General features: G+C 48.1%; 1 long non-coding RNA gene across 1 annotated transcript; it reads left to right on the forward strand.

Annotated features, from left to right (window-relative positions):
- On the forward strand, positions 13932–42325 carry LOC110261160. The gene is made up of 3 exons (XR_002344992.1): positions 13932–16134; positions 28026–28228; positions 38971–42325. It is a non-coding gene; the product is annotated as an uncharacterized LOC110261160 (long non-coding RNA).

Below are 52212 nucleotides of genomic sequence, written 5' to 3' on the forward strand. Positions count from 1 at the left end.
TATGTTGATAACCCCGATTTCTACCCATGACCCAGATCCCTGTCTTAATCAAGGACAGGGCATCTCCTTCCTCAGAAAACTAAACGTAGAACTACCATTTGATCCAGCAACCCCACTGCTGGGCATCTATCCAGAGAAAACCATGACTCGAAAAGACACATGTACTCCGATGTTCATTGCAGCACTATTTTCAATAGCCAAGACATGGAAACAACCTAAATGTCCATTGACAGAGGAGTGGATCAAGAAGATGTGGTACATATACACAATGGAATATTACTCAGCCATTAAAATGAACAAAATACTGGCATTTTTAGCAACACGATAGACCTAGAAACTATCATGCTAAGTGAAGTCAGCCATACAATGAGACACAAACATCCAATGCTTTCACTGACATGTGGAATCTGAAAAAAGGACAGACTGAACTTCTTTGCAGAACAGATACTGACTCACAGACATTGAAAAACTTTTGGTCTCTGGAGGAGACAGTTTGGGGGGTGGGGGGATGTGCTTGGGTTGGGGGATGGAAATCCTGTGAATTTGGATTGTGATGATCATTATACAACTACAGATGTGATAAATTCATTGAATTAAAAAAAAAAAAAAGGATGGGCCATCTCCGTTTGGAGATCTGACAGTCATCAAGCTTTAGCATGTGCACGTGGAGTTTGTACCCCTCCCAGCAAATGGACCCTTTTCTCTCTTCCCCAACTCGGGCACAGAGACCAGCTTCATCCAGTGCTCATAGACAAAGTCTAGAGCCTCCTGTGCTCCGACCACCAATGACCAGTCCTGTTGCTTCTGTCCCCCTCTGTCCATCTGTCTGTCCTCACTGCCTCCACCCTGGTCCAAATCTTTACTTTCTATCCGCCCCCCCCGCCCCTGTTGAGCCTAATCTAAATGTCTGCTTCTTCTTCAGAGTGGCTGCAGAAATTTTGATGACATAAAGCCACCAATGTCACTCTGTTCCTCATGAACCTTCTGTGGCATCCCTTTGCATTTGGAATAGAATGCCCACCCCCACCCTGGCTTGTGGGGCAGCCTGAGCAGGTTCTGCTTCCCTCTTTCTCATCCTGGTCCACCCTCATCGGCTGCCTTTCTGTGCCTTAAACACCAAGGGCAAATCAAAGTCGTTCCTGCCTCAGGGCCTTTGAACTGCCCTTTCCTCTGCCTAGAGAGCTTCCCCAGGCTGCTAGCAGCTCTGTGGCTGAATGACTGGGAGGGCAGAACAGGAACAGAATGTGGGCGCTGCGGGACTGGGAGGCATATTTCTGGCTCAGTGAATGAATGAGCTGCAGTTATTTTGATCATGGTGTCCCCAAGGAAGAGTGTGGAGAGGCTTTCAGAGGGGGTGCCCCATCTGTCCCCCATCCCTGGAGTGAGAGACAGAGAAAGGCAGTGTGTCCTGCCTCCTGGGTGGGATGCTGGGGCTTCAGCAAGAACAGGGGGTGGGGGGAAGGACACAAGGTCGGGCTGCCATTTGAAGATGGGACCACAGAAGACAGGACTTGTGTGCCAAGAAGTAGCAGGCGGGTCAGGCTGAGGGATGGCATGGCCATGTGTGTGGGGACTCGGGACTCGGTGTCACACATGTGCACCTGCAAGTTGGCAGGGGCAGGTGGCTGGAACTGGCTCTCTTGGACCCTCTTTTCAGCCCCTGGTCAGGGACATCATGTCTGGGTTTTGAGCTTGGCCATGGGGGGAGTACTTGTATTGCGGAAATTAGCAACTACTAGAAATCAGGACTTTTTTGCTCCTGGAGATCCTGGTTTGTCAGTACAGCCCTGGGAACAAACCAATAATTGACTGAGGAATTCAATCTGGGGAAACAGGTCTCTGAACAGAGATTTGATTGGGTTACAGGAAAATACATGTTTTTCTTTGCTGCACAAGTTTGGATTAGCAATTTGGGTGTTTTCGTGCTGGGACCTGTCTTGGGTAGGTTTCCTAGAAGCTAACTCAGAGGCAGATTTGGATGCAAGTGATGTGAGGAAGTTCTGCCGGGAGAGAATTTTAGAGTGGGGGGCAGGTTGGGAGGAACCAGGCCCGATGGGCTTTCAGGGGACATCTCTGCTTCCTCTGACCCAGGGGAGTCACAGTGCAGCCTTAGTCCTGCCTGATGCTGAGGTCTGAATCTCTCAGCCACTTACTGCCCTCAGCGGGTCTGGGCTCAGTGCCGCTCCTGTGGTCCAAAGATTGCCTTCTGAAGATAGTTGCAGAAGAGGAAGCTGGAGACAGACTCACTTCCAGGCCTCTGATCAGGGTGGTGCCTAGTGGCCCCGGGCTGGAGCTGGCTTATTCTTATTTGTTCTTGGTGAATTACCATCACTGGTCTATGCAAGGCCCTCTGATGTTCCTGCCTTATCCTGGACCCTACTTCCTTGTACCCACAGGCTCCCATGCCCACTGCCGGCTTGAGGTCCATACCTGTTAGGACCTGTGGGCAAGTGGGCACATTGGAAAATTACCTGTTTATCTGAAGCACCTGTGTGAGTGTTGGTGGGGGGCAATAATCAGGCAGGCTGATTTTTCGGGGTTGTCCACATTGGCTGGGAGGGGAGGAGCAAGGCCAGCCCCCTCCCTAGGGCTGGGGATATGCATCTTAGTCTAGGGCAGAGGCTGGCGTGTGAGTCTGGTGGGGCTACAGGGCCAGCAGGTGTGGGAAACCTTCTGGCAGCTCCCTGGAGCAGCCACCTACCCAAGACGGGAAGGCCGAGGGGGTCCGGGGCACCCTTTGCTGTGGGAAAGCAGGGTGGGAAGGGACCTGGGGGCCCTACCAGTCTGGGGCACCCTAGTGCCTGTACCCAGGAATCTCAGTGGACCCCCGAGGAGGCCAGGGAGGCTGAGGCCCTCGAATTGCAGACACCGAGCTCAGTCCTAGTGTGTGGTTCCCACGAGTGCCTGGTGGCAAAGAAGACTCAGGAGCGAGAGGGGCACGTGTGGGCAGGAGGTGGGTTTGTTATGTGACCAGTGCTCGCTTCAAACACTGCTCCAGGGAAGCCTGGCCCCCCAAACTCTGATGGGTGAGCTCCCTGCCTCCGGCCCTGGTGCCCCTACTCAGGGAGGCCTGGACTCCCTGCGCTGTGGTGGAGCCTTGATGTCAGGGTCAAGTCTTGGCACCAGGAAAGTCGGCTGGTCCTTTTTGACGTGTACATGCAGACTCAGGGGCTGCAGGAAGAACAGAACAAGATAGTGGCTTGGAGAGGGCACAGGTCCGGCTTGGGTGCTGAGTGCCTCTCAGGGCTGGTTCCAGGCCCTTCCCGGGGCCCAGCAATGGCCTTAGCTTTGGGGTCTCTGAGGCAGCCCTCGGTTCTGCTCTCCCATTTTCTTTATTTCCGACTTTCGAAGGCCTCCTGGACTTTTCTAGGTTGGGCTGGGTGCTCCCCTCCTGTTCCCAGAAAACAGCCTGCATCCCCCTCCCCAGCGTGGGAGCTTCCTGAAGGGGCTGTGTCTCAGTTCATCCTGGCAACCCTGTTGTGTGTTGTCGAGCTTGGCTGCACAGCGAGCTCAGAGTTTTAAAACAGTGTGCTCGACAGAACAAGCGGCCCCAGCGATGCACAAGTCACAAGACGAGGACAGAGCAGCTTCTTAGCTTTTGACAGTGAGACGTTCACTGGTGTCTTTCACCAAAGACAAAGCTGGCCACGTTGGGGGTGGGAGCCCTGATGCTGTGGATTGAAGAGTGCGTGGAGGGATGCAAGGAAACGAGGACAAACGGAGCATCATTTTCAAGGAATTTGCTTGTGGGGGGAAGAGGGCAGAGTCTGGGTGGGGTGGAAGGTGAGTGACGTTCAGGTGGGCAGAGGCCCTGGCCGGCAGGGGTCCCATGACCCTGCTCTTGGGACGTGTGTGTGTGGGGGGGGGTGGCGTCTGGGGCAGGGCTTGGCTGAATAGCAGCGCCCAGTTCTGACGGCTCAAATTGAAATGATGGATTTCTGGACATTGGGTCCAGAGGTCACAGCTGGTGGTGTTGGAGCAGGGGGGCATGGCAGACCCTGGACTAGACCCCAGACCAATCTTACGGGGGTCCCCCAGCTGGAGCAGTGTTCCAAAGCATTGTGGTTTTTTTTTAGCCAGTAGTTTTGGTGTGTGGTCCTGAGCTGTTGACAGAGTATTTAAGTGTGTCCTCAAAACGCGTGAGCCTGTCTGACGGAGACAGCACCTGGCACCCCTGAGAAGCTCCAGGATGGCTGGGCCAGGGTGGAGCACAGAGGAGCCCGGGAGGCAAAGCAAAGCTGCCAGGGGCGTGGGGGTGGGGCCAGGTGGGAGGTGGGGGGAGTTCTGAGTCACTGGCAGTTGCTCAGAAGCCGTTGGGGGCTGGGGGGCAGCCGTTGGAACCGAGGCGGGGGAGGAGCTGATTCCACAGTAGCCCAAGGGCGAAGGTGCTGCCACCACGCGGGGGCCTTGGGCAGAGGGACCCTCAGGCCTAGGCCCACCTATGCCTCTCCTGGGAAGTGGAGGGCTTGGGGGTGCAGAGCGTTCCCTCTGAGGGGACAGGCTTGGAGGTCTGTCCTAGTGGTGGATGGGGACACTAGAGGCCTGGGAGGGCAGGGGCCCTCTGCTCCCAGCTCTCCAGGTCAGGCCGGCTGCCGGCCGTGAGGGTGCCTCCGACCCTTTTCCATTTCCTGGAGAGATTCTGGGCCTGGACACAGCATCTGTCCAGTGTGCTGAACCTGACTCTGATGTTGGCTTCTGTTCCCCATGGGCCCGCCTGATGCTGAGAAGAGCGCAGAGGGGGCATCCGAAGGCCCAGATTCCCTTGGGCTCCCGGCGCTCTCTGCCGGGGCGCAGCTCCTGCCTCCTCCCTGACTGCAGTCTCCTCTCCACAGAGCAGCTAAAGTGAAATGAAGGACAGGAAGCTGTCTAAGCTCCATCGCATCTCCTGGACCAGTTCTGACCTGGCCCTGCCTCTCTGCAGCCCTGTCCCTGGTCCCAGCCTCAGGCCTCACACATCTCTCCACCTGCCCTCCTCAACCTTCATCTTGAAGGTTTTGGGAGGTTTTCCTGCCTGTTGGCAGCGGCTCCCACAGAGCTCTGTCTGCGGCAATTCACACACAGTTCTTGTCCCCGAGGGCTTTTTGCCCAGGGCTTGCTGGGGACCATGTGTGACCAGCACTGACCTCTGATGCTTTTTTCTCATGAGTCCTGTGCTGGCCCAGGGGGAAGACTTCAGTCTCTGCTTAGGGGCTTGCGAATGGGTAGTTTCTCCATTAGTTCTTCAGGGTGCCACTTTGGCCCGAGGGGCACCTGCGTGGACCCCCCCAAAACGCCAGCTGTTTTAGGGTTGTGTTCTTTGCTAGGCCTTTCCCATGCCAACTCACCTCTCGCCCAAGTGTGCCCTGATTTCTCTTTCTCTGAATTATTTTCAGAGGAAAATAATTATAGTTACCTTTTGTCCCTTGATTGCAAATCTTTTATGGATCCTTGTTGATGAGAATTTTTGTGGATCCATTTCCCTCAACTATTTTCAGTGCTAAAAGGATAAAGACTACAGATTTTGTGGTTTTTCAGAGCCTTGCAAGCACATGAATAAAACTTCAATAAAATCTTAACTTGGTTGATGAACACCAACAACCAAGGAAAACATATGATTCTTACTAGAATGTAAGAACATGCGATGTTGCTTGAGGGCAGAGATTTTTTTAAACTTTTGATCATTCTTGTATTTTTGGAGCCTGGTACATTAATAACTATTAGTTGAATGAATCAATCTTTTAAAATGTGGAAGGGAAAATATCCCTTTTCCATGAAACTTTCGTATGTTCTAAGAACGAGACAACCAACATGGAAGTAATGTTCCTGCCTTACCCCATCAGTTGTTTTGCATTATTTTGAAAGTTACTATAACTTATCAGCTGATTTCTACCCTAATTAAATTCAACCAGATACTCTGCTGGCATGGTTGACTTGCCACTTCATCGAAGAGGTCAAGGAAAAAGGAGTGTTTAAATTGTTGGAATGTGCTTTACAGTCAGACATTTGGGGCTGTGATCCTTGGGCAGAGTAGCTAGTTAGTAGTCTGGGGGGTGGGAGATAGGGGTAGGTATGAGGAGGGGCCAGGCTGTGAGTCAGGACAGGTGTCCTGGATTCTCATGATGTGTGACTTTGGATCAGAACTTGTCTGGCCCTTGCTTGTCTCATAATCAGGGGGTTACACAAGGCTCCCCGGTTTATTGGGGGGTTATTCCTTTTCATCTGTCTCTGAAGGTCACCCGCTATATCGGGAAAAGATCTGGACGAGGGCCCAGGAGCCGGAGGCCCTTAGGTGACCTCAGCATATACCAGGACCTGAAGAATGTCAGGGACTTGGAGGTGCTTAATGCACAGATGAGAGATGACCCCAAAATTGAGTTTCTGAGCCTTTCGAGCTGAGGACCCAACCTGGGGTCCAACCCAAGTAAAGATCTGGCCCCTAAAGAGTTTGGGGAGATTGGAGCCACAAACAGAGTGGTATACACGGAATACCATCTACAAAAGAGGGGCCACAAGAAGTATGGGGAAGATGGATTTTAGATTTAATTCTTGACCCTGTGACAGGTTCCAAGCCGTTTTCATCATTAATTGTAGATGTTGCAGTAATCACTTGCCCAGGACACTTGGACACAGTACTCCTGGGCTTCATTTTCTCTAGAGTAAGGGAGTTGGAATAGATAATCCTTGGGGTGCCTTTTGGTATCTCAATCTGTGACTCAGCATTGCACTCCTGAAATAACAGGTAGCACATCCATTTTGACCTGAGCCTACCTACCCTCTTTGGTGCAGTGACTTGAAAACTCTGTGGGGGAGAGGCCACGATTGTTACAATCCCAATGGAGGCTGGGACCCCGCTGGCCGAGGGGTCTTAGCCCAGGGCTTCCTTCGTCAACACCGATGGGTTCAAGGAGAAACCCGGTGCATGCAGAGAACTTGCTAGATGGTTCCCAATGGAACAGACTGACAGGTGTGATGCCAAGAAGTCCCCAAGCTTGCTTCGCCCCCCAAGTCCCCCCTTCATCCACGACCGGGACTTCCCCTTGTGCGACACCTGCCCTTCCCGCTGAAGGAGAGATTCATCCAAGCTCTGCCTCCTTCCTGTGCTGACATGAAGCTCTTTCCCTGGTGTCCCCCTCCTCCTTGTTGGCCCAACTTGGGCATGATTGGGTCAAGCTTGCCCACCTAGTGCCCAATACAGTGGATCTAGTACTAATTCTGTTAATGCTGATGCCACAACAAAGTACATGCAGACATGCTGTGATCGCATACTTTCTCCCTTTCCCTCTGCAGCATTTCTAACAATCAATTGGAAACACTAGGTCATAATTTAACTGAACCTTTTCACACACATTTACTTGTGATTAATACTAGCTTTAGTAAAATCTGTTGGATGCAAATGATAGAAACCCAACTCAAACTTAAGCAAAAAAAGGAAAAAAAGAATAAAAAAGGGAATTCTTTGGATTGGATAATTCAGAAGCATTGGGGTGTAATGGTTTCAAGCTGGACTTTCCCCAGCGTCTCAGACGCCACCAGGGCACTCCCTGCATCTCTGTGTTGGCCTCATTTTCCAGTAGGTTCTTCCTACCTGGGGGCAAATATGGCTCCCCTCATCCTTACAGCCAGTTGTCTGTGCTCAGAAGAAGGGTGTCTTTTCTGTGATTGCAGCGAACGTCCTGGGAGGAGGTCACATGCTCACTCCTGAATTAGGCACTGTGATCTCGTCCAGAAGGCTAGGTGGGTCTGTGTCTCCTCCAGAGTTGGGGGCAGGGGTCAGCCTCTCAGAAACACAAGGGCCATGAATGGGAAAGGGTGGGCTCCCAAGTGGGTGTTGGGAAGAGTGGGGACGTGTGTGGTTTTGGGATGAGCCAGGCTGATGGTGTCTTCCCAGGAGTGCCTGCTGCTTTTGGTGTTTGCTGAGGGAGGCAGAGGGCCTCAAGGCTCCAGGCACACCCTGGGGCCCCTCCCATAGTTTCTAAGCTGTTCCCTCCAGGCCTGGTTTTGTCCTCTTGGCTCCCAAAGTGTTTGCTGACCCCTAAGCTGATGCATTTCCTTGGGAGTGTTTAAGAAGAGGTTTAGGGTGAGGTGGGAAAAGCCCTGCTTCTTGGGTTGGTCCCTGGGTTCATCTTTAGGTCTCTGAGTGGGGTTTAGCCATTTCGCTTCATTTTCCCAGCTGGTAAAATGGGGTGATCCTGTCCGTTTCTTCTACCTTAGAGGATTTTATGGGGATTAGATGAGATTGGGGGTGTGCTTTTGTGAGGTGCAAGTAGCGGCATGGATAAAGGCCATGTGGGTAATTAACTAGTGCATAAAAGATACAGCTGCAAATATTTGAGTGAATGGATTGTATTTTAAATACTTTGTCCACTTTATGAAGCTCCTGTGTATGCTCAATTGGAAATCACCACCTATTTTTGCTGCCAGAATAAGTTGTCAAATCATGATTCTGCTCAAGGCCCAGGGTGGCCCACATGGGAAAGGCAGTGGCGGTGGGGATGGGGCTTGAGGGTTTCCTGGGGGTGGGGCGTGAGTGGGCAGCGTGTAAAGCCAGGTGTGGCTGTGCGCACTGTCAAATCGAGACCTTTTGCCCACCCTGTCTGAAAAACAAAGGGGAGTGTTCCTACCTTTCTAATGAAAATATTAATTAAAATCTGAGCCAGCGGGATGATCAGTCAGCCCAATAGCCAGTTTCAGAAAAACTCTTCAACATTCCTGACAGGAGAGGCCGAGAGAAAGTGCTGCTGTGTTTGGTCCCTGTGTAAAGGGACCCCGGGCAGCTTCTGGAAAGCCATCACCCGGGGGGCCAGAGGTGTGTGTCTGAACGTCCAGGTGCCTCCGCATCCAATCCAACCAGCCAGGACGGGTATTGGTTCAAGCAGGAGTTCTAAGGACCTGTGAATTGGTTGCATACATATAAAAACTGTGGCATTCCATACAAAAACCTGTTCTTCTGGCTTTTCTGGAAAAACTCAGCAGTCTGGGTGGCCTTGGGCATGGGCGTCCACCTGGTGAGAACTGGCCTGGGCTAGGCGAGAGCTGACAGTCTCGTGTCCCCTGCTGGCCCTGCAGGTCCTGGACCTTGCGGCCTGAGCCCCTGAGAGCTGCAGGGGGAGAGCATGGGAGGGGCTGGCGGGGAGGAGGGATAAGCGGACCTTTATGGTGGAGAATCCAGACGTGGTCTTTGGCTGGATGTTAGAGACCCAGCACCTAAACTCTGTGAGCTAGGCTCTTCCTGGTAGATCTTCCCCATTTCTCATACTATTAAAGGCCCTTCAAAAATACCAGCCTTGGCAGACAGGCTGAGGTTAAACATCAAAAGCACGGATGGGGCTGATGGCGGGGTGTCCTCTGCCGTGGACCTCTGGGCTCAGATAAGACCTGGGGCAGTCAGGCGGCCCCGCCTGGAGTCTTGAGGAGAGGCTGGGGCTGGGCCAGGGGGCTCACTTCTTAGCTTTGCAGGGCTGGCGGTTTAGTGTGGAAATAGTCTGACCGGCGGCCTCATGGGCTCCACTGGGTGGGCACTTGGGGGGCCCTTCCCACCTGTGCCAGGCCTTGGCACCTGCCCCTTGCCGCCCTGTCCCCTCACTCCGGGTGATCACAGTACCTCTCCGCCAGACTCAGCATGTCCTTGGTTCTGAGAGACAAACACTAGCCTGCGTTGATGATCATGCAGCTCTCACCAAGGTTTTGGGGCGAAAGGAAGGGATTCCATCACTTTCAATCCCTCCCCAGCCCTTAAACCCCTGTCTCATCCTTTGCTCTAGGGCTCTTCCTCCATGCATATTGCTCCAAAGTGCCTTCAAACACACCCTCTTTCCTTTCCAGCCTTACTTCTCAGCACGTCCTCAGCCTGCTTGTCAGTAGAAGCCTTGCTGCGCCGTGACTGCCTGTCCTGTTCAGCAGACTCCTCAGACCCCAGGGCTGGAGGAGAGGAGAGGCTGGGGCTGGGCCAGGGGGCTCACTTCTTAGCTTAGCTGGAGCTGGAAGGACGAATGCTGCTCAGGAGCCTCAGGTCATGAGAACTTGCAAAGCAATGATTTGACCACCGTCTCTCAGGGGCCTCCCTGAGACATGTGGAGATAAGTGGTGTGTGAGCAGAACCAAACCCTGTATTTCTGAGTATAACCAGGAGTAGAAATGCAATACTGAAACATAAAGTTAAAAAGGCTTATTCGTAATGTCTGACCACTGGTGCCGCCCGTGGATGGAGGACTCATGGTTTGCAGGTAGTGGTGGGGCCACAGGGCTGGATGCTGCTCCTTCTCCCTGGAGCGTGGCCCCACCCAGGCCCCCTCCTCCTCTTCCTAAATCAGCAGCCTCTTCTGGGAAGGTAGACAGTTATTCTGCCTGTGGTCCTGGGGCAGGACAGTTGAGGTGGGAGCACAGAGGCTTCCCCCTCCATCCAGACCTGTCATAAGCTGAGTGCAGGACATTTCAGGTGAATATGGCCCTGCAGCAGCCAGTCTTTCCTCCCCCAACCCCCAGATGCTGCATACAAACCCGCCACACACACACACACACACACACACACACACACGCACACGCACACGCATTTCTGGTGGCCAGCTCAGTGACTGTGCTCAGAGACACCCTTCCCCTGCTTGAAAGGCCCGTTCAGAGCCCAACCTGCTCCAGGTGGTCCTGGCTCTGAGCTCAATGCAGATTCTGCTTCTTCTGGGTCACCTGCTCCTTTGGCCTTTGTCCTGTACAAGGAACACACAAGCCTGCACCCCCTTGCCCCTCTGTCCAGGAAGCCCTTCCTTCAGGAGGCCACAGGCCATTAACCCCCGCATCACATCCCAGAGGAGATGCTGCATCCATGGCTCCACCTTGGAGGGTGGTTCTGACATGCACCATCACGTCACCCTCGAGCCCTCTGCCCAAACCCATCATCAGGTGCTTGTCTCCTGCTGTGTTTGTGTGGTGCCTCCTGCCGCCTCCCCACCCCCCCCCGCCACCATGGGGGACACTGGGCAAGATTAGCCTGGTCCACTGCCCCTTCCCTGGCCACGGTCACGCTGGGCACACAGCTGCTCAGCAGCCCTACCGGCCAGACAGACGTCTTGTTTCTCCGACTAGATTGTAAGCTCTTGAGCCCTTATTTTGACTCCTTCTCTGAAGCACCTGGCACCCATTTGGTGCTGGGGGAATGTTTGTTCATCGGTGAGCATGCAGTCAGCTGTCGTTCAGCAGATGCTGGTTGGAGGGGAAGGATCAACCAGCTTCCACCTGCTGCTAGAACGTCAGCTTTCACGAATCTGGGAGCATGTGAGGTGGGGAAGCTTGATTTGGATTCTAGTTCTGCTGCTGCCTCAGACTAGCTGTGTGCCCTTAGGCAAGTATTTTCTTTCTTCCTCCAAAGGAGCAAGTCCCTTAGCCCCTGTGAACCTCGGTGTTCCCTGTTGGCACGAGGATTAGATGGGGGATGAGGGGCTCTGTAAGGCTCTGGTTGTGGCTGGGTCCACTGGGCCTCCTGAGTGGCTGTAGAGGGAGGAGCAGCATTCTCCCCATGAGGGAGAGGAGGCCCAGAGGTGAGGTTCCAGAAACACCCCCAGCACTGAGTTGGGGGGAGGCAGTGGCTGGGCCCCACCCATGGTTCACCACTTGCAATCACACTAAGGCCCCGGATGTGGCACGTTGTCTATCGTGAGATCTGGCCTCAGAAAGGCATGGGGTGTTGTTGGGAGTGAGGAGGGCCTGTGGGTGGGGAGGATTCAGTTCCGCAGCGGCTCCCATCCATGTGCCGCATCTGGTGCAAGCTCCATAGAGAAAGAAAAAGCCACTTCTCAACTGTGCTTCAGCAAGGGCTTCTGGGTGCCCCCCAGAGGGCCAGTTCTCTGCCTCAGAGGGCTGGGGCAGGGCTCCTGGTGGATCTAGGACACGTGGGTGGGCAGCCTGTGCATAGATAACGTAAGATTCGGGCACCTGCCAATGACACCTGGTGGAAAAGTGCACGCATCTCTCAACAGCTTCCTCAGCGCCTGTGCTGGTCCCCCTGCCTCGGGTCTCTTCCCTGTGTTGCTGGGCTGATCCTGACCACAGCCTAGGGTCCAGGGGAGCAGCTGCTTCATCCACAGCAGTTCCTGGGTTCCTGGGGTCCTTCTATCTGGTGCGATGGGTACCCTGTGCCCATTTCCTTTTTTCCTACCTACTAGTCCTTGCAGTTTGTTGGAGTGGGGTCTGCAGTCCCACTGGGCTTGCTGGCCCCAAGCCTCCAGTTTGTACGCCAAGGACACCGGTCCCAGGCCTGACCTTTTGGTCCTCCTGGCAGGAAGGATGGTTTCTGTAAATAGCATGCCACCCCCACCCGGCCTCGAAGCCGCTCTTAAGTGGACCATGGCACGGCCAGCTCTCTGAGGACCTGTGCCCCGGGCAGCGGATCAGCTTCTGCAACTGTCAGGATGCACCTCAGAACTGCTTTCCTTTCCTTCCCTGGAGGCTCGAATTGCCAGAAGGAGGTGAGGTTTTGGGTCTACACTGTGCTGAGCAGTGAGACTTCCCTGAGAAAGGAGACATGCAGGACAGCGTTTCCAAATGCTGCCTTGCTCGTAACAGAGGCTGGGGTGGACTTAATCTTGGAAAGCTCAGTCAGAGCTTTAAAAAGAATTAAGTTAAAAATCAAACGAACTGATGACTTAAACAATGCATTGCAAAAGAAATGAAAAGCCATCACCTGATTTCAGAAAAACTGTTACTACCCACCAGCCAGTGGGTCAACAATAAAACTGCTTTAGACAGAGGGGGCGGATTTATGTTGTCAGGAATGCTTGTGGGGTGGCAGGGGGGTCATCATTTTTAGGTCAGGATTCTTTGGCCTTTATGCCTTTAGGCACAGGTTGAGCCAGAATATTCCTGGAATATTTAGTCGTGGTTTTCTGGGAATCAAAGCCTGAGGCAGAAGTGGGGGGGGGATCTGGAAGTGCAGGGGGGGGGGTCCATGGCAGGGAGGATGCTGCTCAGAGCACTGACTTCCCAATCCTCAGGGCCTCACTGCCCAGGGCGGTGCCAGCCAGGCCCTGGGGTCCCCTGAGCAGGGAGGGGGGCAGCTCCCCTACCCTCCAGGCCTACCCCTCCCTGGCGTGTGGACACTGCTGGTGTCGGCCCATGACCTCTGCAGGGCTGGGAGCCACTGTCTGGCTGTGGCTGCAAGTTGGTTGGAACTTGGGGGACCATAGTTCTTGAAGTTCCAACCGGCATCCTTTGGGGAAGGATCATGGACCCAGTAATGATGCCAGAACAGCAGGGTCCCCCAGGACTGTCGTGGGCACTCTGGGGTGACACCCTACTCAGGGCTCAAGGAGAGCTGGGTCAAAGCTGCAGGCCTGGGGCTCTGCCAAGGCACAAGAAGAGTGTTATGGAACCCCGCCCACAAGCACCCTGAGCTGAGGGCTGGTTCCTCCTCCAGCTGGAAGGTCTCCAGGAACTGCGTGCCAGCCTCACCACGGGTCCCCGGCTGATGTTCTCCTATAGCTTGTACTCTAGGGCAGCAGATACCTCCTTAGCGATAACTGAAGACCAACCCAATTTCAGTCGCGGCGCCGTGGACACACATGGTCATGGTGAATACATGAAAGGGTGTGGTCTCTTCTGGGGATGGTGGCAATCAGGAGCATATCCCCACAGGGTTACGCTAAAGGGCTAAGGTATGGGCAGAATTGGTTAGGCCGGGCTGGAGGGGAATAAGGAGGAGGGGATCGGGCAGGGCAGGCCTCAGGGTGGAGGGCGCCCAAGGTAACATGAAATGTGGCCACGTGTCTAGGGTACAGGGTCCAAGGGGGACAGGATGGAGGTGAAAACCACAGGGAGGCTGGGGCCTGGTGCCGTGTCAGTGTCACACTGTGCAGTGATGTCCCCACATGTAGCTGCCTCTGTCTGGAACCTGGATGGGGCCCAGTGGGGGCGGGGAGGGGGGGCTTCGGGTGCTCTAGGGGGTGTCCTTCAGTGGGACTCACAGGTTCTTTGGTTTGGATGGAGGGAGTCGAGATGGAGAGGAGAGGGTGGATTGGGAAGAGATTTAGGAAGCAGGGTTGGAAGAGCTCAGGAAGCCGTCAGGCCCAATGGGGAGGGCTGGGGCAAGCTCCAGCCATCAGCACCAAGGGCTCCAGGTTGGAGCAGGAGCCTTCGGTGGGCTGGGAGCTGCAGAGTCCAAGGGGACAGGAAACCTGCCATGGCCGTGGGCAGTGGGTGGGTGGCCTGCAGCCTGGAACTTGGGGCAGAGATTGGCCCCTAGTTAAAAGCTACGTTAGGCAGTGAGGGTGGTGAGACTTTGTGGGGAGACTCATGGAGAAGAGGGGGTGCAGCAGGGCATCTTTGTGGGAGGTTTTCCCAAGAGGAGCTGTCAAAGGAGACTAGGGTAAGGAGGCTAGGGAGTCAGAAGGTGAACTGAGGGCAAGCTGAGGGAGGACTGAAAAGGGAGGAGGGTGGTTCCCAGTGCCCACGGCTTCTGCGAGGCCAGAGGGCAGGACAAAGCCATGAGTGAGTGCTGGCCAGAGGGAGTGCTGGGGAGAACAAGAAGCCGAGGAAGATAGAGGCCACCAGGAGGACAGGGCTCAGGACACTGGTGGGAAAGCTGAGTGTCCAGGGGGCGTCCACAGAGGCTCTGACCTTGGCTTGACAGTGGGGGGACGAAGAAGGGAGCAGAGTGGGTGGGCAAGCTGGTGTCAGGGACATATGGGCTTCCTGATATGGCTTCCTGTTTCCTCTGAAATGTTTGAGGTAGGTTCAGGCCATGGGTTTCCAGGCTGAGAATGGAGACTGGATGAGGTTGTCACTGTCGATGGGGTGGGAGTGTCTTTGGAGGCATTTTTTAGTAAGTTTCTGCACCTGGAGACACAGCAGGCGCCTAACCTGCTCCCAGTATCCACAGTGAGCCGCTAGGAAGTCCACTTGCTGATCTGGCCACTGGGCCTGGGAAGGATGCTCCTTTCTTGGATCCGTCTCTGGGACAAAAGAAATACAGGCAAAAATAAACCTCATTAAACTTACAAGCTTCTGCACAGCAAAGGAAACTATTAACAAAAATGACAAGACAGCCTACAAAATGGGAGGATATATGCCAATGACGTGATGATGGGTGAATTATTTGATGAAGGGCTTACATCATCCTCTGCCAGCCTAGTTCAGAATCCTGGCCACCCCCCTGCTATCTGCTGTTAGGGAGGAGATGCAGCTTTGACAAATGGAGATATTTAGCCTCATGGAAACATAGAGACCTAGTATGCTAAGGCTCTACGGTGGTAAATTCCTCGGTAATATCACTGTGTTTCTGCTCTAGGGTTTTACCATGTCTAGTCAAGGGGCTCAGTGAGGCCATCCTTGGGGAATTGGGGCTCCCTCTGGAAGGATGGGGAACCCTGGGTGGGGCTTCACTGTAGGCTGTCAGCTTGGCTCCTGTCTCCTCGTCCAAGCTGGGTTTTTCCTTGTGAAAAACAGGGCAGTTTGATTAGATGATTTCTAAGGACACTTCCAGCTACCTGTCTTTGTAGACTCAGCCCTTGCCCCCAGAAGCTTTAACACAGGGCCCACCTTTGGTGGGTGGCGTGAGCGGATGACCTGGCCCCGGCTGGTAGCTGGGCCTGGCTGGTGGCTGGGCTTGGACAGTGGGTTTGCTGGACAGACACTTCCTCCCAGGTCACGGCCCCCTGAGTTCCCACAGCTGAGTGTCCAGAGGTCAGGCCCTTGTGCCCATTCTCCAGCCCTTCCCCCCAAGGCAGGCTCTCGGAAGCTCTGACCATGCCCTTTGCCTCCCTCAGCTTTGCAGGGAGAGGCAGGGTTGGGGAGTGTTTCAGCACAGCACAAAGCTGGTTCCTGCTGGAAAAGCCTGACCCTGGTGCCTCCTCCCATCTGTGCCTGCTCTTTCACAGCCAGATTTCTTGAAAGCAGCATCTACATTTGCTGCGCCCCTACCCCCACCCTGAATGCCCCCACCTCTGGGAGCCACTGGCTGTCTGGTCCTTGCCTTCCTGGCTGGGCCTCATTTGCCCCCTCACTTTGGTGCCTCTCAGGCTCCTGGGTCTCACTCTGGCCCCTTATTCCCAGCCTTTACCTTGGGTTCTGCTGCCTCTTCTGTCCTTGGGCTCGTCCTACAAGCTTTTCTGTGTTGCTTCCACGAGGAGAGAGGCAGGAGACAAGAGCACTTCGGGGAGTTGTCATAAGCAGGTAGGCTGAAAAGCCCAAAGCGGGTGGGGAGGGGGTTTGGGAACTCTGGGAGGGGCAGGTGTGTGGGGGGCTTCCTGAGACCTCGGATGGGGATGCAGGGCTTGGGCTCAGGGCATCTGTCTGCTCCTGGGGGCAGGGGCTAGACCCAGACACACAAGGTGATATGGTGGGATCTCAGAGCCTTGCTTGGAGTCTGCTCTAGAGGCAAAAATTGGAGTGGGGTTGCAACTGTGACCAGAGGACCCTGAGAGGCCCCCGGCACCAGCAGGGATGGTGGTGTCAGGGGGTGCTGGGTCAGCCAGGGGAGGTGTGTCCACAAGCTTCTTCTGAAGGAAAAGTCTCATTTTCCAGCTGCATTCCAGGGGCAGGCCCAGTCCGCTCCCTAAGTGGAGTGGCTGGTATACCCAGAACCCTAACTCAACTGGAGACGAGGCCTCTGTACCCTGGGGCCCCAGTGACCCTTCAAGCCCAGATGCCACCCTGGAGGAGGGATGGGGAGAAAAATGGGAAACTTGATCCACCTCCAAAAGTCACCCAGGAGAGCGCGTTTAATTGGGCAAGGACATGGTTGCATGAGTCATCAAGTGAGAACATTCCAGTGGTTATCAGGGGGTTGAGAACCCACACTTTCTTTGCATGTTTGAAAATAAAGGGAGAAATTTAAAAATATTGCAAAAAAACTTGAAAGGACCTTTTAAAATGCTTTTAAAATATGCATTTGTAATGAAGATAAACGTAAAGTCTGCGGGTCAATGTGAAAAACCCCATGAGACGTAATGTTAGAGGCGAACAGAGTGCAGCTGTGTGTTTGATTTTGATGATGGAGAATGACAGGCATTTGAATGGAAATCTGGGGAAAAGCACCGGGAAAGGAAAGCCTCCTGGGGTAGGCATGCGCATGGATTGAAAAAGTTTTCCTTTTGTTTAGTATGAGTGAAACAGAATGACTAATACATTCATTTTATTATGATAGGATTTAAAACAAATGATTAATAAAAATTGCATTTTCATTTTTTTCTGCTGTGGGTTAAGACCCCACACTTTTTTTCCCCTCTCCCTGGAACTAGTGTTTCTGTCTGAAAACTGCCCAGAATATAATTTTCAATAATAGCCTTTGCTTTAAAAACGTCTTTCTTATAAAACTGAGGTGTCATTTCCTTTTGCTTTGAAAAGATATATGCATTTTGAGTGTACAGCAGGCAACAGGTTAGGAAGTGTATTGTGATGGCATTTATGTGGAACAAAGGGTCTTCTCACCCCACCGGCAGCGCCTCACTGCTATTATTCCTTTGTGCATTCTCCATCTCCCCGTGTTTCAGTAGACCTGTTCCTTTTTCTAAGATTCTATGATGAGGTCTAATGGTTATCTATTGCCGTGAAAAGCCACCCTGCCTTTGGTGGCTTTGATCAGCAATGAGCATGTTGCCTATGCTGAATCTGGCAGTGGCTTGGCTTAGAATTCTCTAGGTTGCTGTCAAGGCCTCGGCCAGCACTGCTGTTACCTGAAGTTTTGCCCTGGGGTGGTGGGTCCAGGTCTGACCACTGCCAAACCCACAGTCTGTAAAAGCAGTGCCCCAATTTCCCGTGGCAACATCTGTTAGTTATCCATTGCTGCCTAACAAATGACTTCCAACCTTAGATGCCTAAGGAGACAATTTCCCAAACTCTCATTCACGTGACTGGTGGGTTGGGGCTGCTGTGGGTCATATGTGGGCCTTTCACAGGGCTGCTTGGTGGCCCCCTGGCCTGGCCACTGGCTTCCCCAAGAAGAGTGGTCCAAGAGGACTCTGGGGATGGCCAGAAGTCTCCTGTGACCCAGGAGCTACTTGCTGTGATAACTGTGACATGGCTCTGTGGAGTGGGAGGGCACAGCCCTAGGAGGAAGGGAGGTGGGGGCCCCAATGGCCCTTCATACAGAATTCATGGCCCTCTTCTCAAGGCCCCTAAAGGCATCACCCCGTTTGAAGCTTCTCAGAAAATCCAGCTGTTAATCTGAATGTAGCCCAAGTGTAGCTGGGGCTACTCAGGTTGTCCCTCCCAGTTGGAGCTCTGTCTTTCACACACCCAGCATTCAATGGGCACTGGGTGGGTGAGCAGGTAGGAAAAGAGTGGGGAGGTGGGGCCTTTCCATCTCCATATTCTGGAGGGGGCGGAATATGGAGAATCCCTTCCAGGGAGGGAGCCGTGGTGTCTGCTAAGGCAGGCTTTCCTTCTCTGTGCCCCTCCCACCTCAGGTCCTCCTGGTGGACTGGTCACCTGGAGGGTGGTGCTGATGCTGAGGGTTGACAGCAGCGGGGTGGGGAGGGAGGGCAGGCACCCAGCGGGCTCTCCCCACTGATCAGGGTCTTCAGCAGAATGTTTTCCCGCTCTGTCGAGTCGTTTCCATTTTTCAGCTCTTTATCCTCTGCGAGGCTGCACTTCCTGTCCAGCTGTGGAAGTTGGAAGTCAAGCATCTTTTCACTAGATCCGTGGCTTGCTGCACCTGTTTGCATTTTCCCCTCATGCCAGCCAGGAGTTGCCCTTCTCTGTAGGCAAGTCCTCCCTAGGCACAGCAGGGGTCCTCCGAGACAGAGGAGGGTTCCCTCTTGCAGGGAGGAGACCCTCCAGTGGGCATGTCAGACTCTGTCTTTGGTTTTTGCCACCTCTAAAAACCGAGAGCAATTGTATTGAAAACCATGGAAGATGGATTGTAACAAAGAACAGTTTTCTGGAAGGAACACCCATGGCTTCAGAACACAATCTGATATGATGGAGGAAATAGTTTATAGTGACTGCATAGCTAGGTGACCTACGCAGTAGGGCAGGCCACATCTTCCTTGCTTGTTTCTCTCAGTTTTATTGAGGGGTAACTATGTAAAATAAATGGCACCCGCTTTAAGTGTATAGTTTGGTGAGTTTTAACCTGTGTATTTACCCATGATACTGTCACCATGACCAGAATAATGAGCACGTATATCACCACCCAGTGTTTCTTGACAGCTCTTTGTAATCCATCCTCAAACAGCCATTCATCTGTCTTCTGTCACTATAGTCAACTTTGCATTTTCCAGATTTGACATAAAAGAATGTCAATAGTTTGTCCCTTTTTCATTGCTGAGTAGTATTCCATCTTATGGGTGTACCATGATTCATTGATTGACCTGGTAATTGACATTTGGTTACTCTCCATATTTACTTCATTCTCTCCTTTACTTTTGGGACTTATATTACAAATATATTAATTTTCTTGATGCTGTTCCACAATTTACCTAGGTTTTCATTTTTTTCCTACATTTGTTCCATTTTTCTTTTTAGAGTGGGTATTTTCTGTTACTCTATCTTCAAGTTCAATGATTCTTTTTTTCTTCTTTCTATAGTTTGTTGATAAACTCACCTTGTTAATTTTTCATGTCAGATATTGTACTTTTCAGTTCTAGAATGACCACTAAAATATTTCCATTTCTTCATTTATATTTTCCATCTGTTTACCCACTATGGCCATCTTTTCTAGTTGTCCTTGAACAATTTTATTGTAGTACTTTAAAGTTTTTGTTTTTTGTTTTTTTTCTAATTCCAACATCTGTATCATCTCAGGATTTTGTTTACTTCTTTTTCGTTGATCTTGGATCACATTTTTCTCTGTCATTGAAAATTTAGTAATTTTTTATTGTATGCTAGACATTGTGAATTACATGCTAAAAATTCTGGATTTTATTACCCAGAGAATTTTTTTTTCTTTTTTCTATTGGGCATTTTGGTTATTGGCTGTTCCCCTTAAACTTGGAAATGTTTGATTGTACATTCCCTTAGAGTGGATTTGTTTCAGTTTTGCTCTTAATCTTAGGGCAAATCAGTCAGGGGACATAGTTTCTTCTCCTGAGGTGTGGCCCTTGTGGGGTTTCAGTTGGTAAAAATCAGTCTCCAATTATTGAGCCTTTGTAGTGACCACAAGCTGAAAGTTCTCAGCTTTTCCCAAGGCTCCAGTGTTCTCTCTGTACGTGCTCTGTTTATGTTTGCTCAGCAAGTATTTAGGTGCGTTTACACATACATTTGTAGCCTCTGCTGTTTCTGGCTCCCTTTTTCCCCTTGTATCCTTCCTTGATTTCCTACTAGGACAACATTAATAATCATCATCCACCCACTCGTCAAGCCTCAGCTTTCTGCTTCTTTGTGCTGTGGACATTGGAGGGTGTTCTCAGGTGATACACCATGTAATTATAGACTTGACATTGTGTGGTTCACTTACTTCAGGGACCAAATGGTGTCTTCTTTTTTTCTTTTTGCCTGCTTCTGCTCACTTTCTCCCCTCTTCAAGTTGTTATTTTTTTTTTTTTTAAATAATATGGCATCTGTCATCAGTGTTAGTTGGAAGGTTAGCTGGATGCATAGTGATACAGTTACTGCTCATGCAGTGTCATTTCATTTAATGATTTTATTTTTTTCTAGAGTTAATTGTCTGTTTCCCTTTGGTTTTTTTCCACTCACTCACCATGAACTCTTGTTCAAACCTTGATATAGAATTATAAAAGCCTTCTCAATAAGAACCAAACACATTTAGTAATCTCTCAGATGTGTTTTTTTTCTTCTTTTTATGTCATCTCTTCTGGAGCACTTCATCTTTCTATTAAAATATGAATCCATTCCTCATTAGGCTGACTAGACAGTTTTCACAATTCTCCTGAGAATTTTGATTACATTTCTCCAACATTGGATTCCTGGTTTATTCATTTCCATTTTTCACTCTAGGCTTCCTTCCTCAGTTTTGTGAGGCAAACCCTCTCCAGTAGTTTTATGAGGATGCATGCATGATAGGCAAAGTTTTTGAAAATTTACGTGTCTGAAAATGTATGTTTCCTTCATTGGGACTGATAGTTTGGAGAGAACTATAAAACTGTAATTTGGGAATACATTGTCCTCAGAATTTCGCATTGTTGCCCTGTCTTCTAGATTTTTGTTTGTCTAGAAGTTAGAAAGATTCTTATTCTTGGTCAGTTTTTCCCTTGAGAGTATTTTTAGGTTTTTCTTTTTGCGGCCAAGATTCTGGAAATTTTTGGTGATGTGCTTTGGCATGGATATTCATTCTACTGAGAATGGTGAATTCTTCAGTGGAATGAAGAAATATCGGTTGGTCATGGTATATAATTCTTTTTATGCATTGTTGGATTTGATAAGCTAATATATATTTTTTTCTCCTTTCACAACTTGTTGATTTTATCTTAGTTACCACTGTCGGTGTACTTCGCAGGTGAAAGAATTGGTGTCTATGAGGTTGACTTTTTTTTAGTCTCCTCTGGAGATGCAGGAGATGTTTCTAGGTTCCGGGACTCAATATACACGGGTGTTAGCTGTGCTGGTAGAATTCTCCATGGTCTCTTGTTTCTGATTGTTTCCCACTCAGCATGCGGAAACGCACACATTTCAGGTGCATCTCTCTCTCTCGTTTTCTGAAGTGAGAGGTAGATGTTTCAGGAGATTTCCCGTGCATGTGTTTAAACGGATTTTTTTTTTTGTGTGTGTGTGTGTGTGGCTTTCTAGGGCCACACCTGTGGCATATAAAAGTTCCCTGGCTAGGGGTGGAACTGGAGCTACACTGCTGACCTACACAACAGTCATAGCAAAGTGGGATCTGAGCCATGTCTGTGACCTACACAACAGTTCATGGCAGTGCCAGATCCTTAACCCAGTGAGTGAGGCCAGGGATTGAACCCATATCTTCATGGATTCTAGTCAGGCTTGTTATCACTGAGCCACACAGGAACTTCCTAAAGGGCTATTTTTACTCTCCTGATTATCTTTCACACCTTGTCATGGTCCCTGGCCTGGCACTGACAAGGGTCCTTTTCTCCTTTCTTTGCTGGGTGCTTGTAGTTGGTTGTTTCACACTTGTGATTAGTTATTCCATGCTTGTGGTTGGCTGTTCTACTGCAAACATTTTTTTGAGGATTTTTGCATCTATGTTCATGACAGATATTGGTCTGAAGTTTTCCTTCCTTGTAATGTCTTTTGCTAGTGTTTGGCATTAGGGTAGTGCTGGCCTCATGGAATGAGTTAGGAAGTATTTATTCCCTCTGCTTCCATTTCCTGGAAGAAATTGTAAAGAACTGGTATAATTCTTCCCTAAGTATTTGGTATATCTCACCAGTGGGCCTGGTGCTTTATGTTTTGGAAGGTTGTTAATTTAATGACTCAGTTTCCTTAATGTAGGGATATTCAGTTTATCCACATTTTTGCAAGAGTTTTGCTAGATTGTGTCTTTTAAGGAATTGGTCCATTTCATCTAGATTATCAGATTTATGGGCACAGAGTTGTTCATTACATTCCTTTATTAATTTTATTTTATAATTTAATTTTTTTTTTTTTTTTTTTTTGCCTCTTCTAGGGTTGCTCCCATGGCTTATGGAGGTTCCCAGGCTAGGGGTTGAATCAGAGCTGTAGCTGCCGGCCTATGCCAGAGCCACAGCAACGCAGGATCTGAGCCGCATTTGTGGCCTACGCCACAGCTCATGGCAATGCCGGATCCTTAACCCTCTGAGCAAGGCCAGGGATCGAACCCACAACCTCATGGTTCCTAATTGGATTCGTCAGCCACTGAGCCATGACAGGAACTCCTCCTTTATTACTTTTAAATTTAATTTTTAATTGACGTATAGTTGATTTACAATGTTGTGTTAATTTCAGGTGTACAGCAAATTGAGTCAGTTATATATATATATATATGCATGAAATAACTATATATATGCATGTATATAACTTTTCTTTATATACGCATTCTGTGGGTGGAAGAAAACAGGGCCATAAGCCTCAAGCTTGAAAGCACATCGCTAGAGTAAGGAAAGAGAATAGAATACAGAGGTCATGGAAAACCATGACCTCCTCTTGGAATGCCAAGAAGGTTACGCTAGGAAAGAACTTTAGGTAGTTAAGGCTTATGGGCCCTGTGAAGGGAACAAACAGGCCTGCTGTAAAGGTTAATGTATGCCTTCCTGAGACAAGATCTGATGACTGTTAGAACAGACTTTCTTAATCATAATCCCCCCCAGGTTTGTGTGGTCCTTGTAAGTTTTATCCATAGTCTCTGCCCCCCGGTGATTTTTGTTCACAATCCTAATAAAAGATAGACCCTGAACTTGCTCGGGGCTCTTGCTTGTCACAGCATTAGCCATCCCTGTGCTTTCTTCAAGCTCACCTCCAGGCATAGCCTAAATTCTGATTGTCGCCGAAGACGACAGCACTCTTTTTCAGATTTTTTCTTTACAGGTTATTACAAAATATTGAGTATAGTTCCTGTGCTATACAGTATATCCTTGTTGGTTATTTACTTTTTTATCTTTATTATCTTTTTAATGCCCGTAGAATTAGCAGTGGTGCCCTCTCTTTCATTTCTGATGTTATACATTTGTTTTTTCCTCTCTCTTTTCTTAGTTTAGTTGGCCAGCAGTTCATCAGTTTTACTGATTTTTTTCCAAGAAGCCCAGATTTTCATTTCATAGATTTTTTTCTTTCTTTCTTTCTTTCTTTTTTTTTTTGTCTTATTGCCTTTTCTAGGGCCACTCCCTCGGCATATGGAGCTCCCAGGCTAGGGGTCTATTTGGAGCTGTAGCCACCAGCCTACACCAGAGCCATAGCAATGCGGGATCTGAGCTGCGCCTATGACCTACACCACAGCTCATGGCAATGCCGGATCATTAACCCACTGAGCAAGGGCAGGGATCGAACCCGCAACCTCATGGTTCCTAGTTGGATTTGTTAACCACTGCGCCAGGACGGGAACTCCATAGATTTTTTTTCTTTTGATTTATTGTTTCCAATTTCATTAATTTCTCCTTTAATATTTATTATTTCTTTCTGCTTACTTGGATTTATCTGCTTTCATTTTTCCTGTTTCCTAAGGAGGACGCTTAGATGATTGATTTTAGAGTATTCTTCTTTCCCTCTAAGCCCTGCTTTTGCTGTATCACACAAATTTCAATTAACTGTATTTTCATTTTTATTTAGGTCTAAGTCTTTAAAATTTCTCTTAAGATGTCTTGAACTAATGTTACTTAGAAGTGGGTTGTTTTATCTCCAAGTATTAGGGGGTTTCCCAGTTTTGTGTCTGTTGTTGATTTTAGTTTAATTCCACTGTGGCCTGAGAGCATACCTTGCATGATATCTATTCCTTTAAGTTAAAGTGTGTTTTGTGTCCCATGATGTGGCCTGTCTTGGTGAATGTTCCATGTGAGCTTGAGAAACAAGTGTATTGTCTTGTTGAATGAGGTCGCCTATAGATGTCAACTAGATGCAAGTAGTTGGTGGTGGTATTCAGTTCAGCCTTGTCCTCGGTGATACTCTGCCTCCTGGGTCCATGTATTATTTTTAGAGGGAGTTAAAGTCTCCAGCTATAATCGTGGGTTCACCTACCTCTCCTTGCAGTTTTATCAGTTTTTGCATCATATATTTTGATGCTATGTTGTTAGGCACATATGCTTTAGGGATTATTATGTCTTCTTGGAGAACTGGCCCCTTTTTCGTAATTATGTGATGCACCTCTTTATCTTGAGTAATTTTCTGTGTTCTCAAATTGGCTTTGCCTGAAATTAATATAGCTGCTCTGGTTTTCTTTTGATTAGTGTTAGCATGCTATATCTTTCCCTTTGCTTTTAGTCTATCTTGCATTGAAGTGGGTTTCTGGTAGATAATATGGTTGAGTCTTAGTTTTTTTAATGTGCCTGATGATCTTTGTCTTTTAAATGGTATTTAGGCCATCGCTTTAAAGTGATTAATAAAATAGCTGGATTAATATCTACTATATTTGTTGTTTCCTTCCTTCCATCCTTCCTTCCTTCCTTCCTTCCTTCCCTTCCTTCCTTCTTTCCTTCTTTCCTTCTTTCTTTCCTTCCATCCTTCCTTCCTTCCTCCCCCCTCCCTCCTTTCTTTTTCTTTCTTTCTTTCTTTCTTTCTTTCTTTCTTTCTTTCTTCCTTCCTTCCTTCCTTCCTTCCTTCTTCTTTCTTTCTTTCTTTCTTTCTTTCTTTCTTTCTTTCTTTCTTTCTTTCTTCTTTCCTTTCTTTCTTTCTTTCTTCCTTCCTTCCTTCCTTTCTTTCTTTCTTTCTTCCTTCCTTCCTTCCTTCCTTTCTTTCTTTCTTTCTTTCTTTCTTCCTTCCTTTCTTCCTTTCTTCCTTTCTTTCTTTCTTTCTTCTTTCCTTCCTTCCTTCCCTTCCTTCCTTTCTTTCTTTCTTTCTTTCCTTCTTTCCTTCTTTCTTTCCTTCCATCCTTCCTTCCTTCCTCCCCCCCTCCCTCCTTCCTTCTTTCCTTCCTTTCTTTCTTTCTTTCTTTCTTTCTTTCTTTCTTTTCTTCCTTCCTTCCTTCCTTCCTTTTTTCTTTCTTTCTTTCTTTCTTTCTTTCTTTCTTTCTTTCTTTCTTTCTTTCTTCCTTTCTTCCTTCTTTCTTCCTTCCTTTCTTCCTTCCTTCCTTTCTTTCTTCCTTTCTTCCTTTCTTCCTTCCTTCCTTCCTTCCTTTCTTTCTTTCTTTCTTTCTCTTTTGCTTTTTAGGACCACACCCATGGCATATGGAGATTCCCAGGCTAGGGGTCTAATTGGAGCTGTTGCTTCTGGCCTACGCCATAGCAACCCCAGATCTGAGCCGCGTCTGCGACCTACACCACAGCTCATGGCAATGCCGGATCCTTAACCCACTGAGCGAGGCCAGGGATCAAACCCCGCATCCTCATGGCTGCTAGTTGTATTTGTTTCTGCTGCACCACAACGGGAACTCCATGTTGTTTTCTTTTTCTTGCCCTTGTTCTTTGTTTGCTTCTCTTTTCTTTTGGTCTCCCATTCTTTGACTCCCTTCTGTGGTTTTAATTGAATATTTTTTTGATTCTTGTGATTCTATGTTCTTTCCTCTCTTAGCCTATCAATTATCCTTTTTTTTTTTTTTACTTTTAAAATGTATTGCCCTAGAGTTTGCAATATACAGTTACAACTAATTCAAGTCCTCTTTCAAAGAACATTGATGATGATAATTTCCCACAAAGTGATGCTCCTCTTTCAATCTTTTAAAAATACCAGTGGCTAAATTCATTGAAAAATTACTCTGTGTTATATATTGGGCCAAGACATTTGTATATATTATCCCATTAAAAACTCATCGAAATCTTAGGGAGTAGAGATATTTTTTACTTTTTCTCTTTTGAGGGCCACACCTATGGCATATGGAAGTTCCCAGGCTAGGGGTCTAATCAGAGATGTAGCCCCCAGCCTATGCCACAGCCACAGCCACAGCAATGCCAGATCTGAGCTGGGTCTGCAACCTACACCACAGCTCATGGCAATGCTGGATCCTTAACCCACTGAGCAAGGCCAGGGATCGAACCTGCATCCTCGTGGTTACTAGTCAGATTTGTTTCTGCTGAGCCATGATGAAAACTCCAGGGAGTAGAGATATTATTATGCTGGTTTCACATGTGAGGAAAAGGATGCTTAGAGAGGTTAGGCATTGGACTCAAAGTCACACAGCTAGTAAGTGGAAAAGCCTTGATTTGAACCAGGCAAGTCAGCTCCAGCGTCCTCTGCATATGGACTATGGAACTCCAGTGCTGTAAAGTGCTGACATTAACATCACTAAACTTAATACAGAATGAAAATGAAAAATATGGAAAGCTTTTGAATATCATGTTCTTCTCATCTCTCTTAAGGAAATGTCATTCTCCTTTCCAGAAGTCAAAATACTCTGTGTTTGCTTGATGGGTTTCCTCTCAGAGTCTTTTAGGAATGGGGGTGGGGCTTCCAATATTGATAATGGAAGACTGTGTATTTGGAACAATGCTACAGATGAAGAAAGCCAAAAAACTAAACAAAATCTTTGCTCGAAGGAATCAGAGTTGATAAGGTAGTCAAATACTGGCCCCAATTCACACAGTAAATCAGAGGATCAAGACCTACCTGCACTGTCAGATCCCAGAGCTCAGTTCTCTTGCTCAACTGGACACTTTGTAAGATGGTAACTAATGTCTTGAGAATGGATCAGCCTCTGGTTGTTAAGAATAAAGAGAAGGAGGTGGTTTATCTCCCTTATTGGTCATGTGGAAGCTCTGTGACATAATTTTGTCACATGGTGTTGGCTGTTGAGGTTTCTATATTGCACTTTAGTTGGTGGATCACAGGTGATTTTTATAAAAGGATGAGAAAAAGCTCTTGGTTCAGAATCACGAAGGAAGCCTCTGCTCTTGACCTTTTGTGAAGGGGGTTGTCTGATGATGGAAGGGGATACAGAACCATACTGAGAAATGGATGTAAGGTTTTGGCTTCAATTGCAAAGACTTCTCCTTCTGACTTAGGCCTGGGCTGTGGCTTTTCCTGAAGCCCAGAGCATGGAAAACTCCATCTGGCAAATGAAACTTTCCAAGGACTTGCAAGGCAGATGTGCCTTCATCTTCTGCTCTGTGACCTTAGGGCCATCACTCCTGTTCCAGTAGAGAGGGGGTCTAACAGGTGTACTTTCTGGAAGGGATAAAGACCTTTCTCTCTTTTATCCTCATTTGATTCATCAGTGAGAATGCAGCCACTGGTGGACCACTGAGAGGAGAGCTGTTATTCTTAAAGATCCTTGATCTGAGAAAATAACTCAGTAGATCTTTTTGTCAAGTTTCCCTTATTTAACCATGTGACTCACATGAAGAAAATGAAGTGACTTTACTAGGCTCAAAGCCTGCCATGTCTTCCTCAGCCCAGGGAGAGGTGAGGGTACAGTGCCCTCCATTACATAGAGTGTAAACCTGACTTGCAGAAGTCACTCAAACCTAGGATAAGTGATGCAGTGGAAGCATCCTGTAAAGACGTCATGACCACTGACGACACTCCCCCATTCACTGGTGATGCCAACTTTCCTTGCTGTTCCCTGTTTTGGCTAAACTTCTTGAATTCTTTCCTGGCAGGTGGCTCTAAGCGTTCACAAGTGCAGGCTCGGCAGGTGAGAACATTCTTGCTAAGATGATGGGTGGTGTGGAACCTGCATGCAGTCTGGCTGCAGCACACCTGTCAGGTCACTTACTGGATGTTGCCTACTGGATGCCTGTCAGAGCCAACACCATGAATGGTTGCTTTGCGACTCTTTACTTTCCAGTGGACTTGAGGGAAGGTAAGGAGGCTGCCTACCTTCCTCAAAGACATTTCTTATGGATGCAGTGAAGTGATTTGGTTGGAAGGCTGAATCCCCGAAGCAGAGAAGTCAGGAAGAAACAAAGTATGGCCAGGTGGACTTAGGGGACATCCAGGAAAGACCGGTTGAAAAATGCAAATACAAACTGCAGTTTTATCAAGCAAGGACATGTGAGTTCCCTTGATTAGAGGGTGGGGAAGGGGAGAGCAGAAAAGAACAGAACAGGAAAGAAAGATGCAGTTTCAGTAATGAAAGAAAAGGCATTTGCTTGGCTCATGTCTCAGCAATAGGCATGAATATATAAGATTAATGTAGAAATGGGTTCACATCAGGGTCATAACTTACTGCCACCTCCCCTCAGGGGCTCCAAGCCCCCTCCCTTCAGATCCTCCAGGCCCCTCCCCTCAGGGGCTCTAGATGCCCCTTCCCCACCCAACCTGGGAGTTGCTCCCTGCAGGTGCACCCACGTGGGCCACCTCATCTCCGCCCCCCGCCCCCACCGCCCAGTGGTCCCCAGGGAGCACACTTGATGAATTTTATAGACCTGGGCAGGGGAGCTAGGGGAAGACAAGGAGCCCAGGGCCACACAGTGGTCAGCTGCTTCTCTTGGGACTTAGCGCAGCCAGTCTTTCAGCAGGTTATAAAGCTAGGGAATCAGTGATTTGAGACAGAATTTCTCCAATCAGAGCGGTCAGAATCTTATTTTTGTTCAACTGCTGGGATTTCAGACTCTATAGGACATACTGGGTTGATTGCTGTGGCTGCCTGCGATGCCACAGCCTGTCCTTTCCCACTGGGGCCTCTTCCTGGGGCCTCCGTACCCTCCTGCTCCGGTCTTGCCTGCTGGGCTGGTGTCTAGAAAAGATCAAAGCTAAAGGAGAGTGTGACAGAAAGAAGCAGAAAATCCAATTGTATCAACAACAAAATAGTATGTCCTTTTTTTATAGCACAAGAGGGTGCTGTTGGCTAAGAAAGAGGGATGTTTTGGTTTATCGGAGCCTTTTCTGCCTTAACAGTGCTTCCCAAACCCTTAAAGCACTTTCCCCACAGCATCAGCATCATGTAATACACCAGGGAGCCGGCTCCCCATTGTGACTGAGGCCCTGCTGAGGGGCCAGGCTGGACCACAGAGCATCCTGCATCCGATCCAGGGCAGGTGTCCTGGAGACTCACCTGGCGGTGGAACAAGTGAGAAATACATTCTGTTCAAGTTTGTTTTTCTCTCGTTCCAAGTGCTGTGTGCTTTGTGGCTGGCGGGTGGCCTTCCCTGTGTTAGTCCAGGATTCAGGCCCCTTCTGAGAGGCCCACCCTCATTGTCCCCTCCATCAGCAGCTGGGAAGGTGGGGGGACTGCCAGAGGGCGAGCATCATGGTGCCCCACGGCTCCGTCCTCCTGCCACCCCCAGGCTTTTCCTGCAGATGCCCTGGAGTTACTCCTTCCTCACACTCCGCAGCAAAATGGGCGCTTTTTTGGGCCTTCGACAGTTTATTTTCCTCTTAATTAAAAGATGTTTGGAGTTTGGAGGTCAGCTGTCTGGGGCTTCTACAGCCATGGAGAGGTTTGATCTGGGCCCCAGGCCCCGCTCCTCCAAGGGGCCATGTCACCCTCCCTGTGCAGGGCAGTGGGAGGCAGGAAGGAGGGCTCTTCTCCTTCCAAAAAGGGCTCATTTTTGTTACATTGGTTGACAGGAAGAGGAATGCTTTGCTACTGTGAAAAGTTACATTACAGGTGGCTGCACAAGAGGCAGCACCCTAGTCAGAGGGAATGGGAGGCCAAAGTGTTTAAAATGAGGTTTTTATGTGAATAAAACACATTGTAAGCAGTCAGTCCTGCACAGGAGCAGTTATCATAATCCTGCATAAAAGTGTTTATATGATACCACATTTGCTGGAAATTACGTTATGTCTCAAAAGCTGTCTGGGTTCAAAATGCTATCAGAGAAAAGAGCCACTTTTCAGGAGTTGTTTGTTTTTACTAAATCCTCTGAAATCTGTCACATTTTAGATAACGTGTTTATCTGAAAACTCTCAGACTTGTAATTGGGAATTGGTCTGAACATATAATAAATAGCATCATTATACCTGTTCAGTAGATTGGAAACAGAATTTAATTTATTTATTAGCTTTAGCTGGTTAGCGTGGACCTGCCAATTCTATTTGCATATAAAGGAACACTAATTGCTAAAACTGGAGTCCCAAATTGCATTTCCCTGTGTTTAACAAGCTGAATTGCTCTTTAACATCAATACAGATGGATGCTTCTCCAAGCAGGACTATTCTGAGCACACAAGCATAGTTGTGTCTGCAGAAGATCTCTTAGGGGTGTTTAATACCAAAGTTTGTGTCTGAGGTCATGATCAGTGCAAAACAGTGGAACGTGCAGTTGAAAATTGCATTAGGTTCTATGGCTGCTGTAATCAATGACCACGAACTTGGTGACTTGAAAGACAGTTTTAATGGTTCTGGGGGCCAGAAGTCCAAGGTCAGTCTTACTGTGGAAAAATCAGCAGGTTGGCTGGGCCACACTTTCTCTGGGGGCTCAGGGAGAATCTGTCCCACCCTGTCCAGTTCTGGTGGTGGCTGGTGCTCCCTGGCTTGTGGCTGCCTCCCTCCCACAGGGCCTCCTCTCCTTTCTGTGTCAAACGTCCCTCTGCCCCTCTGCCGCTCGGTTAGGACTCTGTGATTGCGCTGAGGCCCCCCTGAACCATGGAGAATAATCTCAAACTACTTGGTTCGATCACATCCACCACGTTCTCTTTGCCATTTGAGGTTCTGGGGATCAGGGTGTGGGCATCTTTGAGGGCAGGAGTCAGAGCTGACTGCCTGGTAAAGTTGAGCTAAGTCCAAGGGGAAGGTGTGACTGGGTGAAAGTCAAAGTTTTAGGAGTTCTGAAGCCTTGAAATTGGATCCCTGTAGAATTCCACACTCCAGCAGACCCTTGGGTGACCCATTGACGGCTGGGAGGGGGTCTTGCTTGAGTCGGGAGTGATTCCACTCTTGGAAAGGTGTTTCTGCTGAGGTGTCTTGTAAGTGTCCCCGGGAGTCTCAGGGAGCTGTGACGCACTCTCCCAGAAGCCCTCAGACCCTAGCCCTGGGTAAAGTTTCCTTGGGTGGTTGATTTTGAATCAGGTACCAGTTTTTGCATGGGTTGGGGAGTCTGTGAGAGTCCCTGAGCTGTTCCATGATCCTTAAGTGTGGCCTTGGGTACCGAGCTGTGAGCTGAAGGCTACTGACACCAAGTCATGTGTCCAAAGATGAATGTCAGTGCTGAGTGCAAAGAAATGAAATTATTTTAAAGGGATTTAGAAAAATAAGTTAAAAATTAATACAGTTTATAATTTAGAATGAAAAAAAGGTGAAAAGAAAGTAATTCACATTATGATGAATGCTTTTGGTTGGAAGATAATTGGAGTTCTTTGATCTTTCATTACTTTTGTAATTGTTATGTAATCATTAAGTGTGATTAAAACAATTATTTGCCTTCATTTATTTAATTTGTCCTTTTTGATTTGCCAAACCAGTTTCTGAACTATTTTATGGTGTTATGGACATGTATTTCATGATACCTTTTCTCTGAGTCTGAGAAATATGCTACTTTATGTCTGCAGGCTGTGATATGACTTATATGTAGACTCCAAAAAATTACATAGTGAATATAACAGAAAAGACTACCAGTCTATTTTAAAGGATAAAACTGGGGAACATCCCGAAGGGAGAGATGCAGAGCGTGGGGTGTGTGGGAAGGGGCAGAGCTTCTGTGCCCTCTCCCCGCTCCTGGCTGTTTACCAACCAGAAGCTCTCGGAACCCAGTCCTTTTAGGTTTTTGGGACGCTCCGTACTTAGGCCTGACTGATGAAATCCATGCTGTCGCAGATTCACTCCATCTCCAGCCCTGAAAGTTCCTCTATTCCCCTGGCAACCAGCCTCTATCCTTAGGGGAATTTGCAAAAACCACTTTGTTAACTTAAACCCTGATGTGGTTTGTGATGTATAATAACAGAGATCTTTTTTTTTTTTTTTTTTTTTTTAGGGCCACAGCCGAGGCATATGGAGGTTCCCAGGCTAGAGGTCTAATCAGAGCTGTAGCCGCCGGCCTACACCACAGGCACAGCAATGCGGGATCCGAGCTGTGTCTGCGACCTATACCACAGCTCATGGTAACACCAGATCCTTAACCCGCTAAGTGGGGCCAGGAATCGAACCCTCAACCCCATGGCTCCTAGTCAGATTCGTTAACCACTGAGCCACGATGGGAACTCCTAACAACAGATATCTTTATGGCTCTTATCTCTTAGGAGATTCAAGGGTTTTGGGAGGAAACTCAAGTGTATATTGAAACATAATCTTTGATAGCTCACAGAACTGTTCCGAGGGTGAAATGAGATAGTGTATGTCAAATATAGAGCCCAGGGCCTGGGACCACGGAGGCTCTCCTTACAATGGAGGTTCTTTCCTGGGGCTCTTCCTTCCTCCCTGGTGAAATCAATTTGAGTTCCCCGCTGTGCTCAGCCCCTGTGAACCAAAAGAAAAACCCCAGCTGTAAACCTGTCGCTTCCTTGTTGATGTGGTCTTTTTAGATATTTAAATATTCATGTGTTTGGCAGGTGCATTGGGGTTGGCGTGATAAACCTGAAACATATAGATGGTTATGCGAGACATTAAAGGGAGACAGCTGGTCCTCTGGGCCATGGAGGCTGACCAAGTTCGCATTAGGAATTCAGACTCTTACATGTCATTAAGCTTCCAGCCACTTTTCTTTCCTCAATCTAGACACTGCAGCACTCGGAAAGCTGTATTGATCCTGCAAATCAGAATGTGATCAATATCATCAGCTTTAAAGGGAACTGTGCATGCATACAAAGAAACATCAGATTTTTCTTTTAGCGGGAAATAGCTGTATTATTTTCCACAGAGGTCAGCAGATATAGTTTCTGTTTCCTTAAAACGCATTAAGAATTACACAAGCAATTTAATTTTGTGGGGAAAATCTTTGGACTATAGTGTTAAAAATAAGACAACAGGCCCCAAATGGAGCGGCTTGTGCTAAGTCCCATGTGACCAAATGGATACTTGGTTATGGCTGCAGCTTTCTCAGAAATGGGATCCTAACCAGTCACATACCTGAAAGGCCCCACGCTGGTTCAAGAACTTGCCCCAGTTGCAGAGGCACTGAGCAACAGGTAGCATTGCAGGCGGCCTGGCTCCAGACTCCGACACATAACTGCTCCAGATCAGTCTCCAGCAAATAAATTGGAGGCAGGATTTATCTTCAGCAGAGGCTCTGGCAGTTTTCAAAGGTCTAATCACATCATATTCATGTCTCTATATTCATCACCAGGTAACATGGCTCAGTACGTTTTTGTTGAATGAATGAATGGATTTCTAGTTTGGGTACAAGGCACAGGCAAGTTCTGTGGTGGATCAGTCTGTTCCATGGACTCAGTGAAATCCACAAATGGTAGTATTTTCCAGAAATAGTTGCAACAGTTATTTCTCAGCCTACCTGCTTCACCAGACACTCACCTCCCCAGCTGGAGGTGGAGTCTGTGGCTGCTGTCCTAAGTTTTAGGGTCATGTGGGAAGACTAAGCTAGGGGAGCAGAGGGGAACTGAGGCCATGCAACTTGGAGGCTCGGTGGTGGGAGGTGAGACAGCTCTGCCTCGCTCTCCTTGGAGGCCAGCTTTTGAAACGTTCTCCTTGAGGGTCAGGCCTCTCCACTGCCAGGGTTCTGTGCTCACCTCCACCGTCCCCTGGTACAGGTGTTCTTCCCGGAGCAACATTTAGTAGGTGCCTACACTGACCGGTGTTAGGTGTCTTATGTATACAAGGCACCTATTTAGTAATTTCGCCATTTCACAAAGGAGGAAACCAGGGCTCAGAGAGGTGAAGTAACTTGATCAATGTCACACAGCTGCCGAGTCTGCCTGCCTTTTCCACTGAATGGCCCCAGCACCGTACAGCGGGCATTCAGTCGCGGTTTGGTGAAAGGCTGAGGCACTGACAGGAAGCTGGCCTTGACTGGAAAGAGGCAGCAGAGGGCGGCTGTTAAATGCAGTCCTAGAAGGAGCTGGCAGCTCTGGGAATGTGCATCCCAGCTCCCAGGAAGCAGCAGAATCTAGAGTAAGTAGACTGAGGAGGGTATTTTGCATTAAAAATTCAGAATCAGCACCACTGAGAGCTCTGGAGGTCAGCTTGCGTATGACTAAGTCCTGCATCTGACCTTCCCCTTTCCCTGCTCCCTGGATGGAGGAGGCTTTTCTGTGTTGCCCTGGTGGCCCGTGCCTTTCACATTTTACTGTAAATAAGCGGTTACTTTCAAGCAGCCTTGTCTTCCCGCAATGCATCGATGCTTCCCCCGAGAGCCTTCCGTCCACAGACCTAACCACCGTGACCTCCCCGGGTGACAGGGTCCTGAGTGCCCCACCTGCTACCAGAAGGGAGCGTCTTGCTGGCCAGACACAGCCGTGTGAGCCCCCAGAGACTCCCTAGGGCTGGCCCAGCTCTGAATACCTTAACTCTGCTGAGGCAGGTATTTCTATGCAGTATTTTTTTTTTTTTTTTTTTTTTTTAATTCCCCTGGGCAAGTGTTTTCAGAACCAGGACCTGTGCAGGGGTGAGGCGCGCGGCCTTGGGGAAGGGACCTTTGTCGAACTGTCTACAGCCAGCCCTTCAGGAGCTCTGGAGCTTCCTGGGCCCTTGTGCTCCTGTGCTGACCAGTCCCCGTGTGCAGGCTGGCCCCCGTGACCCTGAGCCCAGGGCAAGTTCCAAGAACCCAGCCGTGGTCCCTCAATAGCAAACACTCCACAGCAGGAAGACGATGCTCAGTGTCTGGGGCTGGACTCCACATGCCTCACTGGGCAATGGGCTGCATCTGCTGGCAAGGAGAGGCAGTCAGCTGTCAGCTGTCAGCGGGGACAGTGCGGGGACAGCAAGCAGACTGAGGATGGGGAAGATAGGGCCAGAGCATGGGCCAGGTAACGTTAACAGCCATGCAATCAGGGCTGAGGACTTATTAGGGGGACAGTTTTGAGTGACTCCGGGTCAGAATAATAGGGCCTTGGGACTCAGGGAGCAGGTCTGTGGTCAGCTTCTCCTTTCACATCGCAGCTGGGCTCACCCCTTGGGGAGCCTTTCTGTTAAGTGTAGGTGAGAATGGTCACAAAGCCCTCCTGTGAGGTGCCTGTGCCCAGCAGCCTCTGCGTCAGAGTGCATTCCTCCAGGTGCTAAGAGAGAAGGATCACTCATGGACGAGCTTGAGAAGCAGCCATTTCGAATGGTGTTCCTGTGGGTAATGCGACTGAGGCCCTAAGGAATCCATGAAAAGTGAACTTTTGGAATATGTTTGTGTTAAGTTAGAAACTGCTCTGCCTTTTGAGGCAGAGACTAGAGGAATTCCAGAAAGATGGCCAGCAGCTGAAACAATTCAGCCTTCTGGTCAACCAGCTGGCTTAGCCTGGGATCTGTAGCAAATATAACCAGGGCAGAGAATTAAGGTCCTGGGTTGGAAAAATATGTTTATTTTCTCCCTTGTCAGAGATGATGTTTGGAGAAAGTCCCCATAGAACAAGTAGTCAAAACGACAGATTTGGGCATGTGTCTGAAATTAGGAGAGTTAGCAAAGCTGTGGCTTATGGGATATTGATATAATGAAAGGCACAATTTAACACTGGGGCTTTGAACTCAGGTGCAGAGAAGGTGGTGCAGGGGGTGTGGACAGACTTCTCCCTGCCTAGCCCACACCGTTCACAGACGGCTGTGCTGCTTCTTAACGTTTTCAGTAAGACAAGCTTAGCTTTGAAAAGAAACTTTTTGAAAATGCTATTTTTTTATTGAATCCTTTCACTTATTTCAGCTTAGTAGTTTAAATGTTGACCATAAACATCAGTAAAGTCCACAGGGCATTTTGGAGCCATCCTGAATTTTAAAGAAACAGATTTTTTTTTATAGGGACATTAAAAATATATATATAAAACTTTGTAGCCTTGCTCAGAAAGCTAAAATGTGAGCATTCCAAAGAGGTGTTTCAACTTTCAGACGTGAATAAATATATGCTTTGAATTGGTCTCTTTGTACCCGGTCCCATATTGGGAACAAATTGCCAAGTTAGCCGTCTAGAAGGTGGAAAAATACTAACCTTTCTGTAGATTTTTGGATAAGTTCAAAAGAGTTTAAAAAACTTAGTGTTTGAGCCCAGGAAGCAAATTCCTAGAAACCTTTCTAACCGCAGGTTTAATTTATAACTCCTAGTGGATGGCAGAGGTAGGGACAACTTGCAAAGGCCCTGGCAGCTGGTCGGACATGGCCCTGGATGGGACGATGGCGGTTTGTTTGGGGGAGGTAATGGGGCTGCCTAAATTGTTCAGCTGGGCCCATCCTCCCAGCTCATCCTCCTCTTGTGTTGATACTTGTTGAAAACACTAACTATGAGGCAAAATATTATAGATCATCAAAATCAATCTTCTGGGGAGCCAGCTTATGAGTACAAGACACAAATTACTATACATTTTGCCACCATGTGGGTGAACTGTTGCACTGGGGCGAGCGCCCTTGGCCCTGTGGAGCTGGATGTGCTGTGGAGACCCTACCCGATGGACCAGGACTCTCTTAAAGGCAGGCCCTGGAGATGGGGACTTGGGAGGGACGGTCCCCGTGCCGTATGGATGAGACTCAGGGGAAGAGGAGGGCTAGGGCCCGGCCTGGGGCAGCCTTTGTTGTGTCTTTTGCGCGCAGACCCAAGGGGCCTGGTCAGGAATGTCTTAGACTGTCCACTTCCTGGGTTTCTCAGGATAAGAATCTCTCAGGTGACCAGATGCCATTCACGGCTGCTTGTCTAGAGTCAGGAAGGACCCAGAGGTGGGACCTCTTCCCTTCTCGGGGTGCCTGTTGGGGGTGCTTCTGGAAAGGAAGGCAAGAGTCAGAAGAAAATACTGATTTGAGCGCATTTCTGGTGTTCTTTGCATTGCCTGCCCTGCAGTCCACACAAGGGAGACACTGCCATGCGGTCGTAGTCACACGTGGAACTGGGGTGGAGGGGAGACCTTGATTTGTGCCCCGGTGTCTTTTGCAGAAGCTGCTTGATTAAAACCACAAACACACATGCAATTAAACACACACACACACACACACAGAACTATAAGGATGCTCGTGTTAGTTCACATAGTTTTGAAAGGTAGCTCAGGAATATGAAGGAACATGGCTCTTATACTTTTTTGTTAGAGGACAGAATAGCAGGGGGCCAAGCTGCTTGCTTAAGTGTTTCCCTGTTTTACTTAAGAAAAAAATGGAGAAAACATTCTCAGTCAGGAGTTGTGGGGTCACATGTATCATGACTGGTGGAGACGCTGGCACCTTCAAAATGTTGATTCAAAAAGGTTGGGGTGGAGTTCCCATCGTGGCTCAGCAGAAACAAATCCGACTAGGAACCATGAGGTTTCGGGTTCAATCCCTGGCCTCGCTCAGTGGGTTAAGGATCCTGTGTTGCCCTGAGCTGTGTTGTAGGTCGCAGATGTGGCTTGGATCCCATGTTGCTGGGTCTCTGGCGTAGGCTGGTGGCTACAGCTCCAATTCGACCCTTAGCCTGGGAACCTCCATATGCCACAGGTGTGGCCCTCAATAGACAAAAAGACAAAAAGACAAAAAAAAAAAAAAAAAAAAAAAAAAAAGGGTGGGGTGAGGTGCTCCAATTGCAAAAACACCAGATAGCACAGACATTCTGACCTCACCTCAAAGCATGACTTTTGATTTTTTCTTTTAAAGAAAATTGCTCATAAAGATCCATAACCCCCCAAAAGAAGAAAAGAACTTCAGATAATCAACAAGTATTACAGGCATATTTATTGGGCTGCACATATTAAAAAATACTGCAGTGCAGTATTTGTAGCTAAAAAAGAATTTTACAAGAACTAGTGTTAAATGGTTTCAAAAGGTGGGAAATCTCATGTATAGAATACAGGCCACAGGAAAAGGAAAGGATTGCTCACAACAGGAAGAGAGCAGCAGAGAACAACGAAAATTAGGATTTTTTCCCGTTCTGCATCTTTCTGCTCAGAGTTTCAGATGACATCACAGTTACCATTTGGTCAATACACCCTCTAGAAGCAACAGAGAAGTGGGACATCGTTTTTGACCTCAGGTTCAGACGGAAAAGGTATGCAGATAAATGTTAGAAAATAAAGACAGCTTCTCCTCTGCCTAGTATACAGTGTTTCTATTTCCTACAAATTGTACAATTTGCTTAAAATCCCTTCTCCCATTTTTATCTCCCTTTTCTCTCTTCCCCTGTGGAATTTTAGGTACAAGTTATCTATAGCTTTAAAGAGACATTCTAGAAATTTTAAGATGTTAAAAATCATTTTTTTTAAAGAGAAAATAAATGCATTGCTGTCAGGTGTTTTTAAAAGCTCTATTTTTTTAATGAAAAAATACACAGGAATGTAAACATAGGCTTAAACTTTAAATAAATAAATTACAACAGACTGTGAATACAGGAATCTGAATGGGAGGTCTAAGATAATTTTCATGTTAAAGAGTTGAATTTACCTTTTTGAAAAGAAACAACTTTGGGGGCTATTTAATGGTAAAGTAGTAGTTTGGAACTGGCAGGAAGGAAATAAGGTATTTGTTAAAATGAAAGGCATTTTTTGTTGCTGAAGATACTCTCTATTGGTACCAAGTTTGAGGTGACTTTAACCCCTTTCAAATTTGGTTTCATTATTTCCACAGCCCGTGACAGGCTCATCGTCTCCAAATCAAGCGTCACTGAAACACTCAGTTGGCCAATGGCCAGACTGCTGCCCTGCCCAGGACAGGTGGGGAAGCGGCTGTATCCACGTGGTGCTTTGTTCATGGACTTGCCTGCAGATTCGTGCTTTTGAGACCCCCTTCTTGGATTTTTGAGTGGACTTGTATGTGTGTTTTTCAGTAGTGCGGTTCTGGGGGGAAATGACCCATAGCTTTCACGTTCCTCATGGCTGTGGAATCCCCCCAAAAACATTAAGGCCGAATTAGCTTTCACAAAGTGCCACTAGAGGATGCTCGCCAGCCAGCAGCAGGGCCAGAATCCACTCCAGCCTGCTTGACTGTACAGAAGAGGCTTAAAATAGTTTACACACAGTTAAAAGACTTTCTGATTCTTTCCGATACTGTGCTCTTAGGAGTAGCAGTTAACAGCAGGGCCCCATACTGTACTCTCAGGAGTAACAGTAATAGTTAACAGAGTTAACAGCAGGGCTCTGCCCCCGCCCCCCATAGTACTCTTGGGAGTAATGGTAACAGTTAACAGCAGGCCCCCCCGGTACTGTGCTCCCAGGAGTAACAGTAATAGTTAATAGCGGCCCCCATACCGTACTTTCAGGAGTAACAGTAACAGTTAACAGTGGCCAAGTTCCTTTCCCTTTGATGTCTTGCCACTTTATGGTATGGATTGGGAAATGTTAATTAGGAGAATAAAAACAAATTGCACCTACATATTCTGTTGGCTTTTGGACAATGCACGTCTGGATTTTCCTCATGTTTGGGTTTTGTAAAATCTATTTTGAATCAGTGTGATTTAACAGGACGTCTACTTAGTAGTTACCATCCTGGGCAAATTTAATGAGATTCTGTTTCTTCATCTGAAAAATGGGCTCCTTCTGTCCATTTCACAAGGCTTCTGTGATGATTTAGTGAGGATGTTTGTGAAGGAACCTGGCCCATAAGAATGGCTAAAGAATTTATTAAACCAGAATTCAATGTGTTAATATCTTAATGCTTTTCTCTATTTTCAGGTATTCTGTATTATGTATGTCCCGAGTAAAATCATTTATATAAAATCTTATAAAACAGAAAGAGCCTTTTTTCTGGAAAGTTATAACTTTCAGCTCATCAATAGCCAAGAAGTTCTTATCCAACATTCCATCTCCACTGGAATTAAACGTAAGATGGAAAGCAGAATATATTTTCCAACATAGGGTGTTTATAGCTTTGATTTTAGGGCCAATAATGATTGAAAAGCGTATTTAACATCTAACACTATAAACTAGACATTCCTGTCCAGTGGATCAGCTTTGCCAGTTCAAGAAAAACACTATTAATCGTGATAATTTTCAACATTAAACACACTCTTATTAACAAGAAAACAAAAAGCTTTGTAAATCTTCATGTTACTCTTTGTTCCCATGAACATTTTCATTTTGGTAGGAAATCAAGTCTCGTTTTTAGCTGTTGAGCACAGCCAGCCCGGGGCTGACCCAAAAATTCACTCAAGAGCTTTTGGACAAGTTGAGCTTCTTTCACACGTGTGTGTTGACCCCACTGCTCTGCTAGGCATGGAAGGTTTGATGGATGATTAATTAGGGATTTTTATCTTATTCCTTATTTTTATTTTATCTTGTCTCAACAGGCTCTCCTTCTAAAGTTAGAATATATGCGAATGGTCCTTTTAGCACTGGAAATGGGGAGGTGTGGTATCCCTGACATGTGGTTGGAACAGGCCATGGAGGACTCTTCTTTTGGCCTCTGGGTCCCTTCCTATGAGCGACGTGGTCACATCCTTTAGTTGTGGGTAGAATTCTTCTCCAGACCAGATCACCCAGCCATCGCTGTTGCTGTGCCTGGGCCAGGACCCTCATGGGTCAGCTCAGGGACCACAAGATGCTCTTCCTGGGATGCCTCCTCTCCTCCAAATGTCTTGTTTAAAGTGTCTGGCTCCCCAGCTCCCACCCAGGTACACTCATGGATGAATCTGACCCCGCCAATGCCCGCATTGGACAGATGAGCTGAAAGAGGGCCATGTTTGCCTTTCTTGGGCAGTAAGTGCATCCCAGACCTCCACGTCTGCAGCATCGGAAGCAGAGGGAGAGGCAGAGGCGGGGACAGGTGGTGTGGAACTAATTGGGTACAAATACCAGTCCTGCTGCCAGCCTCTTGGCAGACTTCTTCTGTTGCGGACCAGAGAGTAAACACCTTCAGTCTGGCAGGCCCCAGGCTTCTGCCCCTGTTCTACTTGGTCACTGTGTGTGAACGCCGTTGTGGACATGATGTAGGTGCAGGAGAGGGCTATGTCCCCAATAAAGCTATCTATAAAAATAGGTGCTGGACCCATGGGCTGCAGCTTGCCTCCCCTACTCTGACCCATCCCAGGAAGAGGACCACAGAGACGTGGCCACTGAAGCCCTGTCTGACAGTGGGACTTAGAGGAAAAGAGAATGGATGCCAGCTTCACTGTCCCCAACCCTCCCTTGGCTGTGTTGCCTCTAAAGGCCACTGGTGTCTTGTGCAGATGCCTTCCAGGGCAGATAGCAAAGCCGGCATCTGAACAAGCCAGGAGCCTCCAGGTCCTCTGGCCATGCATGTTTTCAGACCCGAGCCTTGTCCACTGAGCGGCCCCAGGGGCCGTGTGCTTCTTTGCACAACAGGCCTTTGCCCCCCAGAATGTTTGCAGGAGAGACTTGTTTTTTTCCCTCCCTCCCTAGCTGCACTGCAAAGTGGATGCTCAGTGGAAAATTCTCCAACTAACACTTAATCGAGCGGCCCAACAGCTCATGTTTCCTCCCAGCTGGTCTCCAGCTTTGAAGCTAATCACAGGCACCATGCTGGGGAGTCCGGGGTTCTTCTGTGCTTCCCCGGGACAGCCCAGGATGTCCGGGGGTGTCTGTGGTCTGACCATTAACATCACCCTCTTACACACGCAGTGATTCTGTTTGGTTGTTACGGTGATGAAGACGGTGAGTCAAGTATGGTAAAGGAGTTGGGTTTTGCCTCCTTGAGTGTTCAGTGGTCACATGATGGGATACTGGCTGCACCCTCTTGCTGAGCACGGGATGCTCTGGGAGGTCGGCCTTGGCCGAAACCTGAGTGCAGGGCAGCTGGAGGGATGGACCAGACAGACTGGCCCTGGGGATCCGCTGCATTGCTCCATGTTGGTCTCTAGTCCTTCCAGGGTTGCTCAGATGGATGGAGGCTGAGCTTAGGAACTGTAATTGTGGCTTAAAATCCTGGACAGTATCTCGTACGGATGTATATTTTTATCTTGTAGATGTTATTTCAGTCATCTTCACTCTTCTTTTGATTTCTTTTTTTTTTCTTTTTTTTTTTTTTTTTTTTTTTGTCTTTTTGCCATTTCTTTGGGCCACTCCCACGGCATATGGAGGTTCCCAGGCTAGGGGTCGAATAAGAGCTGTAGCCACCGGCCTACGCCAGAGCCACAGCAACGCGAGATCCGAGCTGCGTCTGCAACCTACACCACAGCTCACGGTAATGCCGGATCGTTAACCCACTGAGCAAGGGCAGGGACCGAACCCGCAACCTCATGGTTCCTAGTCGGATTCGCTAACCACTGCGCCACGACGGGAACTCCTGATTTCTTTTTTTTTTTTTTTATTTTTAAATGATTTTTATTTTTTCCATTGTAGTTGGTTTACAGTGTTCTGTCAATTTTCTACTGTACAGCAAAGTGACCTAGTCACACATACACACACACTCTTTTTCTCACATTCTTCTCCATCATGCTCCATCACAAGTGACTAGAAATAGTTCCCAGTGCTATACAGCAGGATTTCATTGCTTATCCACTCCAAATGCAGTAGTTTGCATCTATTAACCCCAAATTCCCAGTTTATCCCACTCCCTCCCCCTTGGCAACCACAAGTCTGTTCTCCAAGGCCATGAGTTTATTTTCTGTGAAAAGGTTCATTTGTGCCATAAATCAGATTCCAGATATAAGTGATATCATATGGTATTTGTCCTTCTGTTTCTGACTTACCTCACTTAGTATGAGAATCTCTAGTTCCATCCATGTTGCTGCAAATGGCATTATTTTGTTCTTTTTTATGGCTGAGTAGAGTTCCATTGTGTGTATATACCACACATATATATATATATTTTTTTGTCTTTTCTAGGGCCGCAATCGAAGTTCCCAGGCTAGGGCTCTAATCGGAGCTGTAGCCGCCGGCCTATGCCAGAGCCACAGCAATGTGGGATCCGAGCTGCCTCTGCGACCTACACCACAGCTCATGGCAACGCCAAATCCTTAACACACTGAGCAAGGCCGGGAATCGAACCCGCAACCTCATGGTTCCTAGCCAGATTCCTTAACCACTGAGCCACGATGGGAACTCCAGTATATACCACATCTTAATCCATTCATCTGTTGATGGAAATTTAGGTTATTTCTATGTCTTGGCCATTGTGAATAGTGCTGCAATGAACACATGGGTGCATGAAAAAGACAAAGAAAATTTTGTCTGGATATATGCCCAGGAGTGGGATTGTTGGGTCATATGATAGCTCTATATTTAGTTTTCTGAGGTACCTCCATAATGTTTTCCATAGTGGTTGTACCAGTTTACATTCCCACCAACAGCATAGGAGGGATTCCACACCCTCCCCAGAGTTTATTATATGTGGACTTATTAATGATGGCCATTCTGACTGGTGTGAGGTGGTACCTCACAATAGTCTTTTGAGTTCTAAAGTATATGGCCTAGAAGAGCAGCAAAAAATTTTCTTTTGAAACTTATTTCGATAGTATTATTTCTCTTTTTTTGGAGGAATGTTTGTTTTTGGTAAATTACAGTTTTCATGAACAACTCATAATATGTCTGTGCCACAGCAGTGACAACACTGTATCCTTAACCTGTTGAGCCACCAGGGAGCTCCCACATCTTTTACTTTTTATAATATGGTTTCTTATGTACTATAAGATCCACATAGAAGCATAAACTATAGACACGAATAATAAATATCATAATATCAGTTGCTCTATTACAGCTTGAAAGATTATTCTAATTGTCCTTTAAAGGTCCAATGAATTAGGAAGAGGAGCCATCTAGAGGAATTGAAGGAAGGATAGTCTAAAGGAGCCTGGAGGAAGAGTACCAGTTTATTCCCTTGTTTAGAAATGGAGTTTACTGGCAATTTTGTCCAAACTGTAGGCTGAGGTTTCCAGAGCTGCAAATCCACCTGAGAGGTGTCAGGTTTAGGGGGCTGTGTCATGAAGGAGGACGTGGGTTCCATTAATGAAGCTGTTTTCTTGCATCTCTTGATGAACTTCGACTTTTAACAAGCGATACGTGTATAACAAAGGTCTACTATTATAAAAGTCCCAGCCCTGTTGCTTTCAGAAGATGGATTCAGCTGGAATTAATGCTGCTGTTGAAAATATAACACCTGAAGTTGGATTATCTTGCTATAATAACACGGTTGCCATCCAGTTCCAGGTAGATCTTGGATGAGCTGCCAGATCACAGATTCTGACCTTTCTCCTCCTCTTTTCCAGTGACCACCTCCCCTTCCCCTGAGCCCCCGTCTTGTCCATTCTTTGGGGTGAGGGAACTCTCTTTCCTTCAGAGTAAGCGCACTTTAGGAAACATGCTGAACGCCGCTCAGCAGTGAGCTTGGCACAGACTTGGAACATCAAGCAAACCTTGGGGATTGGTGTCCCTACTGCACACCCTGTTCTCACCCAGTGGAGAGATGGGAGGGAGCAGGTGAAAGCCCAACAGCCGTCAGCAGGGAAGGCAGTGACCTTTAGGACTTAGAAGCTGGTGTGATTAGCTGTGTGCCTCAGCCTGGAAGAATCTTCCGGTGATGAGGGGGGTTTCGGAGCACTGCATTTCAGGGGGGAACCTGTCTGGAGTCAGGGGGGTTTCGGGGCGCTGCATTTTCAGCGGGGAACCTATCTGGGGTCAGACAAAATGGTCAGCACGACGGGAAGGACGCACCACGCCAAGAATTATCTAAGTGAAACCAAATGCAATGATGAGGAACGCTTGGACTTGGCTGTTTCCAAAACCTGCTCTTCCTTCTGTGGAATGAAATCAGCACAAACTGCTGCCTGGAACATAAAGAGGGCTGGGAGGGTTTCTGCCCTTAGCAGTGTGTTAGGAGAAAGTGTTTCTGCGCCAGCCCTTGGAAGGCTGTGGATGCACTGCCTTTACGGGTCTGTTCCTTTCTCAGGCAGGAAAACCCATCAAGAAAAGCTATTTGTCACAGACTTGCCACGTGTGCGTTTGGATGGTCTGCTCCTGAGGCCTGGCTGGGGACAGGCTCTGATGGCCGCAGACTCTGGTCATTTCACTGGGGTATGCGGGCCCTGAGAAATAGCGCCTCAGCTCTGCAGCCCAACCCAAGCAGAGAGCTTGAGGTTAGGTTTATTTTCATTTAAAATAGCAGTAAAAAAAAAGAGTTGTATGGAAACAGAAAATTTTAGAAAGAGCAAAAAATGCAAAAAGTAGATTTTTAAACTGTATTTCACTCTGTTGGTTTTGAAGTGTATGAACTAAGTGACGCTTTACCCTGAAGTAACTGCAGCTGACAGCTTGGCTGTCACACCAGGCGGTCCCCTGTCCAATCACATGCATGTGACATATATGGTTTTATGTGTTTTTACTATATTGTTTGACAATGTCTCTTTTTGCTTAACAATATGTGGCATGGATTTTTTCCAAATAAGTAGAGATAAATATACTTCATTTTAAAAAGCTGTTACATGGAACTATAGCACATGCATATACTCTAATTTACCAACTCATCCCAATTTTGGTGGGTCTGTAGCTTATTTTTGAGAAAAGCACATTACAAATACCCATCATTTAAATCTCAGAGATCACCGGGTAAAATTTCTCTTGTTGTAAGTGAGGATGTTGAAACCTAGAGAGGTCAACGAGCAGCATAATTAAGGGATGCCAGGGGTAGAGTACTCTGTCCTGGGTTCTCCTGTCATCTCACCATGTGGGCACAAGGGCGCCTTCTGGGCTAAGAAGGAAGATCTCAGAGCTCTTGGGTGGCAGAGATAGAGAAGCTGTCATTCGTTAATTTATCCATTCCCTTCCTCCTTCCCTCATTCACTCAGGTCCTCTTCTGGTCACTGGGGACGTGTCAGTAAGAAAGCAGAGGTCTCAGAGAACCCTCGGGATCTCACCGCTGGGGGAGGGTGGGTGGCTGGAAGAGACCATATAAAGGAAATGAATAAGGAAGTCATGCGACATTGGAAAGTGGTCACATCCGTGGAGAAAGATTGAGGCAGTGAGCGGTGGGGGCTGGGGTGACAATACAGTTTAAGTGACGGTCAGACCAGAAAAAAGGCCTCACGGATGAGGTGACCACAAGTAAATCAAGAATTTTGAGAGTTTTGCTTCTCAACAAATGTGACCATTTCCTGTGGGCTATCAAATTTGTCAGCATGAAGTTGATCATATTTGCTTTTTCTCTTTTAATATCGGTGGAATCCAAAGTCCTGGCATGCTTGGTATTGCTTGTTTATTCCATCCCTCTTTTTCCCTGTGAAAAGGAGGTTTGTCGGTTCTATTGATCTTCTTAGAGAACCAGCTTTTGATCACATTACTTGTATCTCTCCTTTCACTCTTTACTATTCCAGTGATTGTCATTCTGATTTTTGTTCTTTCTTTCATTCTGATTCCTTTGGGTTTAATTTTCTCTACTTTTAAAAACTTTCTGAGGCTGGAAGTTGAGCTAATTAACTTGAGATCCTTCTTTTCTAATAGGTGGGTTTAGTGCTATACATCTTTCCCTTTATGTAGCACGTTAGCTCCATCCCACAAATTTTGATTTGTAGTGCTTTCAATTTCTTTTAGTTTAAAATGCTAATTTACTTTTTGATTTCCCTTTTGATCTATGAGTTATTTAGAAGGGTTTTTTTTTTTTAGTTTCTAAATACTTGGGGATTTTCAAGATATCTTTCTATTATTAATTTCTAGCTTACGTTGTGCTCAGAGAATATATTTTATATGACTTGAAAGCTTTTAAGTTAATAGAGACACTTTTTTTTTTTATGATCCAGAATGTAGTCTATCCTGGTAGATGTTCTATGTTTACTGTTTTCTAGACATTTAAAATTTTATTATTTACTTATTCATCTAATAACATTTGTGTACCTACTGGCTACTGGTAATCCAACAGTGAAGAGGCAAATATAACTTTGTATTTGTGGAATTTTCTCTCACTTTTTTTTTCCCTTTATGGCTGCACCTGCGGCACATGGAAATTCCTGGGCTAGGGGTCGAATGGGAGTTGCATCTGGGACCTGTGCCACAGCTTCCAGCAATACCGGGTCCTTAACCTACTGACTGAGGCTGGGGATTAAACCCAAATTCTCACAGACGGTATGTCTTTTCTAGGGCTGCAGCTGCAGCATATGGAGATTCCCAGGCTAGGGGTCCAATCAGAGCTGTAGCTGCTGGCCTACACCACAGCCACAGCAACATCAGATCCAAGCTGCTTCTGTAACCTACACTGTATCTCACGGCAATGCCGAATCCCCAACCCACTGAGTGAGGCCAGGAATTGAACCCGCAACCTCAAGGTTCCTAGTCGGCTTTGTTAACCACTGAGCCACGACGGAAACTCCAGTATGTCATGTTCTTAACCCACTGAGCCACAATGGGAATACCTGTCTTCATGGATTTTCATTCTGCTGGAGCAGGTAGACAATAAATAGATGGTTCACATTAGTGGCTTAACAGCAGTTGTGAAAAGTGTCCCAAGGAGGCTACAGGTGCTCTGGGAACATGTGATGGGGGGGGGTCTGATTTAGCCAGTGAGGGTCGGGGCCCCTGGAGGGAGGGGCATCTCACTTTAGCTTAAGGAAAACTAGACTAGAGCCAGCTCCATGGGAGGAGATGTATTTCCCACAGCGTAGTTTTTAGAGGTACCTCAAGTCCCTGTAGCATGAGCCAGGGAGCAGGGGCGGGTTCCTCTGGGCCGAGAAAATCGCTCTGCGCCATCCGGATGGGCTTGAACCTGCTGACGCCCTAAACGTTGTTCCTTCGACTCACTTAGGAGGACCAACTACAGCTCCTCTTTCTAAGGTAACGCTTCTGGAATTCTGTCCGATTAAGGGGAGAGGTTGGTCAAAGTGGACAAACTTCCACTTAGAAGGTAAGGTCTGGGACCCAAAGCCCAACTCTGTGGTGATTGTTAACAGTTGCGCATCGTGTTCTTGAAAGTTACTAGGAGTACGTCTTCAGTGTTCTCCCCACCAAAGAGAAATAGCAGCTCTGCAAAGACAGAGGCACTGGTTGACGCAAACGGCCGATGGCATCGCATTGAACCAGCACACGGCACACATAACACACTGCCGTTTTAGGTCAACCGTCAGTAAAGCCGGGTAGGGGGGAGAACAAATCAGATCACTTCTTATTTAGCAGGTCCCTGAGTCTTGGTGGGGATGACATGCAATGAAAACATTGTGTCTGCCATGGACGGAGAATGTCACCCCTTCAGCGTCCCCTGAGTGCGGGTGTGGCTTGGCTAACAGGTCCCACCAGGGAATTTCAGTTGACCAGCTCGCAGCTATCTGGGTGCAGTGTCCTTCCTGAGGCTTCTCCACGGAGAATGTTCAGACCCAGTTGTCATTTTGCCTTCCGCCAGCATGAGTTGGGCCCCTTCAATCCACTGAGGGGGGCCAGGGCTAGCCCCAGGGAGGGGTGATGGGGTTGCCCATCCCACTTTCTGCCCCAGCTGGCTCCTGCTGTGCTCATGGCACTCAGGCTCCTTGAGGCAGAAGGAAAGTAGCTGAAAAACAACCCTGATCTTGGGGTGAGTTCATGTGTTTAGCCTCACAGGAGTGTTTTAAAAGAGAACCCCAGAGCGAGGAGCCTGGAGAAAGGGTCAGGTTGTGTGGCGCCAGGGGATGGTGTCAGCAGTGTGGCCCGCAGTGCAGCCTCACACCGGGGTATCACAAGGCCGCCTGGGCACACGCTCAGGAATGCAGACTCATTTTAAGGTTAGTATTAAAGCGGAGCAGAACCGGCTGCCAAAAGCTCGTTTACTACATCATGAGGTGAAGTGGAAATAAATGGTTTTCCTATTAATAATTTTTGTTTCGTCGAAGCCGCAGGGCCACACCAAATCATGCTGCTCCTGTTCCTGCGAATGCAAGTGTAATTGACTGCAAAGCCACACTGCTGAGGCCCTCCCCCTGCTGGAGCTCTCACTCTTCTCTGCAGAACTGGATTCTCCCTTGTGAAAGATGGGGGTGGGGGTGGGGGGGGCCTTTGGGGTGGGGAGGGGAGTCTTTACTGTGGGGAAGGGGAGGGAGGAGAGGGGTGGCCTTAGTGGGAGCTTTACTTGACCACGTGGCCCCTTGGGTTCAGTTGCAGCCCCTTTGGATGAAGTTGGGCTCCTCGAAGGCCTCACTTTTGTCATCTTTACGCAAGGAGCTGAGTGAGGGGTGTGAAGCTCTGGTCCCACCCTCCTGTGCTTTGTGGGTGCGATGCCCCCAGCACGGAGCTGCTGAGCACCATCCCAGCTATACCTGGGGGTGGAAGTGGTTTAAGTCCCTTCTAACCCAGGTGAGGGACAGACAGGACTGTGCGGGTGGCCCTGATGGAGACCTGGCCTGGGCGCCTGTGGCCAGTGTGTCTGTGTGTCTTGACAAGGGCTGTAGCAGTAGCAGGCTGTACTTGGTTATTAGCAGAGTCCAAGTTCTATTATAAAAAGGTCTTGGATTTGAAAGTGACATGCCTTAACCTACCCCAGTTTTAAATTGTTTTTAAAAGGAGATAAAAGTCAGCGTTGGTTTCCTAGGACTCCTTTTCTGCCTGAGCTACAGCTGATGCCTACGAGGTCAGGGCTGCCTGGTCCTGGCCTCCTGCTGTCACAACCTGGGCTGGGAGGTCTCAGCACTCGCTCCTCTAGGCTAGCGCTTCTTCCCCTGAAACCTAAACTCTCCGGGGGCTTGCACTTGTCCAGGAACCTGGAGGTGGACCCAGCCAGCCTGACCTCACTGTGATGTGGCTCCTTGTCTTGGGGAGGGGAGCCCCAACATCCCTCTCTTTGTCCCCTTTCTTCAGTGGAGGTGCCGCCTCCCATCCTCAGGCCCAGCAGGTCCAAAGGGACTTGTGAGCAGGGGCCCTGGGGAGGTACAGCTCTGCTGGACCCCAGTTCTACCTCAGACTGTGAGTCTCTCACATGGTTTCCAGTGTGAGCAAGCAGGTGGAAGAGGTGAGGCGACAGTGCCTTTCGTATTGTCTCCAAACCATGACAACAACGGATAGTGAAGCACCATTTCCTTCGGTGGAAGGATAGCTGCACAGGAGAGTTCCCATACCAGGGATGCTGCAGATGGAAAATGCAGGTGTCTGTCCAGTCGCTGCTGCCACCACAGAGACCTCTGCTTTAGGCTCTTTGGAGAAGGGCTCAGAATAGCCTCCAGCCTTGGGCCAGCCCTCCATGTGGCTCCTAGAACCAGAGAGGCCTGATGAGGTCCCCTCCTGGGGTCCTCAGCTTTTAATAATGCCTAATTCTGACGTGAAGATTAAATCCTCCGTGTAAACCATTCTGCAAATATAAGATAGAACTATTTAACTCATGCAGAACTAGTTAGCGCAAAGTGAGAGGCAAATGGAGAAGCTCAGTTTTATTAGCTTTTTTATTTTTGTTTTATCTCTGCTGTTCCTGAATATCCCAGAATCCCAGCTTCCTGGACTGTGTGCCTGGTCTTCTGTGCAGTGGGTGACCAGGGAACTCAGAGTTTCCTACTGTTAGCGGACTGGAGGTCTGGATCAGAAAATTGTGAGCAGAGGGAGTTCCCGTCGTGGCGCAGTGGTTAACGAATCTGACTAGGAACCATGAGGTTGCGGGTTCGGTCCCTGCCCTTTCTCAGTGGGTTAACGATCCGGCGTTGCCGTGAGCTGTGGTGTAGGTTGCAGAGGCGGCTCGGATCCTGTGTTGCTGTGGCTCTGGCGTAGGCCAGTGGCTACAGCTCTGATTCGACCCCTAGCCTGGGAACCTCCATATGCTGCGGGAGCGGCCCAAAGAAATAGCAAAAAAAAAAAAAAAAAAATTGTGAGCAGAGGATCTTTTATCACAGCATAGACTTTCTGCCCAAGTGAGACATTGTTTTGGAAATTGGTCCTGTGCCTGGAAAGGGCACCCTTGCTCTCCTGTCTCCTCTCCTGCATGCCTGGTCCTGCACCTGGCAGACAGATCATCCAGCATTTTCTGATCACTGCCTGACACCAGAGCTGAATGAGGTCTGTACTCTCAGGCCACAGGGTCTCCTCAGCATCTCTGAAGTTCCAATCAGGATATTTTGGGTTCTTGGAACTACCTGGAGACACAACACGCTCCCACCTCCCAGCACATCTGGGTGTCTGGCTCCCCATCCCAGTTACTGTACTTAGTGTCCCCGAGATTACTCTTAGTTACAGGTGGAAAGTTCTGGGGGAAAAGGATGTCAAACACTAAAGGAGAAAGAAGGGCTAAGGAGGTGGCCCCTGCAGTTTCCACAAAGGCTCCTGCAAGAACTGATCCTGTGTAGTGAGTCACAGGGCGGGCGGATGAATCAGCTGCAGGGTGGGAACAGGTTTGGATGCTGGAGGTGGGAGCGCGTGGTGCTTCCAGGCAGAGCTGCTGGATTCAGGGCCCTGGCCTGCTCGGTGTGCGCGTTATGCTTCGTGGTTCTGCGGCGGTGACCAGGAGTATCACTTATCGGCCTCCAATCTTCCCGGGAACATCCCCTCCCCCTCCCAAGGGAACCTCTGTATTTTGGCCAAACATTAGGAACTTAATATTTAATGTTAAAAGAGAAACTGTTTAGAAAGTCTAGGAACCTCTCATGTGCCTCGTGGCAATTACGAGATCCCTGAGCCCCCCCCTTAAACAAAGAGCTTTGTTCTTCTAAAGCAATTACCAGAAGTAAAAAGGCAACGATGCCAGGAAAAGTTTTAAAAGGCACATGTACAGAAAGGAGTTGAGTTCAGGCTGCCTGTGGGAGCTGGAGAGCTAGTCGTGCCCCGGAGGGCTGTGGGCTGGAGTGTGGGAAACCTCCGTGTCCCTGCAGCCCTTGGTCCTTTGAAAGCCTGGCTGTGGTTTGTGGAGATGCCAGCCCATGGCTGACACTGTCACTTTGTGGGATGGAAGGCTTGCAGGGGTGACATAGTCTATGATGGCGTAGCTGCGCCTGCAAGGGGTCTATCTGCCAGCGTCTTTATTTTCATTGATTGATTGATTGTCTCTCTCTTT

The sequence above is a fragment of the Sus scrofa genome, chromosome 6 (genome assembly GCF_000003025.6).
Source record: "Sus scrofa isolate TJ Tabasco breed Duroc chromosome 6, Sscrofa11.1, whole genome shotgun sequence".
Taxonomy (NCBI): Eukaryota; Metazoa; Chordata; class Mammalia; order Artiodactyla; family Suidae; genus Sus; species Sus scrofa.